The sequence below is a fragment of the Herpailurus yagouaroundi genome, unplaced genomic scaffold (genome assembly GCF_014898765.1).
Source record: "Herpailurus yagouaroundi ecotype Mexico unplaced genomic scaffold, PumYag 218, whole genome shotgun sequence".
Taxonomy (NCBI): domain Eukaryota; kingdom Metazoa; phylum Chordata; class Mammalia; order Carnivora; family Felidae; genus Herpailurus; species Herpailurus yagouaroundi.
In genome coordinates, this window is record NW_024412449.1 from 33,886 (window position 1) to 105,974 (window position 72,089).

The 72,089-nt window shown below is 39.8% G+C and overlaps 1 protein-coding gene across 2 annotated transcripts; it reads right to left on the reverse strand.

The window, feature by feature from the left end:
• Window positions 1-14,588: 14,588 nt before the first annotated feature.
• LOC121018298 (calcitonin receptor-stimulating peptide 1-like) lies at window positions 14,589-19,204 on the reverse strand. Of its 2 annotated transcripts, XM_040457015.1 has the most exons (5): window positions 19,077-19,201; window positions 17,997-18,091; window positions 17,545-17,682; window positions 15,338-15,517; window positions 14,589-14,788 (listed from the first exon to the last, which is right to left on the reverse strand). In XM_040457015.1, exons 2-4 carry the CDS (start codon window positions 18,080-18,082, stop codon window positions 15,352-15,354), a joined length of 390 nt encoding a protein of 129 aa, XP_040312949.1. In that variant the 5' UTR covers window positions 18,083-18,091; window positions 19,077-19,201; the 3' UTR covers window positions 14,589-14,788; window positions 15,338-15,351. The 2 variants fall into 2 exon arrangements, with proteins under 2 accessions (XP_040312949.1, XP_040312950.1); XM_040457016.1 differs by lacking the exons at window positions 14,589-14,788; window positions 15,338-15,517 and adding an exon at window positions 16,140-16,325 and having other exon boundaries at window positions 19,077-19,204.
• Window positions 19,205-72,089: the final 52,885 nt, after the last annotated feature.

Sequence of the window (72,089 nt, forward strand, 5' to 3'; positions counted from 1 at the left end):
GTGTAAAAAAAAAAGACATACTACCAATGGAACAGAACAGACAGTTCAGTATTAAACTCCCACATATACAACCAACTAATATTTGGCAAGGATGCCAAAAAGGAATCCAAGGGGAAATGATGGTCTCTCTAACAAATGATGTTGGGAAAACCAGATAACCACATGCAAAAGAAAAAAGAAAGAAAATAAATTGAACATCTGTCTTACACCATTCACAAAAATTTACCTGAAATGGATTAAAAACTTAAATGTAATACCTGACATCATAAAACTCCTACCAGAAAACATAGGGGGAAAGATTCTCCACATGGGTCTTGATAATAATTTGGGTGGATATAATACCTAAAGCATAAGCAACAAAATAAAAAATAAACAAGTGGGACTACATGAAACTAAAAAGCTTCTATACAGCAAAAGAAACCATCAACAAAGTGAAAAGACAACCTACAGAATAGGAAAAAATATTTGCAAGCCATATAACTGATAAGGGGTTAATGTCCAAGATATATAAAGAAATTGTACAACTCAATGGCAAAAAGCCCAAATGATCCACTTTTAAAATGAGCAGAAGACCATTTTCCCAAAGAAGATATATGAATGACTAACAGCTAACACATAAAAAGGTGTTCAGTCTCACTAATCACAGAAATGCAAATCAAAACTACAATGAGATATCACTTTATACCTGTTAGAATGGATATGATCAAAAAGAGATAACAAGTGCTGACACGGATGTATAAAAAAGGGGATCTTTGTGCACTGCTGGTAGGAATCTAAACCAGGGCAGCCCCTATGGAAAACAGTGTGTAGGATCCTCAAAAAACTAAAAATAAAATTACCATATGATCCAGCAGTTCTGCTCCTAGGTATTTATCCAAAGGAATTGAAAACGCTATGTCAGATTGATATCTGCACCCCATGTTCATGGCAGCATTATTTATAATAGCCACAATATAGAAACAACCTAAGTGTCTGCTGACAGATGAATGAATAAAGAAATTGTAAGGTATATATTCAATGAAATATTATTCAGTATAAAAAGACAGAAATTCTGCCATTTGCAACATGGATGGATCTTGAGGGCATTAGGCTTTGTGAAATAAATCAGAAAAAGACAAATACTGTATGATCTCCTATACAGAGAATCTAAAAGAAAAAACACCTAACTCAGAAAAAAGACCTGATCTGTGGTTACCGGAAGCAGGGAGTGGTGGAGAGGGAATTGGAAGAAGGTGGTCGAAAGCTACAAGCTTCCAGTTATAAGATAAATAAGTACTAGGGATGAAATGTACAGCATGACCATAGTTAACACAGTTGTATGGTATATATAAAGTTAAGAGAATAAAGCCAAAGTGCTATCACAAGGAGAAAATTTTTCATTTTTTTTTGTTTTGTATGTGTATGATATAGTGGATATTAACTAAATGTTATGGTAATCATTTCACCATATAGGTAAAAATCATTATGCTATACACTTTATCTTATCTGGTGTTATATGTCAATTTTATCTCAGTAAAACTGAGAAAAAAATATTGCTTTGGCTGTGTACAACATTATAGAATAATTGAATACTTTTGTTAGCAAGGTACAGCTTATATACAACATATATATAGATCATGTATTGAAACGCACAAGCAAAAAAGTTGATGAGGAGGCATCAACTTCTGCCTGAGAGTTTCCAGCGTCTCAACCTGCCCTACAGATTTTAGACTTGTCTGTTCTCGGATCACACAAAGTATTTACGTGAAATTGAATATACACATAAATATATTTGAAGTGATATCACCTACCCAGGAAAGCTTTTCTATCTGGATTAGGTTAGAATACAACCTCCTGTGCCTACTCCAAAGATACTGTTTATCACACTGTGCTCTAATTGCCCCCTTCCTTCATGCCTCAAATACCAATCAAGCATCTACCATACTTGATTCTATGTTAAGTGTTACAGTGGAGAGCAAAACGGATGCAGTCCCTGTGTGAATGGAACTTTCAGTCTAAGTGGGGGGGGGGGGGGGTAGACATTAACCAAATAACTACACTATTAGATATATAAACTAAAACAAGTAGTGAGCTGAAAGAAAGGTATGACCACTCTTTAAAATCAAATAAAGGGGCGCCTGGGTGGCGCAGTCGGTTAAGCGTCCAACTTCAGCCAGGTCACGATCTCGCGGTCCGTGAGTTCGAGCCCCGCGTCGGGCTCTGGGCTGATGGCTCAGAGCCTGGAGCCTGTTTCCGATTCTGTGTCTCCCTCTCTCTCTGCCCCTCCCCCATTCATGCTCTGTCTCTCTCTGTCCCAAAAATAAACGTTGAAAAAAAAATTTTTTTTTAAATCAAATAAAGAAATATAACCTAGACTCAGAGAGTGGCAAGTCTGGAGAGGCTTCCTTGAGGAAGCAATGCTCAGCAGAGATCTGAAGATGAGTAAGACTTAACTGGAAATAGAAAATAAGGGGAGACCAGACCAGTGGAAAAGATACTGTGACTGGAAGAACATGCAGATTCTGACAAATTTAAAAAATGCCAATGTGACTAGAACTCAGAGTGGGAGGGAGAGCATAGTGAGAATTCAGACTGGAACAATAGTCAGGTGCCACATTATATGTAACTTTGTGGACTGTATTAAGGGTTTTGTACAGGACCTGGCAGATCGTTGACTATCTCTGTGAAGGCAAGAAACCACACATACAATCTTCCTAGATTTACAGATAAGCCAAGATCTCCAGGAAGTCTCAAAACTACCCCCTCTTTATGGAAACAATTAATCTTATCATTGCCCTGGCAAGCCAGAGTAGGAGAGATGAAGCCCAGATTTATAGCGCTTGGCTCAGGGCCCTGCCAGAGACAAGGGCAAGACTTTTGTTAGCTCTACCCATCACTTACACGCAGCAGCTATTACAAGAATATCCAGAAAAGTTTCATCAAGAGCAGAAATATCTGAGGATCCAAATAATTGAAGAGCCTTACCCCCTACTCCAGAGGCATTCTTGAGAATGAATTGTTGATTGTCTAGGATAGATCCAGGTAAAGACATGGCTCTTAGAAAGTTAAGTCAAGCTAGGACTTCATAGTGAAGAAAACAGAATTTTCTTGAAATTTCAACAATTACGAACCACTCCTTGCTTCCAAGGTATGCTCTTAGTCACAGCCAATTCTCCCTGGAGAGAGCCAAGTGAAGCAGGAGAGCAGAGAAAGTAAATTCTCTCCTGCTACCGGAGGAGTTTTCTAACAATTAGAGTGATCCAAAGATAGAATGAGCTACCTCAGAAGATAGTGATCTCAAAACTTCAAAAATAAGCTAGTAGGCTACTTGGGGTGTTACAGAGGAGATTCAAGCTTATGGGTTGGTCTACATGAACTTAATGGTTTCTTCCCACCATGAGAATCTCAGAGGCAGAAAGAATAATGTGAATGAGTAACCATAGAATAGAGAGAACTGAGAACTGAGCAAGAGAAAGAGGCTGCTTGTAAAAAGCATTCAGTTATAAAGAACAGAAGGGCTTAATTTTGTTTGGAGTAGAAGCAGTTTATGCCATTGTCCCTAATCTGATCTGGGTTTGGGAATGAAGAGGAAGAAATCTAACAGTGCATTCTTTCTGGGAACTGTGGCTTCCAACTTGAAATTAGGTCTGCACATCTACCCAACTCCAGTGAATGTGCTCTTCAGATTTTGGTGTTGGGCTAGGGTTATTATGGTGAAGATGGATATTAGTTATCTGTAGCTGTGTAGCAAATTATCTCAAAATGTTGCTCAGAAGAACAAATATTTTATTTTGTCACACAGATTCTGAGACTATCTAGGAGTGGTTCAGCTGGGTGGTTCAGGCTCAGGGTCCCTCTCTACATAGATAAATAGGTAGATAGATACAAATATATTATTTTATAGTCCAGCTCTCACCTGCGTCTAGAATCATATGCAGGTTCAAACAGGGCTAAAGAAGTCTCTCCTAAGCTCTCTTATTTGGTTGTTGCAGACTTTATTCCTGGCTATTGGACAGAGACATGGACCCCTCCATAACCTGCTTTAATGGCCTCATGACATGGCATCAGGCTTCCCAAGGAATAAGTGATTCAAAAGGGAGAGAAACATGAATGAGTGAGTGAAATAGTGCCCACAAAGGAAACAGGACTATTATCTACAATATAAAAGATCTCCTATAACAGACAAGCAGCCCCCCTCCTAAAAAAATGGACAAAGTATTTGAACAGAAATTCCACAAAAGAAGATAAACAAATGGCCAAAAAACACACGAGGAGATACTCAATTATCACTAGTCATTAGGGAAACAAAATTAAAACCCACAATAAGAGATGGTTACAGAGTAATAATAATAGCTAAAATTTAAAAGACTGAAAATACTGAGCATTGGCAAGGACATGCGGAATGAGTTAAGTGATCATAATATACTTCTGCTGTAGTGTAAAATGTCAGAGCCATTAAAAAAAACTTTACTTATATACACATTTACCATACCACTTCCAGTAATTTAAGAATAATGAATTCAGCTTTTCACAAAAGACTGTACATAAATGTTTATAAGAGTATCATTTATAATAGCCAAGTCAAGAAACAATTCATTTGTGGGTCCATCCAACAAATTGTGTACACATGAAATATTTCTTTTTTTTTTTTTAAATGTTTTAATGTTTATTTTTGAGAGAGACAGAGAGAGAGAGTGTGAGCAGTGGAGGGGCAGAGAGAAAGGGAGATACAAAATCCGAAGCAGTCTCCAGGCTCTGAGCTGTCAGCAGAGCCTGATGCGGGGCTCGAATTCACAAACCATGAGATCATGACTTGAGTTGAAGTCGGACGCTTAACTGACTAAGCCATCCAGGCGCCCCAACGTGAAATATTTCTTAATTCTCCCTCTTCCCAGATAATTATATATTGATACACATAGCAGTATAAATAAATATCAGTCATTATGCTAAGTGGAACATCTCAGGGAAAGAACATACATACCATCTGTCTATCTCTGGGAAAATGAATCTGCAATGATAGAAATCAGGTCAATGATTGTATGGGATAGGGGTTTGGGAGATACTGACTTCAGAGTGTCATGAGGAACATCTGAGACAAAGAAAATATTCCATACCTTTTTCTGTGGTGATGGTTACATGGAGAACATTTGGCAAAACTCATGGAAATGTAATTTAAAACATACAATGTTTTATTGTGCAACCTATACCTTATGAAACTTGATTTTAAAAATAAGAAAAAAGGCTCTTGGGTGGCTCAGTTGGTTGAGCTCAGTCCACTTCGGCTCAGGTCATGATCTCATGGTTCATGAGTTCAAGCCCCACATTAGGCTTGCTGTTGTCAGCACAGAGCCCACTTCAGATCCTCTCTCTCTCTCTCTCTGTGCCTCCCCCACTTCTCTCTCTCAAAAATAAATAAATATTTAAAAAATAGGAAAAATGTTCAAAATATTTAAACAACAATTTTAGAATGGGAGGGATAATTCATAGAAACAAAATAATATTTGGAAACTTTATTGCTTTCTACCCAGGCAAAAATACCATATATTAAATAGCATACTTAATCACATGGATATAGATATAGATATAGATATAGATATAGATATCTACAAATGTAATTTTATGCCTTAGGGAAATTTTTCTGGTATTTTTAAATCATTATGGGAAAGGATCTTTTAATAAACCTCATAGAAAATTTCAATTTCCCATGTAAAAAATTATAAAGATCATTTGATCAAACCTCAGTGCAAAAACATAGAACTGACAACTGAAGCATACTTTTAAAAGCTATTTTAAATTAAAAAAAAAACTACTATACAACTTTTGAGTCAAAGTGGAAGTCAAAACAAAAATTATAGACTTTTAAAGGCAAGATCTTTACATCTCATAACATGTTATACAGTTAAAGGATGAACTCAGAGAACAAAATAATAAACATATAATAAATGTATAATATTTAAGATAGTGGTAAATTCTATGAATAAGAATAAAACTGAATAAGGTAGACAGAGACTGATCAAAGAAGGAATACCATTTTGGTCAAGGAAGCCTTCACTGAGAAACTGACATTTCAGTAAAGTTCTGAAGGAAAGGAGGGAGGCAATCATACAGACATTGAGAGGACAGGATTCTAGGGTGAAAAATAATTAGCAAGTGCCAAGACCCTGGGGAAGCTGGTAGTGGAGCAAGCGATGGGTAAATTAGTAGAAAGGGAAATCAGAGAAATGATGTGGGATCAAATCATGTAGTACTTCTTAGGCTACCACAAGGACTCTAACTTGTATTCTAGTGGATGGGAAGCCTGTGAAAGGTTTTGAGCAGAGGATAAACATGATATAACTTATGTTTTACAAGATCATTCCAGAATTGTCTATGTAGCAAAAAGGGTAGAAACAGGGAGATCAGGTGGGAGGTTGTTGTAATAATCCAGGTAAAACATGATGGAGACTTGGATCAGGAGAGACTCAGTGGAGGTGGGGGAGAATTGGTTAAATACAAGTAATCAAGGAAAAGAGAATATAGGCCATCTGATTTAATAATTCAACTCAGAAATCTAAAGAGACCAGCTAAACAACCTTTTCAATCAACTGAGTGAAGGTAATTAAGTGTGCAGGAAAGAAATGAGTGAATTAGAAACCAAAAAGATATATAGTGAAAGATATACATAGAATTAAAAAATGAATACATTATGTTCTTTGTAAAGTCTGATAAAATAAATTTTTGGTAAGGTAAGTAAGGAAAAAGAAAAGGGAAAATACAGATATATAACATTCAGAATGGAAAAGAAGACATAAACAAATATGAATACTTTAAGCTATAATGAAAAGATACAATTTGCTAATCATGCAAAAATTCAAATTAACAAGTTGCACAAAAATATAAGTGAATCAAGGATAGAATATTTTTATATTCTTTGGGTAAATACATAGTAGTACAATTGCTGGATCAGAGAGTAGTCACCCCAATATTTTATAGCTCATTACCTACAATAGCCAAATTATGGAACCAGCCCAAGTGTCCATAGACTGATGAGTGGATAAAGAAGTGTACACACACACACACACACACACACACACACACACACACTGGAATATTAGTCAACCATAAAAAAGGAATGAAATCTCACCATTTGCAATGACATGAATGAAGCTAGAGAGCATTATGCTAAGTGAAATAAGTCAGTCAAAGATGAAACCATATGACTTCACTCATGTGTGGAATTTAAGAAGCAAAACAATCAAAGGGAAAGACAAGAGAGAGAGAGGCAAACAAACTCTTAACTATAGAGAACAAATTGATGGTCACCAGAAGGGAGGTGAGTGGGGGGATGGGTTAAATAGGTGATGAGTATTAAGGAGGGCACTTTGTGATGAGCATTGGGTGATGTATGGAAGTGTTGAATCACTGTATCATACATCTGAAACTAGTATTACACTGTATGTTAACTAACTGGAATTTAAATAGAAACTTCAAAAAAATAATAGAATAATAATAGAGTAGACTGACCATAGCGGAAATTGAAAAACCTTGTTAAGAATTATGTTATAAAAGGAACTCTGTGAGAAAGTTTTAGAAGTGTATTATATAAAGGCACAGATAGTTTCCATGTTATTTACATTGACCTAAAACAGAAGAAGTTCAAAAGTTTGCCAACTCATTTGATAACTTTGGCAGAGCCCCAATACTAACTTTAACAATAGTAGTACAAAGTCCTAAATAAATCACAACAAATTGAATTTGGAAGCACATTTTATTTATTTATTTTTAAATTTTTCTTTATTTTGCAATATATGAAGTTTATTGTCAAATTGGTTTCCATACAACACCCAGTGCTCATCCCAAAAGGTGCCCTCCTCAATACCCATCACCCACCCTCCCACCCCCCCATCAACCCTCAGTTTGTTCTCAGTTTTTAAGAGTCTCTTATGCTTTGGCTCTCTTCCACTCTAACCTCTTTTTTTTTTCCTTCCCCTCCCCCATGGGTTTCTGTTAAGTTTCTCAGGATCCACATAAGAGTGAAAACACATGGTATCTGTCTTTCTCTGTATGGCTTATTTCAATTAGCATAACACTCCAGTTCCATCCATGTTGCTACAAAGGGCCATATTTCGTTCTTTCTCATTGCCACGTGGTACTCCATTGTGTATATAAACCACAATTTTTTTATCCATTCATCAGTTGATGGACATTTAGGCTTTTTCCATAATTTGGCTATTGTTGAGAATGCTGCTATAAACATTGGGGTACAAGTGCCCCTATGCATCAGTACTCCTCTATCCCTTGGGTAAATTCCTAGCAGTGCTACTGCTGGGTCATAGGGTAGGTCTATTTTTAATATTTTGAGGAACCTCCACACTGTTTTCCAGAGTGGCTGCACCAATTTGCATTCCCACCAACAGTGGAACAGGGTTGCCATTTCTCCACATCCTCTCCAGCATCTATAGTCTCCTGATTTGTTCATTTTGGCCACTCTGACTGGCGTGAGGTGATATCTGAGTGTGGTTTTGATTTGTATTTCCCTGATGAGGAGCGACGTTGAGCATCTTTTCATGTGCCTGTTGGCCATCCGGATGTCTTCTTTAGAGAAGTGTCTATTCATGTTTTCTGCCCATTTCTTCACTGGGTTATTTGTTTTTCGGGTGTGGAGTTTGGTGAGCTCTTTATAGATTTTGGACACTAGCCCTTTGTCCGATATGTCATTTGCAAATATCTTTTCCCATTCCGTTGGTTGCCTTTTAGTTTTGTTGGTTGTTTCCTTTGCTGTGCAGAAGCTTTTTATCTTCATAAGGTCCCAGTGGTTCATTTTTGCTTTTAATTCCCTTGCCTTTGGGGATGTGGAAGCACATTTTAATACATACCCTCTGGCCAGCCAAAACAGTGTAGAGATTTAAGACACCAGACTCTGGAACCAGATAGCCTAGGAACAGGTTTGCTATGGATCTGCTAGCTGTGTGGCTTTGGTCAATCTATTTAATTTCTCTGTATCTCAGTTTCATTATCCATCAAATGGGCTTCTGATAGTAACTACTTTATGCAGTCATTGTAAAGATTAAGAGAGTAATTCTGTGGGCGCGCCTGGGTGGCTCAGTGGGTTAAGTGTCCAACTCTTGATTTTGACTCAGGTCATGATCTCACAGTTCGAGAGTTTGAGCCCTGCATCAGGCTCTGTGCTGACAGCTCAGAGCTTGCTTGGGATTCTCTCTCTACCCCTCCCCAGCTTCCCCCTCCCTTTCTGTCTCTCTCAAAAATAAATAAATAAACTTAAAAGAGTAACTCTGTGAAGCACTTATTATAAGCCAAGCATATAGTAAGCACTCAAAAATATTAATGACTGTTAGTTTCTATGTTTGGAGATACATTGTTCGTATTAGCAAGTCAAAGGAGAAAAACCATAAGGTAATGTTGTTAGATATCAAAAGTATTTTGATAACGTTCCATATTCATTTATTATTTTAAAAAAGTTCTAGTATACAGTAAGAAGAAAAATATTTTCTTAAAATAATTAAGCTCCATTTGAAATCTGTAGCCTTCATCATCAAGGATGCCTATTATCACCAACATTGTCATGATGTGATACAAAAAGAACAAAAAATATGAAATAACATTTATTATTATTTACAAATGATACATTTGTCTACCTAGAAAACCCAATGCCAGTCTAAATCCAAACCGGATTTTTAAACAATTGGTAATTATTCTAACTTTCTTCTAGAAGAAAAATAATGTATAAAAATTGCCAAGAGCATGTTGAAACAGAGAAGTATTGGGGTGCCTAGGTGGCACAGTTGGTTAAGCAATTGACTCTTGATTTTGCCTCAGGTCATGATCTCACACCTGTGAGATCAAGCCCAGGGTCAGGCTCTGTGCTGACAGCAGGAGCCTCCTTGGATTCTCTCTCTCTCTCCCTCTCTCTCTGTGCCCCTCCTCCACTTGTGCTTGCTTGCACACTTGCTGTCTCTCAAAATAAATAAACATTAAGAACATGGGAGAGAGAGAGAGAAGTATGAGGTGCTTTTGGCTTATACGAGGCCTCATCTTTTACAAGTGCAAGAGATACGCATATCAACACAAGAGAAAAGAAAGACCAGAAGAAGATAGCATATGATAAGGGTGGTGTTTCAAATCATTGTGAAAATTGTTGCTTAATTAATAAATGTTTTGTGAAAAGTAGACATAATCTTATTATTAATAAAATCTATCACTCCATTGCATTTGTAAATACTGTATGTTTTCTGAAATCCATCATATTGTCAGGCAATATTTGCAGAACCAAATTTGAACCATGCGTTTTGGAAGTGATTCCAAAAGCTGAAGGCTTATTGAGTAGGGTACATTAATTCTATAGTAAGAACTCTTGATATACATATTTCACCTGAAATTCTGTCAGTTTTTATTTCACATAATTTGAGGCTGTGTTGTTGGATGCATGTGTGTCTATTATCAATAGATACTCTTGCCACTTTGCTCCTTTTCCCACGAGATGATCTCTTTCCTTTTCCAATAAGGTTTTTTTCCTCCTGAATTCTATTTTAATCATATATAATGAAGCTCAACTTGTTTTTCTTCATATTTGTCTTATGTATCTTTTCCTACCCATCTATTTTAAATAATTTTGAATCCTAAGTGTTTATTTCTTAGAAAAAAAAAATCATTGCTAGAGCCTTAAAAGAAAGTGCAACCTGATAGTCTTGGCCTTTTATTTGGTGACTTTAATTAATTTACAATTATTTTAAAGCTATGTGAATACTTATTACTGCCATCTTTTCTCAAATTGTGCATTAACTATATGTCAGGGGTCTTTTTCACGAACAAGTCTTTTTTTTTTTTTTAATTTACATCCAAATTAGTTACCATATAGTGAACAATGATTTCAGGAGTAGATTCCTTAATGCTTCTTACCCATTTATCCCATCCCCCCTCCCACACCCCCTCCAGTAACCCTCTGCTTGTTCTCCATATTTATGAGTCTCTTATATTTTGTCCCTCTCCCTGTTTTTATATTATTGTTTTTCCCTTCCCTTATGTTCATCTGTTTTGTCTCTTAAAGTCCTCATATGAGTGAAGTCATGATTTTTGTCTTCTTCTGACTAATTTCACTTAGCATAATACCCTCTAGTTCCATCCACGTAGTTGCAAATGGCAAGATTTCATTCTTTTTTATTGCCGAGTAATACTCCATTGTCTATATATAACACACATTCTTTATCCATTCATCCATTGATGGACATTTGGGCTCTTTCCAAACTTTGGCTATTGTTGATAGTGCTGCTATAAACATTGGGGTGCATGTGCCCCTTCGAAACAGCACACCTGTATCCCATGGATAAACACCTAGTAGTGCAATTGGTGGGTCATAGGGTAGTTCTATTTGTAGTTTTTTGAGGAACCTCCATACTGTTTTCCAGAGTGGCTGTACCAGCTTGCATTCCCAATGAACAGGTCTTTCCACTGAACAGAACAGATTCTGTTTCAGTATTAAAAATGTATGCATTCTTAAAAAAAATTTTTTTAAAAAAAGGGGGCGCCTGGGTGGCTCAGTTGGTTGAGCAGCCGACTTCGGCTCAGGTCATGATTTCGCGGTCCGTGAGTTCGAGCCCCGCGTCGGGCTCTGTGCTGACAGCTCAGAGCCTGGAGCCTGTTTCAGATTCTGTGTCTCCCTCTCTCTGACCCTCCCCTGTTCATGCTCTGTCTCTCTCTGTCTCAAAAATAAATAAACATTTAAAAAATTTTTTTTAAATGTATGCATTCTTTTTAAATTTTATGATACGTCCCTTAATATAAAAGAACTATACTTATGACATTTATTTTTACTAAACATGAGTATAAATGACCATCCATATATTCCAGTACTCAGTTTAGAAAATGATACCTAAGGAAACAAAACCATGGTGGGTACTGCCTTTATACCCCCCCTTCATGACATCTTCTTCCCACCCACTCAAAGTTAATAACTTTTAAAAATATGATATTTATTCTCCTTGCATGTAACTATATTTTTGCTACATATATATGTATCCCTAAATTATGTATAGTAATGTTATGCATGTTTTAAATTCAATACAAATGGTACCATCTGTATGTACCTTTTGCAACTTACTTTATTTTGCATCCAACATTATATGTGAGATTTATCCAGGTTGATATATATATTTATAGTCATTGTTCTGTAGTGTATTGTACATATCAATTATATGAATAAACCACAATTAGTTTATCTAAGGTATAGATTATCAATAGATAGATAGATAGATAGATAGATAGATAGATAGATAAAGAGATAATAACGTATGTGAGTTTCAGAAGCAGTAGACTGGAACCAAAACAAAATGAACATTATTTTTTTTAATGCTTATTTATTTTTTGATAGAGAGAGTGAGAGGGGGAAGAGGGGCAGACAGAGAGGGAGAGAGAATCCCAAGCAGGCTCCATACTGTCAGCGCAGAGCTCGATGTGGGTCTCAAACCCATGACCCATGAAGTCACGACCTGAGCCGAAACCAAGAGCCGACCACCCAACTGACTGAGCCACTCAGGTGCCCCAAAGTGAACATTCTTACAAGGATTTTAAGGAGATGAAATGCAAATGAACTCATAAAAATAAATGGATAAAATTGCTATGTTGGACATTAAGCGAATTGACATAAAATCTCAATAAGAGGAAAAACAAGCCATGGTACCAAAAACAGTTCCATCAACTGATGACCCCTGTATTACTCTGCTCTGGCAGGCATTACAAAATAACACAGATTAAATAGCTTAACAACAGAAATATATTTTCTCTCAGTTCTGGATGCTGGAAGTGCCAGATGAAAATCCCATCAGCATTGATGTGTAGTGAAATCTCACTTTTATCTTACACATGGCTGTCCACCAGCTGTGTCCCCACCTGGCCACTTCTCTGTGTGTACATGGAGAGGGAAAGAGAAAGATTTCAGCTATCTCTCTGTTTTTCTTTTAAAATTTTTTAAGTGTTTATTTTTGAGACAGAGAGAGAGACAGAGTGTGAGTGGATGATGGGAAGAGAGAAAGATGAGGCCAGACAGGTCATGGGGGTGGTGGTGAGAGGAGGGAGGGAAGATCAGTGTGGACCTTGGAAGTCCCCACAATGATCCAGGTGCTTATTCCATGAAGTGGGGAGTCAGTGGAATACTTTGTGCATAATGAAGACATTTGGGTGATTTACCTTTATAGCACCAGTTGGGCAACAGTGTGGAATACAGACTGAATGGGAACAAGGGTCATATTCTGTGTGCTCCTGAGAAATCATTAGAGTCAGTGGATATAAGGGGGTGACTTTACCAACTAAAGAACCTCACCTAACTGACTATCCACCAGTGAAACTGGGTACTCAGTCACCTTGGGAGTCAGCAGCACGTAACTGACAGTCCCAGTAGATGTGAGGGTTGTTGATGCTGGGAAATTCCTACATCAAATAAGGCATTAAACTCTGACATCCCAGATTCCTTCCACTAATGAGCATCTCTGGTGCCACAGCATATATCACCCTAATCTCCCCCAGTTAGAATATAGGCTCCATGAATATAAGGAGTTTTGTCCCTTCTGTTCATTGATCTATCCTGGTGCCTTAAATAGTGTCCAGTAAATAACAGCCACTCAATTAGCATTTGTAAATGTTTGAATGTCCCTATTAAACATATTGCAGGTTTTTAGGGGTGCCTGAGTGGCTTAGTCAGTTAAACATCCGACTTTGGCTCAGGTCATGGTCTCCTGGTTTGTGGGTTCGAGCCCCATGTTGGGCTCTGTGCTGACAGTCCAGAGCCTGCTTGAGATCCTTTCTCTCTCCCTCTCTCTCTGCCCTTCCCCTACTCATGCTTCCTCTCTCTCAAAATAAATAAATAAACTTAAAAAAAAATATTGCAGGTTTTTGAGCATCATACTTTTCTTCTCAGCACCTCAGAGAATAAGAATAGTTGGTTGGATGGCACCTGATGAGTTTTCCAGGCCTGCCGGTCAGTGTGACTGCATTTCAGACTCTGAGCCATTGTTTCTAAAGGGCTTTGCAGGCTATAGGGTGTATGAAGGGTGCTTATGGGGAGGGACGGCAGGGATGGGCAGTGGCAAAGCTGAGTCAAGGGGAAGTACACAGAGAACCTCTGGTGCTAGGGATCTCTGAACATGAAGGTGGATTGTCTTGGAGATGTCTCGAGTTCTTCTTCCATTAAAGGTGTTTCCTTAAAAGCTAAAGATACAGGATGCAGAAGACCTATCCTATCCCATCCCGAGCATGTTGCCTTTGCTTCGTGGTCAGCCTGGTCAACAAAGTGTTCACAGGTCTTTAGGCTTTCCTTGGAAAAACACCATAAATAGCAGTAGGGACGCCTGTTAAGTGTATTTAAAACCTCTTTTTTTTTTTCTCGTCTTAATGAAGTTCACCAGTGACAGTATTTTTTCAAACAAAGAGTTCTGTGTGGGCACAAGCAATATTATGTGTCCCCAGACACCCACCCGGCAGCTACGCCACTTCCCCCTGAGGTTTAACAGGATCGCCGACATCAAAAGGTAGGCTGACGGGGCTCACCTTTGCCACCAGATAAGCCAGTGAGACCTGCTGTTACGTTTATTGAACAATCAATACAACGAGATACACAGTAGGTCTTTGCAATGATTTTATTTCATAGTTAGCTTTAGTTTACTTCAGTATATGTGCTGCCGAAGCGAGCACAGCTTTAGTTTATTTCAAACTAAAGAGAATGTTTTTAATATTAAGCATGCATTTATATGTGTCTTCCATGCTCTGTATCCGATGAGTTGCTTTCATTACAAATTAAAAGTAGACTTCGCTTCATGATGACCTGGAAAAAAACAGTAGCAGACAGAATTTTGTAACTTTATTGTGAAAATATTGAAATCTATTATCTCATTTACTCTTATATTAATACTAGCTAGTAGATATTGTTGCCTTTGATTCACAAATAGGGAAATTGAAGCTCAAAGAATGTGTGACCCATGGTCATATGGCTAATAGAAGGCAAATAATTCTTGACTCCAAATGTATGTTCTGAATTCATATGTAAATATACCAAAAGTATGTCCCTACCTTTCAAACTCAAATGATAGAATATTCATAATTATAACTTCATGGGACAGACATTTAAATAGATTTGTATTTTCTAGCAGATTATCCCAGTATCACAGGGAGATACTGGGAAAATGGAGGAAAATGAACCTAAATTTTAGGAGTTTCAGCTACTGGAACTCCCTCTTCTCTTTCCAGACACTGGTTGGGCACACTGCCCTGTGGATTTTTCTACTACATGAGCTTAGGGAGGGTTAAAGTGTGGACTGCATCCCTGCAATACCCAGTTTTCCAGCCTCCCATCTGACAGTACAAGGGCAGTCACCTTCCTGGAGTTGTTTACTGCTTAAGTCCAAGGTCCCTGCGGCGCCTGTTGTAGACTTTGAAGCCCATAGAGGTAGGCAGCAAGTTGGTGTTTGCCACGCTTCCGGCTTTGCTCAGCAGGCCTCCCAGCCAGTGGGCCACACAGGTGGCAGAGTTGCAGGTTCTCTTCTGGACAGTGACTCTGATTAGCAAGGTGGAAAAAGAAGAGAAGACCTGTTAGTAAGAGACTGGAACAGATACCTGCCACATAGAACCATCATCGTAAAATTACTGCTCTGAGAGGCACCAGTTAACCTTGTGTCTTTCCTCAATCACAATTATCACTGCAGAAATACACAGGCTCTTGGGGAAAATGCCATGATCACTCCCACAGACATTCCCAGGGGTGTCAGAAAACCCAAGGTGGCTCCGGGTGAGTGGCCATGGAACACAGAGCTGTAACAGCCTGTCTTTCTTGTATAAATAAACTACAAATCAAGAAAGGCTTATGAGACACAGAGAATTATGGCCCCAAACTGATCCTAACACGAGGATTGTCTGGAAGTCACATCCCACTCAAAGGCATCAAATATCCCTTGTTAGAAATACAAAAATTCCCCGACTTACCTGGAAGAAAAGGCGATTTTACAGCATTGGGTCCCCGAGGTGCTTACCTGTTCTTTACTGCTCCTGTTCTTCCTACTTGAGGTTGGTCCAAGGACTAGCTACTCCACCCTGCACCCAGCTACCACAGGGCTGAGGCTACTTCTAAGCACAGGTCCCTGAATCTGGGAAGCCTGTGGTGTGGGCCAGAGCAATAACCACCACCGCTCAGGTCTTTTGAGAAATATACTTTTATTCCCCATCGGCAAACACATTCACAAGCAGGACTGAGAAGCCGTGCTGTGATTCCTCAGGGGAAGCACAGGGCTGCCCCCCATCTCTTCCTGCGTGATTCTCTTCTGGCCTGTTCCTCTTGCTCTCCTCCCATCTGAGGTTCCAGACATCCACTGCCATAAAGAAAGCCACCGATACCAGCAACCCGAGAGGACCACACGTATCACGATATAGGAAGGAAGGAAGAAAGGACATTAGAAAAGAGAGGGAGGGGTTTAATCGGCATCCTGGGTCATGCCATCGTGAGGGCCGTGGTCTCTGTCCAAGCTGCTGGCCATGACCCTTTTCTTGCCGGGTGCTCCGACCCCAATTGCAGTCTGAGGGAACGTGTGAAACTTGTTGAGGTCCTGTGTGTATGTGCCCAGCACACAGGTGCTCAGATTACTGCACCGCTTAGCTCGGAAGCTGTCCAGGCTGCAGGGAAAAGACATGCCAGGTGGTACCATGCACCAGGTCTGCCCCTGTGGCGATCGCCCAGAAGGTTAGACCAGGGAGGGGGCACTCTGAGTGGGGGCAGGAGGGGCAGGCAGGAGGGCAGCTCACACATCCTCCATTAGGAGAACTCCGAGGTTTGCTGAGCCAGGGCAGCGTGGGGCAGGGTTGCAGCGGGGAAGGGGTGCCCTTTCCTAGCCTTCCGCATGCCGCTCAGTCCTTCTTGCTCTGCAGAGAGGTCCTTAGGGTAGATGCAGGTGCAGCACATGCCAGGCAGTGCCGGGGCCAGGCCAGGGGCTGGCGTGAGCTCCAGGCTCAGGGGACACGGGGAGGTGGGGCCGGGGAAGTGTTTCTGGCCCCATGACAACATGCACGTCTCCACAGATCCTACACATCTCAAGCCCCCAGACCTACCTCAGGTACTGCTCTACCTGACCCCACCCTCTGCAAGGCCTTTGGCTTCACCTTGCAAATGTGCAATGAAGGCTCCATGTGGATGCGAGAGAACGTCAAGTGCAGGTTTACAAGGAGAAACCAATTTCTAAAATCTCCTGGGATCTGTGGGGTCCATCTGCTGGCCTCACACTTACCAGTCCTAACTCCTCCAATGCTGGGAAGTCTCCTCAGTGCTTTCAGACCAGTTTCCGGAGGGAGGGATTTCATACCTTCCCCAATTGCTTTCAGAAATGGATCTTTTTACATGTGGTCTAACCATAGTCTCTGTGTGGGACCTCTGTTTTCAGTGGTGCATGAGAATAGCTGGGCCCCAGGCCGAGGAGAGCCATGGCAGTGTGCTGGCCTCCTGTCCAGCCGTGTTCCGTCTTAACTCTTAGGATATGCCTTCCTTGGCAGGACAGGAGGGAGGGGATGCCCTGAGCCAAGTGGAGTGGGGATCCTCACCTGGAGCCCTCGGTCTCCTGCTCCTGCTGCAGTTCACTGGCCTTCCTCTGCACAAAGTCCTTCACCATTGCAGCCAGCAGGAGGCGCAGTTCCTCCTCATTGAGCATAGCAGCGTCCTGAGGACTCTCCAGAGCAGACCTGGGGAGGGGAAGAAAACAATAGAAGCTCTGGGTCGCTCCCTGTCTCTCCCAAGATAAGCACCCAGGCTTCCTAGTAAAAGCACCAGAAGCATTCTGTGAGATCAATGAGTTATCTGAAATTTATAATAAAGAATATTGTATATCAGTGCTGTTTTTCAATTATGTGCTACACACCTTATATCAGAAAATATACACTCCCCTTTGCCCAGCTCACCAGTTGGTAAACTTTTAGCACACCACAATTTTGAGAATGGAATTGTCTGATCCCAGGAGGAGTGGGAGAGGAGTGACCTCCAGGCAGGGCTGGCTTACCTGAATGGTGCTGCCTGGAGCATGCCCACCTGGTACAGGGCCAAGATGCCAAGAATCAGGAGAGGAGAGAACTTCCAGAAGCCCATGGCGCTTCTCTGCAAGGGAAAAATAATGTCATTTTCTGCACCAGTTTGAAGTTCCATGAGCCCAAGAACCTGGACTCTGGTCCTGCTTCTTTCTACCTGTAACTCCCTGGCATGGTGGCTTCAGGCTGGTAATGCCATTCCTTTCCCCAGTGTTTCCTCACTGGGGAAGTGGACTGTGGGAAGATCCAGTGAGACTGAAGCAAGCTATCCTAGCAGGACAACTGGGGAAAGAGGACTCAGTCCATAGCCCCCTCCCCACCACCTCACACACTACATTACCTGCTGGCCAGGTCTCCATTGAAGACAATCCCGGGACAATCTCCTGTTTCCTACCCAGAGCTGTACTCCCTGTGTAGGGCTTTGGATCATATCTGGCCATGGTGGGGGGCGGGGGGGGGGGGGAGTTAGCTAAAAAGGGAGTATCTGTCCCATTGGAATCTTAGGGAAACTGAAGAAACAAATACTACTGCTCACCTGCTCTGCACTCTAGTAGAGAATCCCCTGCAAGAACCAAGTTTAGCAGAGTCTCCTGGAAACCAGGGAAAAAGCTCCCAGGACTCACTACTGGGGCTTTCCTTCCTGGGCTGCCGGCCCCTAGTCATTGCACCTATTTGCCACCCACTGGCGCTGGTCCAGGTTCCGAACCGATTTCCCGGGGGACCACTAGGCACAAGACATGATCCCGTGAGCACCCTTGTGTCCTACTGTGTGCACAGTGCCTGCGGAGCTCCAGCGTCCTAAGCGCAAGTGTAGCAAGAGACAGCGAGACTGATGGAAAGATTAAAGCGGGAAGTCTCCGAACTGAGACAGCTCAGTGTACCTGGGGTTTGAATAGCGGAGTAACAGATTTTGTGACGAAGAGACCCAGACAGAAGTGCCCAGAGACTCAAAGATGGGCAGGAAGAGCGGATACAAGAACAACTAATGCAGAAGAGGGAGAGAAGAAGAGGGAGAGAAAGAATCATACAGCGAAGGCAGGAATCTCGGGGCTCACCTGGCAGCAGGCAGCAGGTGGCTTGGAGCCCAGGCGGTGGCAGCTGCGGTAGCGTTGGCGTCGGGCGATGGCGCTGTGGAAGTGTCAGGGACACTTGAGCAGAGCAGTGGCTCGGCTGCCTCCCAGCACCAGCAGCTGCTCTTATTCCCGCCGCTCTGGGTCTGGGTGGGGGGGGCGGGGGGTGTCCAGGAGCTCTGAGCAACCAATGAGGGAAAAGATCACGTACCCCAGATGGATTGTGTCACCCATTTGCGTCTAGAACCTAGAACATTCAGCGGGACCATCCCACTTGTATTTGCATTGAGGTCATTGATGCAAGTGGAGGGAGGGAGAGGGATGGGACCAAGAAGGAACATCCTTATAAAGTGAGCAGGAAGTTGAGGGCAGTTTGATGTCATGGTAAATTTCACCGGTGCAGTTCCGCTGCACGGGTTTTGAACATGTGCCCCACTCCGTCCCTAGCTTGCGTTCTTACAGGGCAAGATCCAGGAAGCAGGGAATCCTGGCTCCTCAAGTCTGACCCGAGACCTCCCCACCCCCAACCCCCGTCCAGTGGAGGCTTGGAGGGTTGACAACGTGCATCACTATTGATTCCGGGCTGGAATTACTCTGAGGGGCAGAACTCCCGGGAAGTCGGAGATAGAAGTGATAGCAAGAACTTTGTCAGAACTCAATTCCAGCTGTGCCAATTCCATGCTGTAGAATCAAGGGCAGGTAACTTCTTAGCACCTCAACGTACTCACCTTTGAAATGGGGGCCATAGTCCCATTTTGACAGTGTGGTGTCCTTAGTAACCATGTACCTGTCCCATAACAAGGTAGAGATTTAGAAGAAGACTCAGGCCCAAATGGGGGATTCTGTGCAATCGCGATCGGTTTTCCTTCTTCCCACCCTATGTGGCTTCCTGGACTCCTGCTGAGTGGTCTGTCATGTGCTTAGGAGTGGAGAGCCCCGCTTTGCCTCAGCATAAGTGTGTAAGTCACCAATGCTTCCCAAGCCACCAAACAAACCTCCAGCCCTTCCCTCTTCCTATCTGCTATCCATCACCCCAGGTCCTCAGCCTGCTGGAGCCATTTGCTCAGCTGCCCCTTGCTTCCGGCCGCTGTTTGCCAAGTTGTCCCAATGGCGTGCAGTCCCAGCCCTGCGCCCACATCCCCCGCACTTCAGTCCTCCTCTAGAGAGCAGAGAATGCTTGCAGGTACTGAAGAGTCCCTGCGGACACTAACACTCACATTCAAAGCTTTCACACACACAAACTCACTTCTGTCTCCAAATCATGTGCCCACTCCCCAGAGCTCAGGCAGGCACGGGGGTCTGACACACGGGACACCCTGTGGGTTCTCTCTGAATCGCAGCCCAGCCTGCCTCTGAGTCTCTCCCCCATAGGATCGCGTGCACACATGGCATGATGCTGATCTGCTCTCATCAAATGCTCTCACTCTCATTTTTCAAAACAAAATACTTATTTTGGGGAGAGCACCATCAGGGAAGGGACAGAGAGATGGGGACAGAGGATTCGAGGCGGGACAGAGAGATGGGGACTGAGGATTGGAGGCGGGCTATGTGCTAACAGGCTGACAGCATTGAGCCCGATGCAGTGCTCGAACTCACAAATCGGGAGATCGTGACCTGAGCGAGAGTCGGATGCTCGACAGACTGAGCCGCCCTGTGCCACCGCACTAACTCCCAATTATAAGCGTGCTCTCTAACATGCAATTATTCAGCACCAGATCCTCTCCGGGACCTATCCCAACTGGAGGGTTTTAGGACCTCTCCACCTGATCTTTCACTCCTCTCCTGCCTGGAGGTCCAAGGTTCCTGACTTGCTGCCCTCGGCTCAGAGAGTGCCGAGAAAGCGGCTTCTCACTGTTGCGAGGATCTCCGGGTGTGAGCGAGCAGCGCGTCCAAGCCTCAGCCTCTACACACTTTCCCAGCGCGGCAAGCATAACCGTGGCGGCAAGTCTGGTATTCCAGCCACAGTGGGTGGGAACTGCATCACGGGCTGTGGCGGGCAGGCAGAGACCCGAGTTAGGTGGTTTTCCCAGGCAGAGCAGAAATCCTGCCCGGTACGTCCTATGTGATCCGGGCAACGTACCCGGGCAACGGTGCATCCCTATCCTCAGTCCCCAGAAGCCTTTGCGTTTCATAGAACACACCTGCCTTTTGCCACGTCTCTTTCCCTTCCAATTTTGTGCCTCTGTGTTGGGGACACCTAACTTCCAAGATGCTCTATTCAGCATTCCTCGCTCTTAACTCCTGGTGCTGCCCCCAACGTGAAGGAGTAAGTTCGGAGCTACAAAACTGTTCTCTGAGTCCACCCCTGATTTACCAAGTAAATTCAAGGAAATTTAGACCTTCGTGTGTGCAGATTGCTAGCTTATGTCCAGCTATCCCTAAATCCTCTCCCAACTTAAGGCTAATATATAAATCGCTAAGGAAGGGGCACCTGAGTGGCTCAGTTGGTTACTTGCAGGGACTCTTGGTTTCGGCTCAGGTCAGGATATCACGGTTCCTGGGTTGGAGCCCTGCATCGGGCTGTGTGCTGACACTGCCGAGACCGCTAGGGATTATCTCACATTGTATCTCTCTCTGCCCCTCCCCCGTTCTCTCTCTCTCTCTCTCTCTCTCTCTCTCCCCCGCCCCACCCCCCCCCCCCCCCCCCCGCCCCGGTCTCTCAAAATAAAGAACTTTAAAAAATAAATCACCAAGGAAAATACTGATTTTAAAATAGCAATTTGACTGTTTTGCTCTTGATTGATTTTGTAATCTTATTTCGTAACTTGGTGTGAAAGGACCCACGTGTGGGCTCCGTCTGCATCGGGAATCTAGTCCCTGTCTTTGGCCTCATAGCCACGACCTCAGCTGGGGGAATGGTAGCAATGTCTCCTCCCTGCTGTCAGTTCCTGAGTACACAGGCTCTTGGCTGGACACTGAGCCCAGCACCAGGTTCCACAAGATCATCTCCCACAAAGCCCTGAACACTGCTGCCTGGAAGCCTGGGTGAACAAACCACGGAAGTGCATTCTCCAAGAAGTTTAGAAGATCAACAGCCAACAACTTCCTGATCATCTTCTGAGCCAGTTCCAGCCCCCTTCACACAATCAGGGGACATCACCGCCATGGTGGAAGGTATCTGCCAGTACAACTAAGATTACAGGTGCCTCACAGGTACCTCACTCAGATCCCTGACAAGACCTTGTCCATGAGCATAGGGGATGCCTTCACCATAGGGGCACCTCCGACACAGGACACAGTAAGACCCCCTACACACCCCTCTCAAGAAGGACCATGGCACCCCTAGTACCCGCATTGTAGGTAGTCTGCGGGCTGTGCCCCAAGCAATCCGACCGATGCCCTCGTGGACGACAGACTGAGGACAGTCAGTTGGTATTTCTGGGTCCTGTGTGTCACCAATTTTGGATGGGGCCGGAATCCCCACTAACTTTCGTCCTGTCCTGCCTTGTTAGCTGAGCTGGGAATTTTCAGCAAGTCAGGGATAACCTTAGTCCCGCTGACTATCCTCTCCCATTCTCCTTGCACGAAATAATTTAAAGAGAAAAAATAAATCCAAAACCATTTTCTACTGAGCTACATGCCTGATTATCAAGTGAAAGCAAGGAACATGTTCAGACCTTTCTGTGTGCAGATGGCTTAAACTGAGACAGGCAATCCTTGAAACTTCTCTGGGCTTCTCGTGGGACCGCCTGCACACACAGCCTGACAACGATCTGCTCTCATCATACCTGCACTAACTCTCAATTTTAAGCGCACTCCCGAAACACAGTTATGCAGCACCTCAACCCTCTTCAGGACCCAACCCACCTGGAGGGCTTTAGGACCCCTCCACCTGATCTTTCTACTCCAAGCTTGCCGGGAAGGTCGGAAGTTCAGACTTGCTGCCCTCAGCAGGTAGAGTGCCTAGAAAGAAGCTGTGCATCGTTGCCAGAATCTCCCAGTCTAAGAGCAGAGTGTGTGATTCTCAGGCTCTACACACTCTCCGAGCACCGCTGCAGGTGCGTCGGCAGCCGCGGGCTGCAAATACCCCGCCCATAAGGCGGGCTGCGAACGTGGTTGGTGGGCCTGCATCACGGGGCTGTGCTTGCAGGCAGAGACCCCAGCCAGGCAGAAACCGCCCCGAGTGTGCCGTGAGTGACCAGAACCACAGTGCACCCCCACCCTCGGTCCCCAAAAGCCTCAGTGTTTTAGGACACGTCTGCCTTGTGCCCCATCTCTTCCTCTCCCAGGTTGGTGGCCTCTGTGCTCAGGGACACCCTGCTTCCAAGATGTCTTTAATTCAGAGTGCCTCCTTTTTAACTCTTGGCGCGGCACTGCCGTGAGGGAACAAAAGCTTGGGGCTGGAGAACTCTGTGCAGGTTATGCTGCCAAGGCTGCAGGGGAACCCTGGAATGGTCAATAGGATGCAAGTGTGCTTAGGCACAGAGTAAAGATTGGTGAGCAGAGCAAGGGACAGGGCTCAGGATGGTGGATTCCAGGCTCAGTGAGTGCATGCCAGAGGCTACACAGACAACCACTGCTGACCCAGTCTAGGACCTTGGCTCAGCAGTTGAGGTTGAGCTTTCCACCTGGAGGTGCGGGGCCAAACTGGTGAAGGCGGCAAGCAGATACTGGATGGCAGGAGGGTTGGACTCTGCCACTTGAGGCAGTCATAGGAGACTTCTCTCAGGTGCCACATACTTTGACAGAAATGATTTCCACCCCAAGTCTTGGAGTTTCTAAATAAGAACCCTATGAAATCATTTGTAAATATGTACGTCCGTGGACTGTGTTTTGCTGATGAGAGAACCAGCCATAACTTCCTCCAGTGCAGTGGTGACAAATGGCTAAGAGATGACTACTGTAGTGACCAACTTCATGGCTACCTCACTTTGCAGGCTCAGGACTTTCCCTCTGGCTGCCATGTGTGCCCTGAGCCCTCAAAGCCAACGTTCATTCCTCACTCGGAAATCTTTCGTGGTTACAAACCACAGGCCGGTGGTGTGTGACAAGAATCAGGATCTGTACCCAGAAGGTGCTAGAGTGACTTCCAGCCATTTCAAGTTTTACTTTAAAGGTCAGTCTGTCTGCAAATAGATGAATTTAACAGAGTAGAGAGCCCAGAAATAAGCCCACGATTATAGGGTTAATTAATCTATGACAAAGGAAGCAAGTATATGCAATGGGCAAAAATCGTCTCTTCAACAAAAGGTTTTGGGAAAACTGGACAGCTGCATGCAGAAGAATGATCCTGGAGCACTTTCTTACACCATACACAAAAATAAACTCAAAATGGAATAAAGACCTACATGTGAGACCTGAAAGCATAAAAATTCTTCAAGGGAGCACGGGTAGTAGTTTCTCTGACATCAGCCATAGAAACAGTTTTCTAGATATGACTCCTCAGGCAAGGGAAACCAAAACAAAAACAAACTATTAGGACTACATCAAAGGAAAAAGCTCTGCACAGTGAAAGAAACAATCCACAAAACTAAGACAACCTAGTAAATGGGAGAAGATATTTGCAGATGATACATCCATTAAAGGATTAGTATCCAAAATATAGAAAGAACTTATACAGCTCACCACCAAAAAGCAAAGAATGCAATTAAAAATGAGCAAAAGACATGAAGAGAGAGGTCTCCAAAGAAGACATACACATGGCAAACAGACACATGAAAAGATGCCCAACATCACTAATCACCAGTGAAATACAAATCAAAACCACACTGAGATACCACCTCACACCTGTCATTATGGCTAAAATCACAAACCCAAGAAACAAGAGATTTGTTAGTGATATTGTCGCAAAAAAGGAACCCTCATGCACTGTTGGTGGAAATGCAAAATGTCACTGTGGAAAACAGTATGGAGGGTCTTCAAAACATCCAAAAATATAATTACCTTATGATCGAGTAATTCCCCTACTCAGTATTTATCCAAGGAATGCGAAGCATTAATTTGAAAAGACAAGTTCACCCCTGTTTATTGCAGCATTATTACAATAGCCAAATATAGAGGCAACCCAGTGTCCACTGATAGATGAATGGATAAAGAAGATGTGGTATAGGGGCACCTGGGTGGCTCAGTTGGTTGAGTGTCCGACTTTGGCTCAGGTCATGATCTCGCAGTTCATGGGTTCGAGCCCCACATTGGGCTGTGTGCTGACAGCTCAGAGCCTGGAGCCTGCCTCAGATTCTGTGTCTCCCTCTCTCTCTGCCCCTCCCCTGCTCATGTTTTTTTCTTTCTCAGTCTCTCAAAAATAAATAAACGTTAAAAAAGAGTTTAAAAAAAAAAGAAGATGTGGTATATAGATACAATGGAATATGACTCAGCCATAAAAAAGAATGAAATCTTGCCATTTACAACATGAATGGATCTAGATGGTATAATGCTAAGTGGAAAAAAATCCTTCAGAGGAAGATAAATACCATACACTTTCACTCATGTGTGTAATTTAAGAATCAAAGCAAACAAAGAAAAAGGGGCAAACCAAAACACAGACTCTAAAATATAGAGAACAAACTGGTGCTTGCCAGGGGGGAGGTGGGTGGAGAGATGAGTGAATAGGTTCTTACTGTGATGAGTAATGAATAGAGTTGTTGAATCACGATAGATAGATAGATAGATAGATAGATAGATAGATAGAGATATGTATATGTATGTCCCTGAAACTAATATGTAATATGTAAACCGTATGTTAATTATACTAGAATTTAAAAAATAATACAGTTGGTATAAAATAAAATAAAATAAAATAAAATAAAATAAAATAAAATAGCCATTTGTCCATTTGACCTTTGATATCATGATCTTATTTCATAGCTTTATACCTGGAAATCAGGGTACATTAGAAACAATCTAGTTTGGGAAAACAATTTTACAGCAAGCTGATAAACTCTACCTGTAACATTTATTCCCATTCTTCTCAATCAGATTCCTGCACTTTTTTATTTAAAGTGTTTTAAAAGAGGATTTATCAGGGTGTGCCAGAGTCTTGTACCTGGTTGAAAATTCTTATGTGAGTTTTCATGCATTTAAAAGGATTACACCGAATGGGTTGCTCCTTTAATTCTACACAGCTTGGGTATGATACAGACTCAGCAATGACACCAAAACCACAACAACAACGGCAGGAGCAGTAGCAACAACACCACAAATTCCTTCTCTTAACCTGGGGAAAAGTCAGAGCTGTCAAATTTCCTGGAGAATCTCCACTGAAAATGGATGGCGCTGGGTTCTCCAAGGAGGGAGCATGGAAGTTGCCACTCTGTCCTAACAATAAGTGAAAAGCTGAAGAGACTGAGAGGGAAAGAACAACCCCTGCAGGATGCTTAAGAGAGGTGAACACATAGCAGACCTTTGCCCTCAAGATTGGAGAGGCAGATGAATGCAGGGAGTAATGTCTTACCAGAGCAAACGCTCAACAAGGGCAAATCTCAGTGCTTGGAGCTAGTGCTGCGGTAGGTCACCGGCAAGCTGCTGGAGGCTCAGTGTGGGCAACTCTGAGAGTTAAAAACTCCAGGGACAGACACTCATTCACAGGAAACTCCCACAAATGTGCATTTTACCCCTAGGAACTTGACCAGGTTCTCAACAGTACATGTGAGAGAAAAATCCACTGGTGGCATTTACCTCCTGGAGCTGTACCAGTTCTCAAAATGAATAACAGAAAAATCACCTAGTGTTGTTCCTAGAGAGGGAGGGGAAAGGAACCAACCACTTTTTTAATATACCAGAGCTGCTTCTTCAGAAGGCCTGCCCTCAGGAGAAACCAGTTAACCAGAGACTGATGTGCTGAAATATCATCATCCCTAACTGACCAGGGGGAAGGGAAATACCCAGCTCTAATCAGCTCTAGCCTTCCAACAGCCAGAAGAGCCTAGAAGCAAAGGGATGACAATCAGTGGATTTTAGAATACACAGGGAATGAGAGAGACATTTATGGCAGAATGAAGGAATGGGATGTTGTGTTCATGCGACCTTCCAGGACTCTCACAGTGGGAAAATAAGAAAACCCAGCTGACTTTGCTGCAGAGTGGAGTCAACTTGCACCAAGGGCTGCTCTCCCAACCCTCAGGCACCTTCTTTGCTCTGGGCACCAGGGGAGGTTCCTTCCAGGTTCCAGAGACCACGTTTAGGGTGTCCTCAGCTGCCAGGGAAAGAACTGAGTGTGGTGGAGGAGGACCAGGTCACTCGGAGAGGTGGATGGACTCAGCTGGTGACGTCAAGAAATTATTCTGTCTGGGTTCTTCTTCGATCATTAAAATTCTCCCTTGGCTCAGACTCACACGATACAGAATGGCTCTCCTCTCCCTGGCTGAAAACACTGTTCCATGGAGAAGAGGGATAGAAATAGGAACCTGTCCACTGTACCAGAAAGCTCCTTGCAGAGGTGACTCCTTTAGGGCACTGTTCAGGAACCATAAGGTGCAGTTAAGTGAATTTCCTTTCTAACCAGAGTTGTCTGGGGTTGGTAAGAGATGGCTTTGGAATCTTATTGCAACTGGGGTTGAATCTTGGCTCTGTCACTCCCTGTTGTCCTTGAGCAGATGATACTCCCCTGGAACCAGTGTTTCTCACCACATTAAATGGGAATATGTAATAACTACCTAGCAGGAGTAAAGGTAAAGATAAAGATAAAGATAAATGTTAAAGACCAGGCACGTTTCTTGGCACAGAGCAGAGACTTAAAAGTGGTGGCCATTGCTGTTTTGTTGTTGTTGTTGTTGCAAAACTTATCTAACTGCATCAGCTCAATATGTTAAATTAAAGGAAATCAGTACATACTCTGCCTTCTTAAGAGGAAGTCACTGTATCTTTAATTCTCAAAATAAAACCAACTGCCAAAGCCACAGTAGAAGGAATCTGCTTTCCGGAAACCTGTCAGATGCATGCCTGGCCATGTTGCAGGCTCACTGTCCAGCAGGATTAATGACCATTTACCTTAAACACCTGGCACATTGCCTGGCATGGGAGAGGCACTCAAGAGTAGGGGCTGTTATTATCATTATAACAAAAACTTACCCTTGAAAGTGACAAATTATACCAACTTGAATCGAAAACTAGGTAAAATGCATTGCACACTCCTCTCCCTTCTTAGATATAGTAAAGAGAACGTAATTTAAATCCTTTCTTGAGGATTCATTGATACCATCATAAAAAACATCACTTAATGTGTTGACCTGAATACAGTGCTGTCCTCAAGGGAATAACACATGTAGGGCTGATAACCCCAAACTAGATATCATGCTGTTGGTTCTTTTTGATGTCTAACAACTATATACTTTTATGTTTATTTTATTTTATTTCTTCCCATCGGGTTGTCAAGGATCTCTTCTAGCTGATGTCATTGTAACTGTCTTTAGCAACATTCGCCCCACTTGCCTTTGCATTGGGTATGCGGTGAAACAAACAACAAAACAGAAACTATAAAAGTCAAGGTTGGTATAATGGTATAGAAACAAACAGCCAATAGGCATTAACTGAAACCCTGGAAATCGCAGTCAAGAACTATAAAAGGGGTCTTTGTGGTCAACTACTCAATTAATCTGTACTCAAGAGAACAGAAACAAAACTTGTTGGAATTATGTGTAAATACAGAGCAAAGAGATGCTGAGTAAGCACTTAAGAAATCATGGTCAGAAAGTCATGTTTTGTGTTTTTTTTTTTTACATTTCGGCAGGTGTTTTCTTCCCACAATTGTGTGTGTGTGTGTGTGGTAAAACACACATAAAATAAAATTTACCACATTAACCATTTGAAGTGTACATGTTGGTGGTGAATACATTCATGATATTGTGCTACCATCACCCCCATCCATCTCCATAACTCCTTTTCATCCTGTATAACTGAAACTCTGTACCTATGAAAGAATAACTCTCCGTGAGCCCTTCCCCCCAGTCCTAGCAATTACCATTCTACTTTCTGTCTCTATTTCTTGTAGTATTTTTAGCACCTCCTCTAAATAGAATCATACAGTATTTGTGTTTTTTTTTTTTACTGGCTCCTTTCACTTAGCATAATGTCTTCAGGTTTCATCCATGTTGTAGCACATGTCAATTTCCTTCCTTTTTAAGGCCGAATAATGTTTCACTATATGGATATACAACATTTTGCTTCTTTCATTAATCAGTGGACACTTGAGTTGTATCCATTTTTTTTAATCTATTATGAATACTACTACTATATGTATGAATGTAAATATCTCTTTGAGACCCTGTTTTTAGTTTTTTGGGGTATATACCTAGAAGCAGAATTGCTAGATCATGTGGTAATTCTATTTCTAAATTTTTTGAGGAACTATCACATTATTTTCCACAATGGCTATACCTTTTTACATTCTGGCTATAGAGTGGCTGTGCAGTCATTTACAGTTCATGTCATGCACAAAAAGTGCACAAGAGTTCCAATTGCTCCACATTCTTGCCAACATTTATTATTTATTTATGCATTTTTTTTAGTATCCATTCTAATAGGTGAGAGGTGGTATCTCATTGTGTTTTTGATTTGTATTTCCCCAGTGGTTAACTATGTTGAGCATCTTTTCATGTGCTTACTGGCCATTTGTGTATCTTCTCTGGAGAAATGTCTTTTCAAGTTCTTTGACCATATTGGAATCAGGATATTTGTGTTTTGTGTTTTCTTTTAGAATTCTCTATAATTTCTGCATTTAATTCTTTATCAGATATATGATTTATAAATATTTTATTCCATTCTATAAATTGCCATTTTGCTCTGTTGGTAGTTTCTATTGATGTACAAATTTAAAATTTTTTCATCACGTTAAACTTGGCCATTTTGAATTTTTACCTATGCCATATGTGTCATATTAAAAAAATAGTTGCCAAATCCAATGTCATGAAGTTTTTGTTTTCTTATAAGAATTTGTTTTCTTATGGAGATATATTGCTTTATGTGTTACACTTATGCCTTTGATCCATTTTAAGTTAGTTTTTGTATATGATATTAGGTAAAGGTCCAATTAATTCTTTTTCATATGGGCATCCAGTTTTCCCAGAACCATTTGTTGAGAAGACTGTCCTTTCCGCCACTGAATGGTCGTTACACCCTTATCAGAAATTATTTGATCATACATACACAAGGGTATATTTCAGGGCTCTCTGTTCTAAATCATTAGTCTACATGTTTGTCCATATGCTAGCACCAAAGATTTGATTACAGTAGCTTTGTAGAAATGTTTTTAAGTGATTTTTATTGATGTATAACTGACATATCATTAGTTTCAGGTGTACAACATAAAGATTTAAATATTTGTATATATTGCAAAATGATTACAATGAGTCTAGCTAACATCTATCACAATACATAGTTACAAATATTTTTCTTGTGACGAGAACTTTTGATATCTACTCTCTCAGCAACTTTTGAACATGCAGTACAGTATTATTAACTATAGTCACGATGCTGTATATTATATCCATGTGACTTATTTATTTCATAACTGGAAGCTTGTACTTTTTGACTCCCTCACCCATTCTGCCCCCTCCATCTCCATTTCTGGCACCCACCAATATGTTCTCTGTATCTATGAGCTATCTTATTTCACTTAGCATAATGACCACAAGAATCTTCCGTATTGTCACAGATGGCAATATTTCATTTCATTTTATGACTGAAATATATATAAATATGCATATATATACATATGCAAATATATATGCCATTTTTACCTTATTCATTCATTGATCAACAGACATTAAAGTTGTTTCCATATACGTATTGGCTATGCTGTAATAAACATAGGGATGTAGATATCTTTTCAAACTAGTGTTTTCATTTCCTTTGTACTCAGAAGTGGAATTACTGGATCATACAGTATTTCTATTTTTAATTTTTTGAAGAACCTCTATACTATTTCCCATAGTGGCTGTACAAATTTACATTCCCACCACAGTGCACAGGGGGTTCCCTTTCTCCACATCTTCACCAACACTTGTTATTTCCTGCCTTTTTGATACTAGACATTCTGATTGGTTTGAGGTGATATCTCCTTATGGTTTTGATTTGCATTTTTCTGATGATGAGTGATATTGAACCTCTTTTATGTACCTGTTGGTCATCTGTATGTCTTCTTTAGGAAAATGTCTATTCAGATCTTCTGCCTATTTTTTAATCAAATTGTTCTTTTATGTGTTGTATGAGTTCTTTATATATTTTAGATATTAGCCCCTTATCAGATATATGATTTTCAAATATTTTCTCCCATTCAGTAGGCTGCCTTAGCATTTTGGAGGTAGTGTCCTGTGCTGTGCAGATGCTTTTTATTTTGATATAGTCTCACACTGATTTTTGCTTTTGTTGCCTGTGCTTTTGGTATTGGATCCAAAAAGTAATCACCAAGACTGATGTCAAGGAGTCTACTACTGCCTGTATTTTCTTCTAGAAGTGTTATGGTTTCCAGGCGTTACATTCAAGTATTCCCATTTTGAGTTAATTTTTGTGTAAGGTATAAGACAGTGGTCTAGTTTCATTCTTCTGCATGTAAACAGCCAGTTTTTCTAACAATATTTATTAAAGAGACCATACTTTCTCCATTGTATATTTTTGGCTCCTTAGTCATAAACTAATTGAACATATATGCATGGATTTATTTCTGAGCTTTCTATTCTGTTCCATTGATCTATGTGTCTGTTTTGATACCAATACCTTAGTGTTTTCATTACTATAGCTTTGTGGCATAGTTGGATATCAGGGAACATGATGCCTCCAGTTTTGTTCTTGCTCAAAATTACTTCAGCTATGTGGAGTCTTTCATGGTTCCATACAAATTTTAGAATTGTTTGTTCTATTTCTGTGGAAAAATGACACTGGAATTTTGATAAGAATTGCATATAATCCACAGTTTCCTTTGGGTAATATGGACATTTTAACAATATTAATTTTTCCAGGCCATAGGCATGGAGTATGTTTCTATTTATTTGTACCTTCTTCAGTTTATTTCATTAGCATCCTATAGTTTTTAGAGTACAGATCTTTCACCTCCTTGGTTAAATTTGCTCCTAAGTGTTTTATTCTTTTGGATGCAATTGTAAACATTTTTTTATTAATTTCTCTTTTTGAGAAATTATTACTGTTATTAGTGTAGAGAAATGCAACAGATTTTTGTCAATAGATTTTGCATCCAGCAACTTTACTGAATTCATTTATTAGTTCTAAAAAACTAAAAAAATATAGTTTAAAAAAAATTTTGGTGGAGTCCTTAGCATTTTCTATATTTAATAATATCCAGTCACCTGCAGATGGTCAGTTTTAGTTTTTTCTTTCCAATATAGATGCTTTTTATTTCTTTTTGTTGTCTGAGTGCTCTGGCTAGAACTTCCAATACTATGTTGAATAAAAGTGGTAAGAGTGGGCATCCTACTCTTAGAGGAAAAGCTTTTAGCTTCTCACCATTGAGTATAACGTTAGCTATGGTCTTGTCATATATAGCCTTTATTATTTAGAGAAATATTCTCTCTGTACCCACTTTGTTGAGAGTTTTTATCATAAATTGATGTTGAATTTTGTCAAATGATTTTTCTGCATATATTAGGCTGATCATATTATCTTTATCTTTCGTTTTGTTAATGTGGTATATCAAAGTGATTGATTTGCTGAACCATCCTTGCATCTCTGGAATAAAGCTTACTTGATCATGATATGTGATTCTTTTAATGTATTGTTGAATTTGGCTTGCTAATACTTCATTGAGCATTTTTACATCTATGTTCATCAGGAATATTGGCCTGTAATTTTTTTTTTTCTTGTAGTGCCCTTCTCTGGTTTTGGTATCTGGGTAAAACTAGGCCTCATAAAGTGAGTTTGGAAGTATTCCCTCAGCTTCAATTTTTTTGGAAAAGTTTGAGATGGACTGGTGTTGATTATTTTTTGAATATTTGGTAGAATGCAATTGCCAGTGTAGCTGTCTAGTCCTGGGCTTCTGTTTGTTGGGAGATTTTCGATTATTGATCCAATCTCCTTTTCACCAATTAATCTGTTCAGATTTTCTGCTTCTTCCTCATTCAGTCTTCGTAGGTTGTAATTTTCTAGGAGTTTGTCCATTTCTTCTAGGTTGTCCTATTTTGGTATAAAATTGTTCATGGTAGTCTCCCTACGGTCCTTTGTATTTCTGTGATATCAGTTGTAATATCATCAATTTCATTTCAGATTTTATTTACTTGAGTTCTCTTTCTCCTTGGTGGATCTAGCTACAAGTTTGTTGATTTTGTTTGTCTTTTCAAAGAACCTGCTCTTAGTTTTATTCATCTTTTTACTTGTTTTTTGTTTTGTTTTGTTTTGTTTTTAGGCCCTCTTTCATTTATTTCTACTCTGATCTCTGCTATGTCCTTCCTTCTACTAACTTTGGGCTTTGTTTGTTCTTTTTCTAGTTTCATGAGGTGTAATGACAATTTACTTGAGTTTTTCTTGTTTCTTGATTCAGGCATTTATCACTCTGACCTTCCTTCTTAGAACTGCTTTTGCTGCATCCCATACATTTTGATATGTTGTGTTGTGATATTCATTTGTATTAATGTATTTTATGATTTCTCTTTGGATTTTTGCCTTTGACCCATTGGTTGTTCAGTAGCATGTTGTTTAATCGCCACATATTTGTGAATATTTCAGTTTTCTTCTGGTAATTGATTTCTAGTTTCATACCATTGTGTTCAGAAAAGATACTGATATGATTAGAATTATGGTTAGAATCTTCTTACATTTGTTGAGACTTATACTGTGGCCTAACATAGGACTCATCCTAGAGAATGTTCCATGTGCACTTGAGAAGAATGTGTATTCCATTGCTTCTGTTGCTTTCACATGGAATGTTCTGTATATATCTGTCAAATCCATTTGGTCCATGTTACTTAAGGCCTATGTTTCCTTACTGATTTTCTGTGTGGTTTATATACTCATTGATATAAGTGGGACATTAAAGGGATATTGGCCTATAGTGGGGTTTTTTTGTTTTGTTTTTTGTTTGTTTTATGTTATGTGTTTTGTTTTGTTTTTGTCTTGTTTTTGTTTTTTGTTTTTTGTAGTATCTTTGCCTGGCTTTGGTATCAGGGTCCTTCCTCTTCAATTTTCTGGAAAAATTTTGATAAAGATTGGTTTTTGTTTCCTTTAATTGTTTGTTCATATTCACCAGTGAAACAGTCAGATACAGGTTTTTCTTTGGGGGAGATTTTTGATTACTGATTCAAATTCTTACTAGTTGTAGATATATTCAAATTTCCTATGTTTTCATGATTTAGTCTTAGTAGGCTTTGTATTTCTAGGAATTGTCCATTTCACCATTGGTTATTCAATTTGTTAGTGTATAATTATTCATAGTACTCCCTTATTGTCCTTTTTTATTTATCCAGAATTTGTAGTAATATCCCCACTTATGTTCCTACTTTAGGAATTTGAGGCTTGTTGTTGTTATAGTTGTTGTTGTAGTCCATCTACCTAAAACATTGTCGATTCTGTTGATGTTTTAGTAGAGCCAGTTTTGGTCTCATTTATTTTCTCTATTGTGTATATCCTCCATGTCACTTATCTCTGCTCTAACATGTATTCTTCTTCCTTCTGCTAACTTTGAGTTTACCTTGTTCTTCTTTTTCTGGTTTCTTACATTGTAAAGGTAGGTTGTTGATTTGAGGTCCTTCTTGATTTTTATTTTATTTACTTATTTATTTATTGGGGGGGGGTGAGTAGGGGAGGGACAGAGAGAGAAAGAAAGAGAATCCCAAGCAGGCTCCACACTGACAGCACAGAGCCTGACACAGGGCTCAAACCCACTAACTGTGAGATCATGACCTGAGCTGAAGTTGGACACTCAACCAACTGAGCCACCCAGGTGCCCTCTTCCTGATTTTTAATATAAGCATTTAAGACTATAAATTTCCCCTTAACACCTCCTTAATACTACATACCGTAAGCTTCAGTATGTTGAGTTTTCAATTTCGTTCATGTGTAAGTATTTTCTAATTTTCCTTGTGATTTCTTTTTTAATTTATTGGTTGTTTAAAAATGTGTTTAATTTGTACACATTCTGAATTTTCCCAATTTTCTTGCTGTTACTGATTTCTAACTTTATCCTGTTTGAACTGAAGAAGATACTTTTTATTAGATCTATCTTTTAAAATCTATTGAGACTTAATTGGTGGCCTAACATACGGTCTATCCTGGAAAATGTTGCATGTACACTTGAGAAGAATGTCTATATTGTTGTTCTTGCATAGAATGTTCTGTAGATGTTTGTTAGATCAGGCTGGTTTATTATGTTGTTAAATTCTCTATTTCCTTACTTATGTTTTGTCCGGTTTTCTATCCATTCTTCTCAGTGGGGAATTGAAGTCTCCAACAATTATCATGGAACTGTCTATTTCTACCATTAATTCTGTCAGGTTTTGCTTCCATATTTTGCAGGTCTAATATTATGTGTATAAATAATTATTATATCTTCTTGCTGCACTAAGCCTTTTATTACCATATAATGTCTTTCTTTGTCTGATAACTTTTTAACTTTAAAGTCTATTTTATCTGATAATAGCGTACCCACCCCTGCTCCCTCTTGGTTAGTATTTGCATGGAATATCTTTTTCTGTCCTTTCACTTTTAACACATTTGTGTCTTTGGTCTAAAGTGAGTCTCCTGGGGGCACCTGGGTGGCTCAGTCAGGTAAGCCTCTGACTTTGGCTCAGGTCATGATCTCACAGTTCATGAGTTCGATCCCAACATTGGACTCTGTGATGACAGTTCAGAGCCTAGAACCTGCTTTGGATTCTGTGTCTTACTCTCTTTCTGCCCCTCCCTGACTCATGCACTGTCTCTCTCTCTCTCTCTCTCTCTCTTTCTCTCTCTCTCTGTCTCTCTTTCTCTCTCTCTCTCTCTTTCTCAAAAATAAATAAACATTTAAAGAATTTTAATATTTTAAAAAAATTTAAATTAAAAAAAATTAAGTGAGTCCTATAGCTAGCATATCGATTAATCATATGTTTTTATCCATTATGCTAATCTCAGCTTTTCATTGGAGAATTCAGTTCATTTACATTTAATATATAAGTATGATAAGAACAGACTTACATCTGTCATTTTGCTATTTGTTTTCTATATGCCTTATAGCTTTTCTTCCCCTCATTTCCTGCATTACTGTCTTCTTTTGTGTGTAGTTGATTTTTGTTATATATATTTAAATACCTTTCTCATTTCCTTTTTTTTATTCTGTAGCTAGTTTATCTGTGATTACTATAGGAATTATATTTAATATCCTAAAGTTGTAATACCCTAATTTGAATTCATACCAGTTAAACCAATAACATACCAAAACTCAGCTCCTTTACATTTCCACCTCACCTCTTTCAGTTGTTGCTGTCACAAAATTTTATCTTTATACACTGAGCATCCCAAAATATGAACCAATAATTCTTTTAAATGCATTATTCTCTTAAATTATATAGAAAATAAAATAGGGAATTACAAACCAAATTTATTAGCTTTTAGACTAATCGTTTTTAATTTATTAATCTCACAATATATAGCAAACAAAAAGTCCATTACAAACCACAATTATAATAAAACTAGCTTTTAGAATTGCTCATGTATTTATCTTCATTGAGATCTTATTTCTCCTTGTACTTTCTAGACTGTCTGGTGTCCTTGTATTTCACCTTGTTGGAAATCCTTGACCTTTTCTTATCAGGCAGATCTAGTGGTAACAGATTCCCTCAGCTTTTGTGTATCTAGGAATGTCTTAATATAAACCTTATTTTTTAACAAGAGTTTTTCCAGAAATAGGATTCTTTTTAAAAAATTTTTTTTAATGTTTATTTTTGAAGGAAAGAGAGAAAGAGTGTGAGTGGGGGAGGGGCAGAGAGCGAGGGAGACACAATCTGAAGCAGGCTCCAGGCTCTGAGCTGTCAGCACAGAGCCCAACTCGGGGCTCGAACTCACAAACCACGAGATCATGACCTGAGCCGAAGTCAGACTCTTAACCAACTGAGCCACCCAGGTGCCCCAGATATAGGATTCTTGATTGACAATTGTTTTCTTTTATTATTTTTTGTATATTGCCCCACTGCCTTCTGATAAGAAATATGCTATCTTATCGAGGACTCCTTGTTTACAGTAATTTGCTTCTCTCTTGTTACTTTCTAGATTCTTCCTGGTCTTTGGCTTTTTAAAGTTTGATTATGATGTGTTAGGTGTAGGTTTCTTTGAGTTCACCTTGCTTGGATTTGCCGAATTTCTTAGCTATTTATATTTATGTCTTTCATCAAATTTAGGTGGCTTTGGCTATTATTTCTTCCAATATTCTCTCTGCCCTTTTTTCTCTTTCTTCTTCTGGGATTCCCAAAATGTATATGTTGGTCCATTTGATGGTTTCCAACAGGTCCTTTAGGCTCTGTTTCTCAGATTAATAATTTCCATTGTCTTATTTTCAATTTCACTGATTTTATTTTCTTCTGTCTGATCAAATCTTTTTATCACACTAGCAAATTTTTCATTTCAATTATTATACTTCTCAGTTCCAGAATCACTTTTTTTGTTTGTTTCTTTTTAGGTTTTCTCTTTATTCGTATTTCCATTTTGCTTACACATCATTTTCTTATCTTTTCCCACATATTCCTTTCATGTTTTTTGAGCATATTTAAGATAGTGGTTTTAAATCTTTGACTACTATATCTGCCATTCAAATATTTTTCTTGGAGAATTTCTATTTATTTAATCTTTTTCCTTGGAATGGACCATACTTTTCTGTTTCTTTGTATGTCTCCTGGGTTTTTTTTGTTGTTGTTCTTTTGTAACATTGGCATTTGAATCTAATGTTTTGATAACTCTGAAAAATCAGATTCTCCTCCTTCCTTAGGGTTTGCTGGGGTTCTTTAAACAATATTTGTTTTGGTCATTACTGTTCTTATAGGCTATTGCTATGCTGTGGATCAATCTGAGGTGTAAACATAAGGTCTTCTAAGAGCCTTTTCCTTTACGTACATGGTCACCTTCTAATTTCCCCTATAAATGCAGTTGTTTTTGAATGTCCTGGTGTTTGATAAGTTTTTTTCCCCATGAGAAAGAGAAAAATGAATGAGGAAGAAAATGGGTTCTGGCCCTTTAAGTCCCCTAGTAGTCACTTTCGGCAAAGGGGAGGGGCTTACAACAATGGAAGGAGGTGCAACGGCAAAGCCCCAGACCTCCTCCTTATCTGAACCTCTGTGATAAAAACAGAAATCATCAGAGGACAGACCCCTGATATTTGGAGGACAGGGTCTTTTTTGTCCACCCTGGCTCCCACAAGCTGTTTGCAAGCTGCTCCCGAAACACACAATCAGCTGATTGCTTCTTGGCTAGGAGTGGGGGATTGGTAGCCATTATGGTGCTAAGCACTGGAATTGGCCAGAATTCACTGCAGTTTTCAGTCAAGTCTTCCCTTGGAAGTTGCAAGCCTTCAACAGTTTCCAGAGTTCCAAAGTAACTACCTTAGACAGGTTTACAAGTGCAATTGGGTAGGTGGGGAGCCAGATATCTGGTACTTCCTGCATAGCCATAGTCCCAAAACCCTCCTTCATGGGTCTTTTAAAACAACAGCTTGGAAAACAAACAGGAAACAGCCAAACAGGTAGAGTTATATGTGAATAGTCTATAGGCTTTGAGTGAGGGCTTAGTCGTGGTCAAAGTAATGAATTGTTGTGACACCTATATTAGTTATCCAGAGGTGATATTCTTGGTCTCTTCTCAGCTTTGTCTGGTTTAAGGGAGGTCTGCAGGCAAGGGACACCTGATGAGTGGGTGTTTTTGTAGTTTCTTTCATGAGGCACAGTCATGGCGAAGACCAAGTTCATGACATGGGAAGGGCTCAGAAATCCAGGCCGCAATTCTTGTGAGGAGTGTGTCCCTGGATAATTGGCCTCCAAGTACATGAATAGAAATTGTGTTTCTATTTCCAGGCAAATATCCTTGTAGCTGCTGTGCGATCAATCAACTTTCAGATATTAGATCTTGTATTGACTTCTCTAATACCGAGTCAGCTTTTGGCATCAAGGACCCAGAAGACCATAAAAGTCCTTTGGAAGCCCCTCAGCCCTAGGCCAGTTGTCCTCAGCACCCCATTAAGCAGTAGTTAAACACATGTAAGCAATCAATGCCAAACTTCTCTTCAGTACCAATAAGCACCATCCACGGAAATTTCCAGTTAAAATGAAAATGTGAAAAATAGGCTCCCCAAGGAGTCATGGGATGACTAGGCTCCCCAAGGGATAAGTAGAGATTGTGGGCTAGAGTGGTTTCTCCCTTTCATTGCTTTACCTGTGGCATACCTAGGAATTACTTGTTTTTGTTTGTTTGTTTTGTTTTTTGCCTTACAACTTCAGGAGTTTTCCCTGGCCAAAATACTGCCATGAAATCCTTTCTGTTTTTGTCTTTTGTTTTGTTTTGTTTTGTTTTGTTTTGTTTTGTTTTGTTTTGTTTTGTTTTGTAGGAATAGGGATACCAGGTTCCTGAAGGAGATGAGGCAGAATAGGGAGAGGTTGTTGAGAAAATTTATTCCTACTTCTGTCATGTATGTTTAGCATTAAATGTTTAGATTAGCCCTCTTCCATTTTATTTTTATTCTCTGAAGTCCTACTAGGTGTGGGGTAAAAGTAGATCATATCTAGTCAGTAGATCAAGTATAGATCATATTAGGAAAGTCGTTCTACTGATTTAGCCTCTTTATATGTTTAGAAAGTAGTAACATATAGCTAAAATGGCTGTGAGGCTCATTCCAGCCTTACATTTTAACTTATTAAAATGGGGAGAGGGATGAAGGAGGTGGATATAGAAGAATAGGGGTGCCTGGGCGGCTCAGTCAGTTAAGCATCCAACTCCTGATTTCAGCTCATGTCATGACCTCATGGGTCATGAGTTCCAGCGCTGCATCAGGCTCAATACTCACAGGGAGGAGCCTTCTTGGGATTACCTCTCTCCCTCTCTCTCTCTCTCTCTGCCCCTACCCAGTGCTCAATCGCTCTCTCTCTCTCTCTCTCTCTCAAAATAAATAAACTTTTTAAAAATTTTAGAACAAATAACAAATAAGGACCAGTAACAAATAAGGACATTGTGTGATGGCAATGAGATTTACTTGGAGTTTAGTTGAAAGACACTGATGATTATTATTTTATTTTATTTTTGCAGAGAAGTCTAGCCTAATTTCCTAATAAGTTCTTCCAGAAAAACCAGTTGGTTTTTTAATGTTTATTTATTTTGAGGGAGAGAGAGAGAGAGGGAGAGAGAATTCCAAGCATGCTCCACACTGTCAGCACAGAGTCGACTCCAGGCTTGATCTCAAGAACCATGACATCATGACCTGAGCTGAAATCAAGAGTTGGACGCTTAACCAAGTGAGCCACACAGGCACCTCCAGAAGAGCCAAGTGTTAAAGAAGCCATCTTTCAGTCAAATATTAATGGGACTTTTTTTCTTGTGAGTCTTGTTTTCTCCCTATGTTCGTGAGAAATTATATTCCTTCACATTGCTTCATCCATTCTCCCAGTAGGCATTCTTATTCACATCTGTGACAGTCCCTGGTCAGTTTTAGAAATAAAAGCTCCTGTAGGTATTTTAAATAGAATGGAATTTCACACAGGGAACTAAAGTATTAAAAATTATGTTTGTGGGGCGCCTGAGTGGCTCGGTTGAGTGTCCGACTCTGTGCTGACAGCTCAGAGCCGGGAGCCTGCTTCAGATTCTGTGTCTCCCTCTCTCTCTGCTCCTCTCCTGCTCACATTCTGTCTCTCTATCTCAAAAATAAATAAACATTTTTTAAAAATTTAAATAATGTTTGTATTTCTGCCTTCCAATTGCACATAAGACATCTAACTGGGCAAAATTTGCCTTTAGACAGCAGCTTTAAAAAAGTGTGGGAACAGTTATGACTTAGTTTTCCAAATAACTAGGAGGGTTGAAGGGATCCTGAGTGTGCTGATACCATTTCTATCTTAACATCCAAGTGCTTTGAATATTTCCAGTGTGCCAAAGCTAAGACTTAAACCAAAGAATGAATGTCTAATAATGGAACTTCATCTATCAGTAAGAGAAATTATTTTTTCTCTTAGCATTGGGAGAGCTCTTCAGGTATTAACACATAAATGATTTCTACAAATTTTACATTTGGCCTGCAGGTACTTTATGGTTATGATTATCCAGTAGAAGACAAAGCCCTCATTTAACCTTTCATTTCTTACTGCCTAGGAATGCAGTATATTCTCCTGTATAATTTTACCTCTGAGGTTATGAATTAGGCTGTCCCATCTCAGACCCTCAGTCTCCTTCATTCTGATAAAACACACACTCATAAGTGCACATACTGGAATGCACAAAGGGCCTAAATGGGTGCTGGCTGCCTCACTCAGTGCGGGAAGAGCATTGTGGGGTGGGCACCCAGGGCTAAGGCCACAGCTGCCCAAGGACTGGCAGGAGGCCATGACACATTCACCTGCTGTTACCCCTCAGGATGAATCCTGAAGCATGTTTGTTTCATAGCTAGCTGAAAGGGACTCTTAAAATTTTTGTTATTGGATCTTTATTTTTAATTCATTTTTCTTTTTTTCTTCAGTTCCAGTTATTTTACCAGAATAAAGTCAAGTCAGGCACTCTGAGTTGATTTTCCAGAGTATGCAGCGTCTTCTTTCAATATGTGACTTCAAGTTGCCTTTTATTTCACAATGGTTCTCTTCAATGATTATTTTGTAGCATTCAGTCTGTTCTGTTCAGTAGCTTTGGTTTTCTTCTCAGGAATTTACGCGCAAATGCACACACACACACACACACGCACATGCACACACACACACACACAGACACTTTGCTGAGGTTCTGTGTCACTTTCTCCGAAATCCTTTTTCATTTCTTTCATACTTTTAATTTAAAATTTTCCTCCTTTCTATCTTCTGTTTCTCTTTATGCAATGCCCATGGTATTTATTAGTTAATATATTGCTTCTAGTTTAGTTTCCATTTCTATGATGTTGTTTCTTTTATTTCTAACACTTTCCTTGGTTTTCTAAGCTCCATTTCAAATCTTCATGTTTTCTTTTCTCTGATAATTTTTGATTCCAATTTATTTTGATTCCAATTTAAGCTGTTCTTTTATAACTGCTATTATTTTCTTAATTTCCTTTAGCTTGTTTATTTAAAATATTAGAATACAGGGGCGCCTGGGTGGCGCAGTCGGTTAAGCGTCCGACTTCAGCCAGGTCACGATCTCGCGGTCCGTGAGTTCGAGCCCCGCGTCAGGCTCTGGGCTGATGGCTCAGAGCCTGGAGCCTGTTTCCGATTCTGTGTCTCCCTCTCTCTCTCTGCCCCTCCCCCGTTCATGCTCTGTCTCTCTCTGTCCCAAAAATAAATAAACGTTGGAAAAAAAATTAAAAAAAAATATTAGAATACAGTTTTCATTCACTTTATCCTGTCTTTCTGGTATGTTTGCTTGAAAGAATGTTATTATGCTTCTAATTTTCCTTTTTTCTGATAATAGTTTTTTTTAAGATTTTGTTTTTAAGTAATCTCTACCCCCAATGTGGGGCTTGCACTCAGCCCCGAGATCAAGAGGGTGCACACTCTACCAACTGAGCCAGTCAGGTACCCCTTTTTTATTTGTCCTGGTTCCCACTGATAATCTTTGATGAGTTTGACTGCTTTTCTTTCCTATTGCTCATATTTCAGTGAGACCAGTTATTTGTACTAGAAGGGAGCCAGTGTAATTTTCCTGGCTTCAAGATTCTAGAGCTCCCTCTTCTGGCACTTATTTGAATTGTTTAAAAATACTGTACTTTGTGAACTGTGCTGTCCCCTTTAGTTTCTTTGCCCCTATTGTTCCTGCTCAATATGAGGATTCTGTCTGAGAAGTGATAGGGTCCAAAATCAAGATCGCCCCAGTACTCTCTGACTTAATGAGGTCCCCTTGCACTCACTTACAAACTGTAGTCTACACAGCTCCTCCTTTTGGTTTGGACTGATGTTCTCTGGGGGACTATATCTGAAATGCATATAGAGACAAAAGATTTCTAGTAATATCCAAATCATACATAATGAAAAGAAATTCACCCAACAGAAAATGTTCAAAGGTTACAAACAGCCAATCTATAGAGAAGAAAACCTGAATGTCAACTAAATATACGAAAATGTGCTTTATCTCACTAGTTATTAGAAATGCTAATTAAAACATGAAAATGGGGACTTTCAACTGATTCAGCACTAATAACATTTACAAGTTAATATAATAACTACCAAAAAAAGAATCAAATTGTGGCTCCTGTTAGAGAACAACCATCACCTCATAGGTATTCTGAGAAAAGAAAGAGAAAAAAATGTGATAAAAGAATATTACATCCCTAGTGCTTACTCTGTGATCTCTGGGTATTTGCTTACACTTCCCACATCCTAGAATATTCTCTATCTACTTCTTTATCTAACTAGTTCCTACTCATTTCTCAGGTCTTACCCTAATTGTCATCTTTCAGGAAAACATCTGATTCCCCTTTAGCCTAAGATAAATGTTCCTGTTGTGTCTGTCCTTGGTATTTTATACTTTCTCTGACATAGCATTTTCCAGTCATTGCTGTGATACTGTTTTATGTGCACCTTGGCTAGGTTATAGTGCTGAGTTATTCAATCAAACTTTAATTGACGTATTACTATCAAGGTAGTTTATAGATGGGGTTAGCATCTACAGTCAGTTGACCTTATGTAAAGATCATCTCCCACAGTCATGGTGGGTCTGTTCCAAGTAGTTGAAAGGCCTTAAGAGCAGAAACAAACCTTTCCTGTGGCATAAGAAATTCCATCTGTGAAATGCATTGTCTCCTCCTGCTTGAGAGATTCCAGCCTTTCTCTGCTAACTGCCTACCCTAGGAAATTTGAACTTGACTAGCCAGCCCCACATTTTCATATGCCAATTCTTTGCACTAAATTCCTCAATTTCTCTCTTGAAATATATGTATATGTATATACACATAAATACATATTTACATATGTACATATACAATCATATACACATTTTCAGATATATATCTCTTTTGCTTCTATTTCTCTGGTGGAACACTGCCTGACAAAATTATTCTACCAGATTATATAATGATTCCTTTTCTTTCACATCAAACTGTAAGCACCATTAGAGCAGGAATGGTGTCTGTTTTGTTTGCCTTTGTATATCTAGGGCCTAGAATATAGTATATGCTCAAAAAACTATTGAATTAATGAATTTCCTCCTGAGATTGAGGCCCAATATAAAAATCCTCAAACAGCTGTAGGGAAACATCCTCAGTGCACTTTTTGATTAGAGAAGGAAGGGGCTAAGAGACTTCTAGATGCATTTAGGAAATACTGATGAATGCCAAATAATAATAATTCACTACTTGGAGAGACCCTTTTGGTAAGTCACTGGAGTATTTATCCAATTTTCAAAGTTGTAGCAAACATTGAAAGAAAGAAAGATGATTCTAGAAGGCAGTCATTTCTGTACTAAAAAAGAAGGTGCAGCCAAACACTACTAGTATAATTCACTGGCAATAAACTTTGAGATTTAAAGGAAATTTAACTACTAATATAGCTAGTAGCCCATAATCATATACTCTAAGAGTTTTATTCCATTTTTAATTCAAAGGAAACAAGAAAATAGACTTTCATCTGATTCAGCACAAGAGATACAAGAATAACTTAATATGATAGCAGCAAAAATGGATCAGAATCTTGGCTTCTATTAAAGAACAGACATTCCCTTGTACATACTCCCACAAAAGAAAGCTAGAAAGAAAACCTGATGATACGAGAGAATGACATCAAAACTTTTTTAAAACGCTAAAGATTGAAATTTAAATTAAAAAAAAAAACTTTTGACTGCATCCTAAACCTTTGTCTTCAAAAAAACAAAACAAAACACACAAAAACAAAAAAAGTCTGAAGGCTTATGACACTAGCATCATCCATGCATTGATAAAGACATGCATTCCCAGGCCCTACCCTATGCCAACTGAATCTGAATCTCCAGTGTTCAGACCTGAGCATTGAATAGTTACTATCCTCCTCAGACGATTCTGATGCACTCTGACTTTAAACTGTCAGTCTTCACAATAGATCTTCCCTTTCCTTCACCTCACTGATCAAGATCAGCTTCTTTCTGGAAGCATTCTGTAATTCATTTTATATTAACAAAATTTCTGTGCCTCCTTTTATCTCCTAACTCCTTATTTATTATGACATTTAATCAATGCATTACAGAATCATGAAATTGAATTGGTAGAATAATTGAGAAGGAATATTTTAGTTTTCTCCATACCGTATCTTTAGATCTTGCTTTGTTATATTAGTGTAAGTATTCTCTTACACAGAACAGACATAGTAATATTCATGTGCAAATCTGTATGTAGCCCACATCCCTGGCATGAAAGATCCAAGGACACATATTTTTGGAGAGTGTCACAGCTCACTTGGATCGAATCATGACTAAGTATTTTCCTACCAATAAACTCGACACCTAATTCTTGACCCAAAGCTTGACACAGATTTTAATGAACAGTAAAAAGGTAAGAACAACGATCTAGGTTCAATCCCATCTGTAACGCTGAAGTGATTTTAGAAAAGTTTTTCCATCTTCCTAGATTGACTCATCGGTGAAGATACAGTATCTCCTATGCAAAAATAGTAAAAAGAATAACTAATAATAGGGGCGCCTGGGTGGCTCAGTCGGTTAAGCGTCCGACTTCAGCCAGGTCACGATCTCGCGGTCCGTGAATTCGAGCCCCGCGTCGGGCTCTGGGCTGATGGCTCGGAGCCTGGAGCCTGTTTCTGATTCTGTGTCTCCCTCTCTCTCTGCCCCTACCCCGTTCATGCTCTGTCTCTCTCGGTCCCAAAAGTAAATAAATAAAAAAAAATGTTTAAAAAAAAAAAAGAATAACTAATAATAAATGGATGCTGTGCTAAATGGAAGGTAAAAGCTAAAACAAAATAAATTGCTTCTCATGTTGATGATCATGCAAGCACAACAGATTTTAGCCACAATGGGGACCTGCCATAAGCATTACACCTGCACACTTATGGTTCTAGTAAAAACATATTCAAAGTTAGACCCCAGGAAAAACAAGAAAATACGGATATCCGTGATTAAAAAATCAATAATACCATAATATTATGAACTAAGAATTGGGAAATAGGAGCATATATTCCTTTTCTACATTCCCTGTACTTTTAAATTTCTTACTTTGAGTTTAGGCCTTATAATATACTTTCAAAATGCAGCTAAAGAGTACAGATTCATTATGAAATATCAGAATTACTTCCCAAGTTTTTTTCAAAACAGTATTATTTACCTGAGGGGCACTAGTAAGCATCTGAATTGTGTTTGTCCTCCCTGGATGATCATGTTGGTGCACAACAGCTGTCACAGACGGAGCCACCGATTCCAGTGAGTTTAAGGACAGGCAGCCAGGGCTTCCATCTGGAACAGTAAAACTCTTGAAGAAAATGTAAGCCATGTGACCAAGTTTGATTCCATCATAAGAATCTGAAGAGCCATAAATACAAGGATAAAACAGCTTTAATTTCCCACAATAATGCTAAGTGTTCCCACAGCCAACATGATTACTTACCTCATTTTTCAATTGGCCTCAGAAATAAAATACATTAGTATAAACTACACACATTAATAGAGGGAACCGTGTTAGTTATGACCTCCGCAGTCGTTTACTTTACCTGACATTACAGAATTCTCACACTAGTCTACTGGTGTGTTACTCGGGCTAAGGATAAAATCACTCTGATTTTCTAGACACGTATCAGCTAGGAGTTAGGTTAGGTGACCAGGGTACAGATAGGTGGTGGGAAAAGGGAGCAATAAAGAATGAAATTTCTCCCATATTATCTGTGACTCAGATGGAAATAGATAATTAGGAACTTAACTTTATCAAGACAAGCATCTCAGTATAGATTTGATGTTTTCATGTTACAGTGTGCTTCATGATAGGAAAGTTTTTTGTTTAAAAATGTGATTAACAATGACTTTGAAGCAATTTTCATGAAATAAAACAGAAAACATACTAACTATACTCCCAAACATATGTCAACCAAATATAAGGAAGGTAAGCCACTGTCCTCAATGAGCTTATACTAAATCCTAAGAGATTCGATTTACAGTGCATCCCAGGCTCCTGCTTTGTCTTCTGAGCTCCCAGAGCATGCATTCATTTGGTAGCAAAGTCCGTGCTGAAGTCCTCCATGACACATATTTTGCCTGACATTAAGGGCAGAGAGCTGAAGGATGCTGTCTTTGCCCTCTAACAGTCTGGGCTTATGTCACTAATGTGGTTCATACCATCATGTTATGGCTGCTTATAATTGTGTCTTAAGCACCCAGGCCTTATTTACATTTGTTCACTGGCTAGCACGGTATTCAATTTTAATTGGAGCAAAAAGTTGAAAAGGTAATTTCTTAACCAAAATATAGTCAGGGGAATAAAGAGAAAAGCAAGATCAGATGAAAGAGAATCACAAGTGTTGAATTAAATGATTTCCTGACTGCCTGTCATGTGTCAAACATCCTTCCAGGGAATTTATATGTGTTCCTTTGTTTAATCCTCACCCCAATCCTGTGAGGCAAGAAGGAATCTAACCTTACTAAGCCTTACAGAGGTTGATGCCCTTCTCCCTGTCAACCCACCCTCCCTCTGCAGCTAGGTGACCCAGTCTGGTCACTCACTGGCTCGACAGCCTTCCATGCTCTCCATTGCCCTTGGAATTATGTCCAAAACCCTCAAATGACTTTAAGGAGCTACAGGACCTGGTGCATTCCCATGTCTCTAGCCTCATTTCTTGCCACTCTTTTTCCTGCTCTCTCATTTTTGTTATAATAAGTTTCCTTCAGTTCCTTGAGCACACACCATGCTCTTTTTCATACCCTGGCCTTCCCATAGGCTGTTGTTTCCACCTAGAATGCTTTTTCTTCCTCTATTCTCAAAAAAAATGTTGAATGGATGAATGAATGAAGGGATATTAGAGTGTAGGATCTTGCTCAGGGAAAAGATTAGGAGTAGGGAAGGGATTAGGGAATTAATCACAAAACAATGATAATAGATGAGTTGTTTGAGGTTTAAGCCAATCACAAGATGTAGCACAAACCCAGATCTTGGTTTCCTCTCTTCCTCATTTCTTGCTCTTCCTTAAAGCCTCAGCATTAGTGCCACTTTCTCTAGGAAGCTTTTTAACCCCAAAGGTGCTTAAATCCTCTTATTATCTGCCCTGTAGCTCCATGCACATCCTTTCTATAATGCTTGTCACACCTGACTGAAGCACCTTGAGAGCAAAACCCCATCCCTTTCTTGGTTTCTTCTCCATCCCCAGTACATAGCATTGTAACCAGCACACTCTGTAAATGTTTATATAACATTCCCATAAAACAAAGCAAGAATCCTTGGGAAATTAGCTGATTCCAGGGCAGGTGAAGGAAAAATACAAGATGGGTCTGGAACATATTTATTGTAGTGCCAGAAAGTAAGGAAGCACTCAAGTATCCAAACTGTGGGGGTGGACATAGTGACCATCACCTAACACACAGAGTAGAGAAAGGGAAAAATAAAAACTTTAGTAACAGGAGAAACCTGACAGACACTGCCTTCATCAATCAAGATTAACATTGCTAGTAATACATCTTGACATCATGAACTCCCTGACTGGATCAATGAGATAGTCACCTCTCATCTTTCCCAAGATCCATAACTTGTAACCTTGAGAAAACATCAGATAACCTAAATCGGGGGCAGTTTAAGAAATATATGATCATTGCATTCAAAAATGTCAAAGTCAGAAAAAGCTAGGAAAGACTAAGAATCCATTAAAAGAATCAGAGGAGACCATGGTGATGCGATAACTAAAAGCAATATGGGAGTAATGTCAGCAATATGGCAGCCTAAGCCATTTTTCCTCTTTATCCTCCTTTTTAATCAATGAATTAGTCATCCATATATGAACAGATTTGCCTTGATTGGTCTTTTGGGTCTGAGAACCTTACTCCAAGGGGCCTGGGAGGAATCTCACCCACCAGTGCACTTAGTAAGAGACAGACAAGCCTCCATAACAGGCTGCAGAACAGGTAGAGCCAGCGAAAGTGCCTAGACCCCCTTAGCTGCCCTCAGTCAAAAACCAGGTAAGTGCTGACAGGACAGTCACTCACACCTGAGTGACAACTTATAGAAGTCCAGACTATGTGCAGGAGACTCAAGCATCCCGTTGGAAAAAGAAGAAAAGAAAAAATATGAACTTGGTTGCATTGGAGGCAGTAAGAGACAATTTCCTGTCACTTTTCTTCTTCCCTAAGGAAACACTGAACAAAGTTGATTTATCTGGCAATGGTGACCTGCCCACAGGGAAAAGGAAAGTGCCAAGTGAATCCCTGGCTGCCCCAGCTGGGCAGAATGTGGCTGGAAAAACCCATTTTGTCTCCGTCAGCACTGGGAGTACTAAAATGAGAGCTCTAAGACTTAGTAAGGAGAGTTATTGGGAAAGAGGCAGATACGAAGTTCAAACCACCTCGAAGGGATTGTGCTCAACAAGAAGTCCATCCACTATCCTCTGGGAGTACCACCACCAAGGATCTCCCCGATAGGCTACTAGGCACCCCTCAATGCACTACCGCTAAATTCACACCTCTGGGCACTCTGATGCAGGCGCCCTGTTAATGCTTTCAGGTGTGCTTGCCAGAGCTCTCTAGAGACAAAAAGCACCCTCAGAAAATAGTGGTTGGCAGGCAGGGAAGAAACACAAACTTGAGCAATAGCACCACCTTCTGGACAACAAAAGAAGTTTCCGGTAACCAGCCTGGTGAATTTTAAGAACCAGAGAAAACATAAGAAGCTTAAAAATTCTGCCAGACTACTGGTGGGAATGAAAACTGGTGCTGCTACTCTGGAGAACAGTATGGAGGTTCCTCAAAAAATTAAAAATAGAGCTACCCTGTAACCCAGCAATATGTCTATACAATGGATTTACAATGGAATATTACTCAGCAATCAGAAAGAATGAAATCTTGCCTTTTGCAATGTGGATGGAACTAGAATGTATTATGCCAAGCAAAGTAAGTCAGTCAAAGAAAGGCAAATACCATATGACTTCACTCATATGTAGAATTTAAGAAACACAACACATGAACATAGGGGAAGGGAAGGAAAAGTAATAACAGAGAGGGAGGCAAACCATAAGAGACTCTTAAATACAGAGAGTAAACTGAGGGTTGCTGGAGGGGTGTTGGGTGGAGAGATGGGCTAAATGGGTGATAGACGTTAAGGAAAGCACCTGTTGGGATGGGTGCTGGGTGTTATATGTAAGTGATGAATTACTAAATTCTACTCCTGAAATCATTATTACACTATATGTTAACTAACTTGGATTTAAATAAAATTTTAAAAATAAACAAATAAACATTTAAAAAATTCTGCTGTAGAACAGAGCAAAAAGAGTGCAGCAGGTTCAGCTTCACAAGCACAGAGGAAAAACCCAGATAATACCAATGCCATAGAATGTAATACCCCATCTGCTGAAGGTATTGAGCACAGAGTTAAGCAGATCTCCTTTACTTCAAATAAGGAATATGAAAAAATCAAGGAAATATGTCAACACAAAAAGAAAATGACAAGTCTCTGGCAACTGAGCTCAAAGGCATGGGATATTGTGATACAATTGATAAGGAACCTAAATAGCAGTTGTGAAGATTCAGTGAGTTGTAGGAAAACTGAGAAAGGCAAGTCAATAACATCAGGAATAAAATGAACAAAATGAGTTATTTTCCAAAAAGATTGAAATCATAGAAAAGCACCAAACAGAAATTCTGGAGCTGAAGAAGTCAATGAATGAGATGAAGAATGCAATAGAGAGCCTCTGTAGCAGGGCAGACCTGGTAGAACAAATATGTGCCTTGGAGGATAGGAATTTTGAAATAACACAGTGAAAAAAAATGAAATAACAGAGATTTTAAAAGGGAAGGAAAACCTATATGTAGAACTATGGGAATCCATCAAAAGACAAATATCAGAATAACCAAGGTTCCAGTGGGAGATAGATGGGGGAAGAGAATTTATTGAAAGAAAGAACAGACAGTTTCCCAAATGTGGGGAAAGGCTTGAACATCAAGTCCAGAAAGCTAATAAATCACCCTATTATCATAATGAAAAAATACCTCCTCCAAGACACATTATACTGAAACTGTCAAAAATCAAAGAAAGAATCCTAAATGCAGCTGGGGGCTGGAGGAAGGGGGAGGGCGGGCAGGGAACAATGTAACTTACAAAGAAACCCCCATTAGGCAATCAGTGGATTTCTCAGCAGAAACTCTATAGGCAGAGAGAGTGGAATGACATATTCAAAGTGTAGAAGGATAAAATTTGCCAGTCAAGAATATATTATCTGACAAAGTTATTCTTCAGATATGAAGGAGAAATAAAGGCTTTCCAAGACAAACAAAAGCTGAGAGAGTTCATCACCACTGCATTGCAAGAAATGCTGAAAGGAGTTCTCAAAGCTGAAATGAGAAGATAGTAATCAACATGAAAACACAGGAAAGTACACAGCACACTAATATAGATAAAAATGTATTTTAACCACTCAACTGTAGTATAAAGTTTAAAGGAAAACAGTAGTAAAAATAACTATAGTGCTATAAATTTTTTAATGAATAAACAACATAAAAAGAGGTAAATTGTGACATCAGTAATATAAAAGGGAAAAAGTAAAGGTTGGGCTCTTTATAGGTGACCAAAGAATAGTTGCCATCAGCCTAAAATGAACTGTGTTATCTATATAAGGTGTGTTACATAAGCCCCATGGTAAACACAAAGCAAAAACCTAGAGCAGATTCACAAAAGACAAAGAAGGGGGAAACAGACCATACCAACATGGAAAATAACCACTTTACAAAGGTGGGCAGAAACAGAGAGAAAAAGCAACAATGGAAATTTAAAAAAAAACCAGAAACTAATTAATTAGATGGTAGTCCTTAATATCAATAATTACTCTAAATGTATATGGATTAAATTCAGCAACCAAAGGCACAGAGTAGATGATGAATTAAAAAAACAACAACTATCGGCTGCCTACAAGAGACTTGCTTGGACCTTAAGGACACATATAGAATCAAAGTCAAGGGATGGAAAAAGGTATTCCATGCAAATGAAAACCAAAAGGAAGAAGTGTTAGCTATACTGATATCACACAAAATAGACCTTAAGTCAAAAATGGTAACAAGCAACAAGGAAGGTCATTATATAATGATAAACAGATCAGTCCATTAAGAAGATAAAACAATCATAAAAATATATACACCTAAAATCAGAGCATATAAATATACTAAGCAAATACTAATAGATATGAAAGGAGAAATAGACAATACAATAATAGTAGAGGACTTCAATACCCCAGCTTCAACAGTGGATAGATCATCCAAGCAGATCATCAACAAGGAAGAGATAGACTTGAACAAACATTAGACCAAATGGACCTAACAGACATCTATAGAACATTCCATCTAACAGCAGCAGAATACAGGGCTCATAATTAAACCCGTGCATATATGGTCAGCTAATATTTGATAAGGGAGCCAAGAACATCCAATGGGGAAAAGATAGTCTCTTGAACAAAAGGTGTTGAGAAAACTGGGTAACCACATGCAGAAAAATGATACTGGACCCCTCTCTTACACCACTAACAAACATTAACTCCAAATGGAAAAAAGACTTAAACATAAGACCTGGTCATAAAACTCCTAGGAAAAAACAGGGAAGAAGCTCCTCCACGTTAGTCTTGGCAAGGTATGTCACCAAAGCACAAACAACAAAAGCAAAAATCAACAAATAGGATTGCATCAAATTAAAAACCTTCTATACTGTAAAAAAACAATTAACAACAACAAAAAGGCCCTACAGGATGAGAGACAATGTTCACAAGTCATGTATCAGATAAGGGGTTAATGTACCAGGGTGCCAGGGTGGCTCATTTGGGTGAGGGTCCGACTTCAGCTCAGGTCGTAATCTTGCAGTTTGTGAGTTCAAGCCCCACATTGGGCTCACTACTGTCACCACAGAGCCTGCTCTGCATCCTCTGTCCCCCTCTTTCTGTCCTTCCCCTGCTTGCACTCTCTCAAAAAAAATAAATTAAAAAAATAAAATAAATGCACAAAGAACTCAGACAATGCAATAACAACAAAAAATGCAATTAAAAATGGACAGAGAATTAAATAGACACTTTTCAAAAAAAAAGACATTCACATGGCCAACGTGTATATGAGAAGGTGCTCGACATCACTAATCATAAGGGAAATAAATGCATTAAGACCACAATCATCTTTCACCACACACCTGTAAGAATAGTTATCATAAAGAAGACAAGAGGTAACAAGTGTTGGTGAAGATGTGGAGAAAAGGGAGCCCTTGTGTACTGTCAGTGGAAATGTAAACTGGTCCAGCCACTGTGGAATACAGCCTGAAGGTCCTTCAAAAAGTTAAAAATAGCATTACCATATAATCTAGCATTCTGGGTATACAGCCAAAAGAAATGAAAACCTGTTATCGAAGAGATATATGCATTTCCATGTTTATTGTGGTGCTGTTTACAATAGCCAAGATATGGACACAACCTAGGTTCCCATCAATGAGATGAATGGATAAAGAAACTGCAGTATATGTATACTACAGAATACTATGCACCCGTGAGAAAAAAAGAAATTCTGCAGTTTTTGATAACATGGAATGATCTTGAAGATGTTGTGCTAAGAGAGAGAAGTCACACAGAGAAAGACAAATCCTGTATGATATCCTTTTCACATGGAATATAAAATTAAATTAAATTAAATTAAATTAAATTAAATTAAATTAAATTAAAAAGTGGAATGGTGGTTGCCAAAGGCTGGGGAATAGAGGAATGGGAGAGACATTGATTAAGGGTACATGCTTGCAACTAGTGGATAAATAAGTCCTGGAGAACTAATACACAGCACAGAGGTTACAAACAACAAAATAGTATTATTAACATTAAACTTACCAAGAGACTCAATCTTAATTGTTCTCACCACTAGAAGGAATGATAATAATATAATAGGATAGAAGTGTTAGCTAACAGTGCAATGGCAATCATATTGCAATATAAATGGATCAAACTAATGGGCTGTACACCTTAAACTTGTCCTGTATTATGTGTCATTTATATCTCAATTTTTAAGTAAATGAATGAATAAATGGATGAATGCAACCTGGTATCCCAGAACAGAAAAAAAGGATATTAGTGGAAAAACCAGTAAAGTTTGAGTAAATGCTATAGTTTAGTTAATTTTATTATATCAATATTTTATTAATTTAATTTAAAAATATTTTAATGTTTTTATTTATTTTTGAGAGAGAGAGAGCACAAGCAGGAGAGGGCAGAGAGAGAGGAAGACATAGAATCAGAAGCAGGCTCCAGACTCTGAGCTGTCAGCACAGAGCCCACTGTGGGACTCGAACTCGTGAACTGCGAGATCATGACGTGAGCTGAAGTCAGACTCCTCTTCTTAACCAACTGAGCCACCCAGGCGCCCCTATTTCTTAACTTTAATAAATGGATAGTGGTTTTGAAGCATGTTAATGTCAGAACACGCTGGGATAGGGTAGATAGGAACTCTCTGTACTATCTCTGTAACTTCTTGTAAAACTAAATTTATTTCAAGATAAAAAGTTAAAAAACAAAAATCCAGACTTGGCAGCAGTGTCCATTTAGGGGGAGCCTAGTGGGAGGAGCAAAGAGGCTTGCCTGATTTGGGGTTCATGAAATCTTGGCTTTCTAGCAGTGCATATATAATGCTAATGTCTTCTGCATGGAATTTTCGATTTTGTGAAAGGATTTCAGATCCTTAAACTCATCTAACCTTCTCCATCAAGAAGAAGGATAGACAAGGAAGGTTCTTACTATGTAGGGGACTGAAATGAGCTTCTCCCAGAACTTTAAGATAAAATGAGTAATCTCACATTTAATGCTTGGGATTCAGCATCTGTAGGGACCAAGGTATGGACTCCGATGGAAACTGATCTGGAAGAAGACTCTGACATCATTAATTAACACACCACGGAAAGAATCTGACAGAACTGGTAGCCAAGTCCAGAAAATGAATACCAGAACACTATGAATTTGTCAGCATGTTTGCAGGAGGATTCAGGAGAATGGAGGCCCTTAGCTGTTTGCAAGCCCAAATGGTAGGTACAGAGGAATTATCTCTCAGCCCTGCCGGGCTCTTGAACCCTCATACCTATGGGGACTCCTAGCAAAAACTGATGCACTCTTCTCTGGGATTGTATTACAGAGCACTCATTGCTTAAAGGCAGCAAATCCCACTTGCCTCTTGAAGACAATAAGCTCTATAGTGAAAAGACCAGAGGGTGACTCCTTGATACCATTTCCCCTTCTCTTGGTAATCGCCCTAAGTAGGAAAACCCACTTTTCTATTTAATATATAATATCCTCTAACAAAGTATCAGGTTACATAATTTTTCTTTATTTTTTTATTGAAGTAAAATTAACATACAGTGTTATATTAGTTTCAGATGTACATCATAATGATTTGACTTGGGTACATAGTTTTATTTCATCCAACATGTACTGAATATCTACCGGTACATGCCAGGCGCAAGCTAGGTGCAAGTGACAATACAACCACCAGGATCACACATAGTCCAATGTGGAAATAGCACATCATACAGATTTAATCTGATACAAGTGTTGATAGTGTTTTATTTGAGATATGAACAAGTGCTTTAAGATACAGAAGAGAGAGGGATTCCTTCTTTTGGAGGGAGAAGTGGAAAGAGTTGAAGGCTCATTCAATCTGAGCCTTAAAATCTAAGAGAGAAGATGAAGAAGGGCATTTTGGGGAAAGTTTCCGTATGTGAAATGGCACAGAAATAAAAACAGAGTGGGCCTGCCTTAGTTGTAACTCACAGTTCCAGGAAATGGGAAGCCAGTGATGTCTTGTTCCCAATTTTAGGGGAGCTTTTCTGCTCTGAGATTCAATCTTAAGGTGCTCCTAAAACACCTCTGAGTTCTACTCACATACCCTCCTCTTGGATTCCCCCAGTGTGCACATACGCTGCTAATTTAGGATTTTACTGTTTCCAGTAGCACACTGTGCCCAGAAACGTTTCTTTTGCTGGCCTAGTGCGTGGGGCCCAGTCCACCCCTGGGTGCTCACACACCATCCTGGTTTTTTCTGTCCTTTGGCCTTGACCAGGACAGCCCAGTCCATCCTGTTTTTTGGGGTTCCATCAGAGGAGTGGCTACAGTCCAATACTCTTTTCTCCCAGAAGTATCTTCCTTGTGTACTCCAGCTGATACGGTCTCATGAACATGAACTCAAACACACTGGGTAAGGGAAGAGTGATATTGCTGTGATATCTGAGCTGCAGATACTGTGAGTGGCCACGTGCACATATTTATCTCCGCTGCTGGGCTATATACAACTTGGAAAAGAAACATGGGATTCACTTTGTTTATGGTGAAAATAAATCTCCATTGAATAAATGAATTTAAGGATGGATAAATAAATAAGATAACCCTGTGAACATCCTTCTAGATAGAAATGTTCAGTAACATGAAAAAGTTCCCTGGTAGATGATTCTCTTCAGTCAAGGGTTCTGGATCCCTGGAAGGCACCCGTGAAAGCTGCTATCAGGCACCTTGATCTTAGGTTCTCCCTTACCCTGGCTGAGGAATACCTGATCTCAGAGCTAGACTTTGAAAAAGTAATGGGGCACCTGGGTGGCTCAGTCAGTTAAGCGCTGGCCTTCAGTCATGTCATAACCTCATAGTTTGTGGGTTTGAGCCCTGCATGGGACTCTGTGCTAACGGCTCAGAGCCTGGAGCCTGCTTCAGATTCTGTGTCTCCCTCTCTCTCTGCCCCTCCCCCACTTTCTCTCTGTCTCTCTGTGTGTCTCTCTCTCTTTCCCTTTCTCTCTCTGTCTCTCTCAAAAATAAATAACACATTAAAAAAAAGAGTAAGAACTTCTCTCTTAAACTGAATGGGAGCAAGACTATATGGAATACTTTGAGAGACTAGGACAGAGCAAGTGTCTGGGAGAGGGAGTGAGAAGAGGGAAGGAAGAAGTTTGTAGGAAGACAGGGAAGAGGGAACCTCTCCATCACCTGCCCTGGGGCCCTTCCTAACTGAAAATTCCACCCTGGAGCCTGCAACATTTTCTGCAGGGTTCTTGGCTGTGCTTCCCTGACCAGGAATGGTTAGTTACAAGAAAGACTTGAAGCCTGTGTCTCTGAAGTCAATGGTTGCTATGGCTGCTGCAACCACAAGTTCATATGGGCAGCTGCCATATGGCCAGCTCATTTCTGCTCCTGAGTCCCATTAGAGCCTGACTCTGGATAAGAGGCTATTTACAGCAAATGATTCACTTAGAACCAAGCAATGGCGGCTTCTGCCATTGTCTGACAGACCAGCCCCAGGGCAGCCCAAAATCACAGGGATTATTTAATCTGTACAATCCATTAGGGCTGTCAATAGGAGGGGACAGTAAATATTGTGGAAAGCAGTTAAGGGATGTGGCTTGACTTCATCTTCAGCATCAGCCCTAGGACAGGGAGGAGTCACCTGGGGGACAGTGATAGAAGATAAGGAGGGAGGAGCAGGGCAATGCAGATCTGGGTGGCCCACATGCCTGCCCCTCAGGAGCTTCTAATAGGCTGACTCTCAACCTTGAACCTCATTGGAATCTCCTGGGACTTTACAAAATCCTGATACTCAGGTTCCATCACCTCCACCAGACTCTGATTAAATTGGTCTGGCTTGTGGCCTGGGTTTTAGGGTTAGGAAGCTTTCTCTTCCTCCAGGAGGAGGCTGAAAGAGAATGGAAAGATTTTATCATTTCGTAGTGGAGAGCTGGAAGGACGTCTACAGGGCACAGCTTCTTGGGTGAAGCAATGGGCCAAGAAGGAAAGGCCACCTGCCTGGATTAAGATTATTAGAAATAGAGGACCATAACTTTTATCTCATGAGTTTCCAGACCAATTGATTTTCTCATTTGCCATCCTTCTTCCACTTATAGTCATGTGGCCTTAGGCAAGTCTCATTTTCCTCACCTGTAAAATGGGTGTTCTCACCTTTTCTCCTTATTTCCTGTTATCACCATGAAGATCAGAGTTCATGAAGATGTTGTAAGTCTAGGGGAAGAGGGTAAAGAAATAGCAGAGATGTGTCTTAAGGTTTGGGACCTGAGAGGAGGTTGTCTAAATGACAGTGATGGGGTAGAAGTTGATAAAAAACAGATTTTCAAAAACCCTCCATGCTCTATTTTCTTGCCCAAGGGTCTACTGTGCAGTTTGGTCAGAGTGTCATGAGGTCCCAGGTCTGGCTACCTCTCCCTAGATGGAGTCAAATCCTGCCTCATTTGTTCCCTAAGGAGCCAGTGGTCAGGAATCTTCTACTGCTTTTACCTCTGTCCCCAGAGGCCACCTAAGTCCAGAGCTGGTACATCTCTGGTTAATGGTCAGTAATCATTACTGGATGGATGAGTGCATGGAATTAGAAACACATATGGAATCATGACTAAAAGGAAGGAGAGTTATAGGAATAATAATGAGAAGGAGTGTGGAAGTAAAAACTCGATTTTTGCCTTGGAGGAGAGATGAACATTTTTTTTTTTTAATTTTTATATTTGAGAGCAAGAGCATGAGCAGGGGAAGGCAGAGAGAGGGGGACAGAGTATCCGAGTGGTTTCTGTGCTGACAGCAGCAAGCCTGATGTGGGGCTTCAACTCAGAAACTGCAAGATCATCATATGAGCCTAAATTGGATGCTCAACCCACTGAGCCACCCAGGTACCCCAGAGAGGAGCATTTTTATGTCTCTGGGGGAGGAGCAAGAAAGTGTGCTGTCAGAGAAAAGTGGAGTAATTAAAAATGCAAATCCCTTGAGCCCTTTGAAATGAAAAATCCCATTGAAGAGATAAAACATTTGACTCCTAAGAATTCTGGTTCCTAGTTAGCTTCCTTTTTTTTTCTATCAGTTTTTGAACTTCTGTACTATATAGCAAATATCTCTTTATCCATGTGTGTGTAAACGGTGAGTTCAATGAGCAGAGGGAAATAGATCTTAACCATTATTGTATCCCATTGCTGAATACAAAATAAAGGCTCCATAATTAATGAATAAATTTATCTGTTGATTTTCTTTCTAGGTGACGTGGATACCCGGGAAAAGCATGCTCGTTCAAAAAGTGGGTAAGACAGAGCAGTGAATAAAAGAGGGAACGATGCAGGTAGAGGAGCGTGTCGATGCCAAAAGAAAAATTACCAGTTTCATGATTTGAAGAGAAAGAGAAGGAACAAACACAATCTGTTTTTCTTTTCTCCCTCATTGTCCTTATCTACATACTGGCATATTTAACAGTGCTATAATCAAATCATCTACATAATTGGATATTTTGTTTTTCAAAATGCTATTTTGAACAACTCCTTACCTATCTGATATTCTTCATAGTTATTTTTTTCTGTTAACTGCAGAATATTCCATCCAGTTAATGTACTACGACTTACCTGTTTGTACTTTTTCTGTTGTTGGACATTTAGGTGAATGCATCTCTGCTATTATAGAAAATGCCACAATGAAGAGCCTCACATCTAGGGATTGCCCTCCTCATCAATCAGCTCCTTCACCTAAATTACAGTGAATGAAAATTACTGGGTCAAAGGGTGTGAACAGTTTTATGGTTCTTAATATGTACCCTCAAGTTCCTGTTTTATATCAGCTGTCAGAAAGGGATGAGCACATCAATTTATTGCACACTCTGCCAGTATTACTGTTACATCTTCTTTGCCAAGTTAATAGATGGAAAAAAATACCTTGTTGTTTGAGTTTTGTTATGGCCTGAATATTTTCCCACTTGCTCACTATCAGCATTTCATTCTGTTCAGGTCATTTGCCATTAAGGGGGCATTTATGATACTTATATATATACTTATATATAGAATAAACTTTTATATTTTATACATAATAATCCCTTTCCCTAACACTCAACACAAATATTTTTCCTGCCGTTTTTAATTTCACTGTGATTAATTGGTTCTTGTACAAAAGTTACGTATTGACCTTTCCCTTTATGAGTTCTTCCAAAAATTCACGTTTAGACACTATATCTAAATGAACATATAAACTTTCAATGTTATTTTGTAAAACATATGAACATTAAGTTATTTAATACATTTGTAATTTTTAAATATACATTTTGAATATAAACTTGATGTTTCCCCAAACTGGTAATCAAGTGGCAGTTTAGAGTCTATATGTGAGAGACTTGGGGAGCAATCTTGTTCAGAGGGAGGACAGGCTTCTTGTTCTGAAGCTGTCTTGCAGCATTACAGCAAGTATATTGGTTTTCAAGTTATTATTCAAGTATAACTAACATAGTGTTATATTAGTTTCAGTTATGCAATATGATTCAACAATTCTATACATTTCTCAGTGCTCATGAAGATAAATGTACTCTTTAATCCCTTTTATCTATTTCAACAACCCCCCCAACTCCCTCCCCCTCTGATAGCCCCTAGTTTGTTCTCTATATTTATTTAAGAGTCTGGTTTTTTTATGTTGCTGTTGTTTGTGTGTTTCTTTCTTTCTTTGTTCGTTTGTTTTGTTTCTTAAATTTCACACGTGAGCGAAATCCTGTGACATTTGTCTTACTCAGACTGACTTATTTCACTTAGGATTATACCCTCCAAATCTATCCATGTTGTTGCAAATGGCAAAATTTCATGGTTTTTATGGCTGAATAATAGTCCATTGTGTATATATACCTCATCTTCTTTATCCATTCATCTATCGGTGGACACTTGGGTTGCTTCCCTATCTTGGCTATTGTAAATAATGCTTCAGTAAATACAGAGGTGCATGTATCTTTTCGAATTAGTGTTTTCATATCCTTTGGGTAAACACCCAGTAGTGGAATTACTGGATTATATGGTATTTCTATTTTTAATTTTTTTAGAAACTTCCATACAGTTTTCCACAGTGGCTACATCATTTTGCATTCCCCCAATAGTGGGAAAGTTTCTTTTTCTCCCTGTTATTTCTTGTGTTTTTTATTTTAGCCATTCTGACAGGTGTAAAGTGGTATCTCATTATGGTTTCAATTTGCATTTCCCAATGATCAGTGATGTTGAGCATCTTTTTCATGTGTCTGTTGGCCATCTGGATGTCTTTGGAAATTTTTCTGTTTAGGTCCTCTGCCCAATTTTAATTGGATTATTTGTGGTTTTGGTGTTGAGTTGTAGAAGTTCTTTTTATATGTTTGATATTACCACTTTGTCAGATATATCATTTGTAAACATCTTCTCCCTTTGGGTTGTCATTTTGTTTTCTTGATGGTTTCTTTCACTGTGCAAAAGTTTTTTATTTTGATGTAGTCCCAATAGTTTAATTTTGCTTTTGTTTCCCTTGCAGAGAGACATATCTAGAAAAATGTTTCCATGGCCAGTATCAAAGAAATTACTACTGCGGCACCTGGGTGGCTCAGTAGATTAAGCATCTGACTCTTGGTTTCAGCTCAGGTCATGATCTCCCAGTTTGTGAGTTTGAGGCCCGCATCGGGCTCTGTGCTGACAGAGCTTGAGATTCTCTGTCTCCCTCTCTCTTTGCCCCTCCCCAACTCACACATGCTCTCTCTCTCTCTCTCTCTCTCTCTCTCTCTCTCTCAAAAATAAACATTTTTTTTAGAAAGGAAATTTTTTTATTATTTATTCTTTTTTCATTTACATTCAAGTTAGTTAGCATATAGTATAATAATGATTTCAGGAGTAGAATCCAGTGATTCATCTCCTACATATAACACCCAGTGCTCATCCCAACAAGTGTCCTCCTTAATGCCCCTTGCCCATTTAGCCGATCCACCAACCCACAACGCCTCCAACGACCCTCAGTTTGTTTTCTGTATGTAAGAGTCTCTTATGTTTTGTCCCCCCTTCCTGTTTTTATATTATTTTTGCTTCCCTTCCCTTATGTTCATCTGTTTTGTATATTAAATTCCACAAATGAGTGAAGTCATATGATATTTGTCTTTCTCTGATTAATTTTGCTGAGCATAATACACTCTAGTTCCATCCACATTATTGCAAATGGCAAGATTTCATTCTTCTTGGTTGCTGAGTAATACTCCATTGTGTGTGTGTATATATATATATATATCTATATATATACCACATCTTCTTTATCCATTCATCTGTCGGTGACATTTAGGCTCTTTCCATACTTTGGCTATTGTCAATAGCACTGCTATAAACATTAGGGTGCATGTGCCCCTTCAAAACAGTACACCCACATCCTTTGGATAGATACCTAGTAGTACAATTGTTGGGTCGAAGGGTATTTCTATTTTTAATTTTTTGAGGAACCTCCATACTGTTTACCAGAGTGGCTGCACCAGTTTGCATTCCCACTAGCAGTGCAAGAGAGTTCCTCTTTCTCCGCATCCTCATCAACATCTGTCATTGCTTGAGTTGTTAATTTTAGCCATTCTGACAGGTGTGAGGTGGTATCTCACTGTGGTTTTGATTTATATTTCCCTGATGATGAGTGATGTGGAGCGTTTTTTCATGTGTCCATTAGCCATCTGAGTGTCTTCTTTGGAAAATGTCTATTCATGTCTTTTTCCCATTTCTTCACTGGACTATTTGTTTTTTGGGTGTTGACTTTGGTAAGTTCTTTATAGATTTTGGATACTAACCCTTTATCTGATATGTCATTTGCAAATATCTTCTCCCATTCTGTCGGTTGCCTTTTAGTTTTGCTGATTGTTTCCTTCACTGTGTAGAAGTTTTTTTATCTCGGTGAGGTCCCAATAGTTCATTTTTGCGTTTCCCTTGCCTCCAGAGACATGTTGAGTAAGAAGTTGCGGCAGCCGAGGTCAAAGAGGTTTTTGCCTGCTTTCTCCTCTAAGATTTCTATGGCTTCCTGTCTTACATTTCAGTCTTTCATCCATTTTGAGTTGACTTTTGTATATGGTGTAAGAAGGTGATCCAGGTTCATTCTTGTGCATGTTTGTGTCCAGTTTTCCCAGCACCACTTGCTAAAGAGACTGTCTTCATTCCATTGGATATTCTTTCCTGCTTTGCCAAAGATTAGTTGGCCATAAATTTGTGGGTCAATTTCTGAGTTCTCTATTCTGTTCCATTGATCTAAGTGTCTGTTTTTGTGTCAGTACCATACTGTCTTGATGATTACAGCTTTGTAATACAGCTTGAAGTCTGGAATTGTGATGCCTCCAGCTTTGGTTTTCTTTTTCAGGATTGCTTTGGTTATTCGGGATCTTTTCTGGCTCCATACAAATTTTAGGATTGTTTGTTCTAGCTCTGTGAAGAATGCTGGTGTTATTTTGATAGAGATTGTATTGAATCTGTAGATTGCTTTGCTTAGTATCAACATTTTAACGATATTTGTTCTTCCAATCCATGAGCATGGAATATTTTTCCATTTTTTGTGTCTTCTTTGATTTCTTTCATACACTTTCTATAGTTTTCAATGTATAGATTTTTCACCTCTTTGGTTAGGTTTATTCCTAGGTATTTTATGGTTTTTGGTGCAGTTGTAAATGGGATCGATTCCTTGATTTCTCTTTCTGTTGCTTTGTTATTGGTGTATAGAAATGCAACCGATTTCTGTGCATTGATTTTATATCCTACGACTTTGCTGAATTCCTGGATCAGTTTTAGCAGGTTTTTGGTGGAATCTTTTGGGTTTTCCATGTAGAGTATCATGTTGTCTGTGAAGAGTGAAAGTTTGACTTCCTCCTTGCCAATTTGGATGCCTTTTATTTCTTTGTGTTGTCTGATTGATGATGCTGGGACTTCCACTGTCATGTTGAATAACAGTGGCAAGAGTGGACATCCCTGATGTGTTTCTGACCTTGGGGAGAAAACTCTCAGTTTTTCCCCATTGAGGATGATATTAGTGGTGGGTCTTTCATATATGGCTTTTATGATCTTGAGGTATGATTCTTCTATCCCTACTTTCTATCCCCCTTCTATCCCATCCTTTCTTTTTATCAAGAAAGGATGCTGTATTTTGTCAAATGCTTTCTCTGCATCTGTTGAGAGGATCATGTGGTTCTTGTCCTTTCTTTAATTAATGTGGTGTATCACATTGATTGATTTGCATATATTGAACCAGCCCTGCATCCCAGGTATAAATCTCACTTGCCATGGTGAATAATTCTTTAATGTATTGTTGGATCTGGTTCACTGGTATCTTGTTGAGGATTTTTGCATCCCTGTTCATCAGGGAAATTGATCTATAGTTCTCCTTTTTAGTGGGGTCTTTGTCTGGTTTTGGAATCAAGGTAATGCTGGCCTCATAGAATGAGTTTGGAAGTTTTCCATATATTTTTTTTTTAGAACAGCTTCAAAAGAATAGGTGCTAACTCTTCTTAAAATATTTGATAAAATTCTCCTGGAAAGCCATCGGCCCTGGACTCTTGTTTTTTGGGAGATTTTGGTTACTATTTCAATTTCTTGATTGGTTATGGGTCTGTTCAAATTTTCTATTTCTTCTTGTTTCCGTTTTGGTAGTTTATATATTTCTAGGAATTTGTCCATTTCTTCCCGATTGCCCAATTTATTGGCATATAATTGCTCATAATATTCTCTTATTATTGTTTGTATTTCTGCAGTGTTCATTCTTGATTTCTTTCATTGATCTCTTTCATTCTTGATTTTACTTATTTGGGTCCTTTCCTTTTTCTTTTTGATCACACTGGCTAGGGGCTTATCAATTTTGTTAATTCTTTCATCAAAAAAAATAAATTACTACCTATATGTTCTCCTAGGAATTTCATGGTTTCAGGTTTCACACGTAGGTCTTCAATCCATTTTTAGTTTATTTTGTGTATGATGAAAAAAAAAAGTGGTCCCATTTCATTCTTTTGCATGTAGCTAGTTTTCCCAGCACCATTTGTTGAAGAGATTGTCTTTTTTCCCCACTGCATATTCTTGCCTCCTTTGTCACAGATTAATTGACCATCAGAGTATGGGTTTATTTGTGGGCTCTCTATTCTGTTGATCCATGTGTCTATTTTTTTTAAGTTTATTTATTTACTTCGAGTATGTGTGTGCACATGCACATACACAAGAGTTGGGGAGGGGCAGACAGAGAGGGAGACAGAGAATCCTAAGCAGGCTTATCACTGTTAGCATAGACCCCGATGTGGGGCTCTATCTGACAAACCTGTTAAGATCATGACCTGAGCTGAAATCAAGAGTTGGAGGCTCAGGCACCCCCCCTTGTGTCTAATTTTGTGCCAGTGCCATACTGTTTTGATTACTACAACTTTGTAGTATATCTTGAAACCTGGGATTGTGTTACCTCCAGCTTTGTTTTTCTTTTTCAAGATTGCTTTGGCTTTTTGGGGTCTTCTGTGGTTCTATACAAATTTTAGGATTATTCTGTGAAAAATACTGTTGATATTTTGAGTGGGATTGCATTAAATCTTTAGATTGCTTTGGGTAGTATGGACATTTTAACAATATTGGTTCCCCCAGTCCATTAGCATGGAATATCTTTCCATTTGTTTCATCTTCATTTCCTGTCATCAAATGTTCTATAGCTTTCAGAGTACAGACCTTTCACCTCCTTAATTAAGTTTATTCCTAGGTATTTTATTCTTTTTGGTGCAAGTGTAAATGAACTGACAGCCTTATGGGTTTTCCCTTGTATGTAACTATTTTCTTTTCTCTTGTTGCTTTTAAAATTCTTTCTTTATCACCACCACTTTTTGTCATTTCAATGATTATGTCCCTTGGTGTGGACTTCCCTGAGTTGATTTTGTTGAGGGCCTTCTGTGCCTTCTGGATCTGGATATCTGTTTCCTTCCACAGATTAGGGAAGTTTTCAGCATTATTCCTTCAGATAAATTTTCTGACCCTTTTCCTCTCTCTTCTCCTTCTGGGATCCCTATAATGTGAATGTTATTATGCTTGATGATGTCATTGAGTTACCTTAAACCATTCTCTTTTTTTTAATTTTTCTTTTTTTTTTCTTTTTTTGTCCATTGTGGCTGCTTTCCCATAGTCTATCTTCCACTGATTTGTTCTTCTGCCTCCTCTCATTTACTATTGATTACCGCTAGTATTTTTTTAACTTCAGTTATTGATTTCTTCATCTTGGATTGGTTCCTTTTTATAATTTCTCTTTGTTGAATGTCTCACTGAGATCTTCCACTCTTTTCTCAAGTCCAGTGAGTATCTTTATAACCATTACTTTGAATTCTTTATCAAGTATATTGCTTATCTCCATTTCATTTAGCTATTTTGCTGTGGTTTAGTTCTGTTCTTTCATTTGGGATGTATTCCTCTGTCTCCTCATTTTGTCTAACTCATTGTTTGTTTCTATGTATTAGGAAAGCCAGTATGTCTCCTGACTTTGAAAGTGGTGGCCTTATGAAGAAGGGGTCCTAGAGTGCAATGCCCCCTGCTCATCAAAACCAGGTACTTCAGGGATGTTTCCTATGTGTGTTACATATGCCATTCTGTTGTATCTGAGCCTCATTCACCTTCAGTCCAGCTTGCTGCAAGGCCCAGTTTGCCTATGGTGGAAGGGTTTTTGTCCCTGTGTTGTTAATGGGCTAGTCTGGAGCCTTTATTTTGGCAGTCATGGCCAATCCTAAAAGTTACTTACAAAAGGAGATTCTATAAATTATTTTATAATTTATTCTAAAATAACCTGACGGGATTAACTGTATAGATATTTTTAACTTTTTTTAATGTTTATTTTTGAGAGAGAGAGAGAGAGAGACACAGAGCACGAGAAGGGGAGGGGCAGAGAGAGAGACACAGAATCTGAAGCAGGCTCCAGGCTCCAAGCTGTCGGCACAGAGCCTGACACAGGGCTTGAACCCACGAACTGCAAGATCGTGACCTGAGCCAAAGTCAGACGCTTAACTGACTGAGCCACCCAGGTGCCCCAACTATATATATTTTAAACAAATTTTGTACTCTTTGGAAATTTAATACCATTACCACTGAAACACACACACACACACAACCTGACAAAAACAAAATAACTTGTTTAACTTTGATTTTAAATAAATTCTAGGCAATCAGCAGACTCATAGCTGAGAGATTATTACAAAGTTCTGAAATTGAGTAAAATATCAAGTAGGCAAAATACATTTTTTCAAAGTTTCATTTTCCCTAAGATAATAGTTACTGAAAAATTATATTTCAGAGCTTAGGTTAAAATACTGCTTTTGGATCAACCTATGTGTGAGCAAGACAGTATTTTTCTAAGCCTGGCCCTTCCTCTTATCTTGGCAGGATTTGAAGATCTCTAATTAACTGGAGTGTTCCAAACCACACAGAGAATATAGTTTTGGAAGTGTAGAGCCAAGAGCCTTCTATCAAAGGGCCTATTGAGAAAGAAAGCAGAAAGAAAATGACATCGTTGCTAGTCTGCTGTATATTAAGATATTATCAGAGAGAACTGTGGTACTTGTCCTTGGGGAGCCATCAAATCCAGTATCCAGGTAGCAGGGTACCCACATGGGAATACTTAGGAATCCAGCAGTGTATTAGGGAAAAATCCAGTTTTCCTTGTGTGTCTCCTTTACTCTCATACTACACCACACTCACAACACTTCTGACACCACATGTGTAAGAGTCCCCCCCGCCCCAAACTGTTGTCTGCAACACCAGCTGGGTGTTCTACAATTAAACCAAGTCTGACACTGTTTACCTGAAGATCATGTCAGATCCCATAGGTTAAGGGCCCAGTCTCACAAGAGTGCTCCCGTCTTCACTTCAGATGCCCATCACAAGCAACAGATCCCCCAGTTACCCACAATTTCTCTCTGACTTGGCCACAAATCAGAGTCTCCTCATGATCCTCTCCTCAGGTTCAATTAATTTGCTAGTGTGGCTGACAGAATTCAGGGAAACATATTTACCAGTTTATTAAAAAAGATGGTAAAGGGTGCAGATGAACAGCCAGATGAAAAGATATGTGTAGGGCGTAGGGCAAGGAAACAACAATGGCCTCCCCTGAGGCAGTTGTCATGCTAGACAATGCTGATTCTCCTCAGAACCCAATTCCACATCCCCTCTTTGCTTGCAGACCTCTAACTAGACACAGGTCCCAGCAGGACTCTAAAGGTGAGGTAAAAAGTGCGACCCATGAGGAGGTGCACTAAACTCCAAAAGAACTATCTGAGTTTTCTAATTTATACGAGCAGAAATCTGGGGAATGTGTGTGGGAATGGGTATTAAGAGTACAAGGTAAGGGTAGAAGGAGCATAAAATTGGAGCAGGCTAAATTTATTGATACGGGCTCACTAAGCAGAAATTCTGCACTAAACGTTGCAGTTCAGGTAGTTTTTTTTTTTTTTAAGGCTCTAATAATTTGTTTAGTTGGCTGAAACGTAAACCAAAAGATGGTCTATCATGAGTGAGCTGGAAATATTTTACCTCCCTTGCTTTAATGGTAGAGTAAGGGATTCCAGAAGTTTGAGATTGGAATGTTTGAGGGAATTGGTCATTTAAGACCTACCCACTCACAGTGGGAGGGTCCAGATGATGTAACTTTCACCAACACTGTGAGAAATTAATTCATGAGGGGAGCCCTAGCATCCTTGAAGAGCTTTGTGGTCACTCTTTTCTGTAGGCCAGATGTTTACAGTGGGAACGGCAGCCACTCAGTTGGGAAACCGAAATACAGCAGGAGTAATTGGATCCCAGGGTGGCAGGAGCCAAGTGATGGCACTCACAACCAAAAGCAAGGTGCATGTGGTTACCATAACAGACAACAGGGTCAAAGCAGCAATCAAAGTATTCTGACTTACGCAGACCTATGGCATTGCCTAGTTTATCAAAGGATTCCTAAAAGTGAGATAGTTAGGAAGCCTACTAAACTCTTACTTGATCTGTATAATCAGAGAAGTTTTAGATCAAGTTAACACAAATCTAACTTAAATAAAGAAAACAGAGAGTCATGGACCCACAATCAGTTCTCAGAGTTGAGACAGTTTAGAGACCAAGAAACTCCTTTGAATGAAGGTCCTTGAGAAAGGACCATAGTATACCATCAAAAATTTATACCGCTAATCTTTTTCCCAGAGGTCCTCAAAGAGACCTACAGGTTTTTACCAGCAAAACTGTACATTGAAGAAAAGGAAATAATCTGATCTTTTAGAGACTACTGGATGCTGACTCCAAACTGACACTAACTCCAGGGGACCTGGAACATCACTGTGGCCATGAAGTCAGAATATATGCTTGTATAGGTCAGGTGATCAATGGAGTTTTAGCTCAGGTCCATTTCACTGTGGGTCCAGTGGGTCTCCGAACCCATTCTGTGATTATTTCCCCATTTCCAGAATTTATCATTGGAATAGACCTACTGAGAACTTGCAAAATCCTCACATTTGTTTCCCGAACTGTGGAGTAAGGGCTTCTGTGATGGGAGAGACCAACTGAAAGTCATCAGAACGGCCTCTACCTAGGAAAATAGTGAATTGAATGCAATACCGCATCTTTGGAGGAATCATAGAGATTGGTGCCACCATCAAGGACTTGAAAGATACAAGATTGGTGATTGTCACACATCCCTATTTAATTTTCCTATTTGAACTGTTCAAAAGAAAGATGGATCTTGGAGACTGACAGTGGATTGTGGTAAGCTTGACCAGCTGGTGACTCTGACTGCTATTGCTGCACCATCTTTTCATGCTCTCAGGCATCGGCACTCCTGGTTCTTGGGCCTGTGGACTCAGACTTACACATCGGCTCCCCAGTTCCTCAGGACTTCAGACCTGGACTAAATTATACCACCAGCTTTCCTGGTTCTCCAGTTTGCAGAGAGCAGATCATGAGTCTTCTCAGCCTCCATCATCATGTAAGTCAATTCCTATAATACATCTGCTCTTATAATTACACATCTGTACATTTTTACCTCTATCTCTAAATCGAAATCCTACAGGTCCTGTTTCCCTGGAGAACCCTGACTAATGAGTTTACCAATTCAACGTTTGGAAACCTACACTAAGATAATTATCTCAAACATAGAGAACCAGTGTGAAGAAAGATGTTCATTATACTATCTGTATAGCTTTACCACAGGGAAATTTAGGAAGTTTGATTGTAAACTTAACCGTATGATTGTGTTATAAAGATGTCAACACAGAGGCACCTGGGTGGCTCAGAAGGTTAAGCCTCTGACTCTAGGTTTCAGCTCAGGTCTTGGTCTCATGGTCTGTGGGTTTGAGCCCCGCCTCTGGCTCCACACTGACAGTATAGAGCCTGCCTGGGATTCTGTCTCCCTCCCTCTGTCTCTCTCTCTCTGCCCCTCCTCTGCTTGTGCTCTCTCTCCCTCTCAAACATAAATAGGGGCACCTGGGTGGCTCAGTTGGCTAAGCATCCAACTCTTGATTTCCACTCAGGTCATGAGCTCACAGTTTGTGAGATTGAGCCCTGCATCGGGCTTCACGCTCAACAGTGTGGAGCCTGCTTGGAATTCTCTCTCCCTCTCTCTTTCTCTGTCCCTTCCCTGCTCACACTTTCTCTCTCTCTCACAGAATAAATAAACATTTAAATAAAATAAGTAAATAAACTTTAAAATGAATGAATGAATAAATAAATAAATAAAAATAAAGATATCAACACATAAATACGATGTCCCCAAACTAAAACTTTAGACCTTATGTTCTGTGAATTGTTAAATTCAGACATTCCCAATTTGTCTCGACTTAAAAATTAACATTTTTGCAGTTTCACCATAAACTTTTTATTAAAATATATTAGCAAATAGTCTTCTCTATTTTCTGCCATATTTGCTAACACATCTGGTTCCCTACGACAACAGATGTGTTCCAAAGAAAACATAGGTCTTTCAGAACCAGACTGATTGTAATGAAAGACAAAATGTCAGAAGATAAATTGCCCAAAGATACATGTGGGATATGTGGGGGAGACTTTCAGTTTTGCAGCAGAAAATTATGTGTTTACTCACTTATTTCAAAGTAAATCATAAAATTTCCTAAATAATTAAGTAGATTAAAAGAGACATTTTGCACCAGCAGAAAATGTCACCACTCAGTTTATTCTGTGTTTATAAATCTGCTTAACCAAATAAATACATTTTGCTTAAATTGGAACTCAAAAATCTGTGAAATGACTTCGGATTGGAGAGCCTCATATTATCAGCCCTGAGTTAAATTCACTGTCACTCAGTTGAGGCAGCCTGAGCAAATGGACAGAGGACAGGAACCAGCACACTACTTTCATGTTCCTGCCACCAACTGCATATGTGACCTTGAGTGAATCTGTCCACTCAGGGCCTCAGCTTCTACATGTGTAAAATGTAGCTTGAATTGGATTGAATGCTTCTTAATGCTCCTTCCAATTCTGAAATTTTCTACAGTTAATGTAAGCTTTGTGCCATGTAGACCCTATACTACTTTCCGATAGCAGGTCACTCTCTGCCTTCCCAAAATGTTGCCAAGGGCTGCAAGGATACGTCACTGTGGCGTGAGGCATAATCAAGAAACTTCCTGCTCTATCTTCTGGATAGGATGAATGAGAGACACTCAAACAAGGCCGTAAAGGAGGAAGGAGCACTATGCTCTTCAGACCAGTGTCAGTAGGGCTTATTCCTGCTTCTCTGAAACAGACCTGCCTTTGTGTCTGGGCCTTTGCTTCTCTGAGAACAAGTTCAGTGCAGATGGTACGATGCCTTGCTGTAGGTAAATGCTTCCCAAGTGTTTGCCTGATGAACCAACCTAGAGACAAAACATGTCTTCTGTTAGAGCCTGAAAAATGGCTTGCATCGCTCTACCCAGAGGGCCCTCTAGGGAGGAGTCTTGACAGAGGAGACTTTCCCAGCTGCCAATCATCTATCATGGATTTAGGGCCCATGGTGCCCTAACCATGTATAAGGATATTGGGATTCAGGAGAATAAAACAGGAATCCTACCTTCCAAAAATCAAAGGATTAATGAAAAAGAGAAGGTACTGAGAGGTGAAAGCTG

What these genes read in the sequence shown, in the direction of transcription:
- LOC121018298 (XM_040457015.1), bottom strand. Translation starts at nt 18,082, where the DNA reads ATGGGCTTCTGGAAGTTCTCTCCTCTCCTGATTCTTGGCATCTTGGCC. An exon ending in CTCCAGGCAGCACCATTCAG is followed by an intron (nt 17,683 to 17,996) that starts GTAAGCCAGCCC and finishes TCCCCTCCCCAG; the next exon opens with GTCTGCTCTGGAGAGTCCTC. An exon ending in CAGGAGACCGAGGGCTCCAG is followed by an intron (nt 15,518 to 17,544) that starts GTGAGGATCCCC and finishes CTTGCTAATCAG; the next exon opens with AGTCACTGTCCAGAAGAGAA.